A 72089-nucleotide genomic window follows, 5' to 3' on the forward strand; every position below is an offset into this window, starting at 1 on the left:
AGGTGCATGTTACAAGGATCTTGTAATTTCCCTTGTCATTTCTGCTTTGTTATTTTTCATTTCACCTTTTTCTGCTCTCTCTTCCCTCTTTAGAACCATTTATCTGCCTTCTTATCTCTAAGTTTTTGGTGGAAAATCAGTTCAGTTTGTTCACAGACCAATTTGAGATTAATACTTTTCTAAGGAAAAATTAGACAGAATCCCATTCAGATTAATAGACAAGTAACTTGCACAGATGTAACCAGATCTCATTTAGACAAGTTTCTACAATAACATAATGCTGAGAATGACAAGGAGAATTGCAAAAGGATAGAAAAATGAGGAAACTGGTATTGTTTAGCTACTTTGGATTATAAAATTCTCTACAGGATATTGTTTCTATGAATTATTTAAGGATGACAAAAGTAGATGTTGGATATCTAGAGTATTCAAGCAGTTGGACTAAAACTGATTTAAATGGAAGTGCCCCAAATTTTTCAGGGGCAGTCACAGTGTGGACTATGGAGACAAAAATCATAAAAATCCCAGTGTTAACTTGTCCCCTTTGCCACACCTGGGCCTCTGGGATATCTAAAATTTCTTGTGTTGCCCTTTCAAGAAAATAGAGTGGTCAGGGCTGGAGCGATAGATAGCACAGCGGGTAGGGTGTTTGACTTGCACGTGGCCGACCCAGGTTCAATTTCCAGCATCCCATATGGTTCCCTGAGCACCGCCAGGGGTAATTCCTGAGTGCAGAGCCAGGAGTAACTCCTGAGCATTGCCGGGTGTGACCCAAAAAGCAGAAAAAAAGAAGAAAAGAAGAAAGAAAATAGAGCGGTCCACCCTCACTCTGTCCCTGGGAACCTCAACTGCAGAATTCGGACTTAGTAACTAAGCCCTAATTTTGGGGATGAGTAGAATAAGTAAAGAATATTTACAGACAAAAATCCTATTTGGGTGTATTGGTGTAAACCCCAATCCTTAAATGTATTAAATCATCTATTTTTATGAATAATATTGAGCACAGAGTATTTTTAAATACAGTGACAGTAATCTAAGAAGATATTCTTCTTTTTTAAAATATCTGGTCCAGGGCTAGAAAGATGCTCGCCTTGCATTGCATATGGCCCAGTAAGCACCACCAGTAATCATCCTGTGCACAGAGCCAGATGTAAATCCTGAGCATTGCTGCACATACACCTCTAACCAGAATTATCCTGAATGATGGTACAGAGTCTTGGCCACTGATGGGATTACACGGCGCCAGGGGGCCAAGACTCAGAGACTATAAAATCCAGATCCCGGACGAGAACAGTGCAGTCTCTGCCCCCGCGCCTGGGTGTTCCTTCCCGGAGTCCCTTGGAGGGGAGCGGGTTGAGCTTTCCTCCCCGCCCCGGCCAGGGCTACGGCAGCCGGAGACCTCCAGGACCAGCCACCACCATGCTGAGACCACTCTCCGCACACCTGAGGGTACTGGCAGAGGGACAAAGCCACGCGGGTTCCGGGGCCGAGATCTCCAGGCCTACTCGGATTGGGGCTGGGCATCCTCCACCCAGATCCTCCAAATTCCAGTAGGCGGGGGTCACACCCACCACCTGGCGCCCTGGCGCCGTGTAATCCCATCAGCGGCCAAGACTCAGAGACTATAAAATCCAGATCCCGGAACCGCGCGGCCGCATTTGCGGCTGTGCGACATCTTAACAGAACTTTTTTTTTTTATGACATCTTATTGTCTTATTCCTACTTTGGACAAACTTGCAGGCTATCGAATGTAGCCTGCCCACAGGGCAGAGTCTGGCAAACTCCCCGTGGCGTACCAAATATGCCAAATACCAGTAACAATGATGGGTCTCATTCTCCTAAATAGCCTTGAATATAATCTCAGGGCTAGGATGAAAGAGACGTTACTGGGGCCTGCTCGAGGCAATCGACGAATAACAGGATGATGAAATGAAAATGAAAAATGATGGTACAGAAGTCAAGGTGCTTTCTTTGCATGCTGCAGACCCAGGTTCGATCCATTGCACCATATATGGTCCCCTGAGCCTGCCAGGATTATTTCTAGAGTACAGAGCCAAAAATAAGCCCTGAAAGCAGACCAGGGTGGTCTAAAATAAGCAAAACAAATTTAAGCCAAAACAAAAATTAAATAAATGAATGAATGTCTGGGTCACAACCAGCGGTATTCAAGAGATCACTTCCAATGGTGCTTGGAGGATCATGGAGTTCCAGGGATCAGAGCCAGGTCTCCTGCATGCAAAGAATTCACTCCATCCCTTTGAACTATCTCTCCAGACCTAACAGCACATTTTTTCTTTAAAAATTACTTAGATGATACTGCTAATATTAATGTTTTAGGTATACAGTATTACCTCACCTACTGCCAGAATGTCAGTGTCCCTTTACCACTGTTTCTATGTCCTCTCCCATTCGTCCTCCTCACCCGCCCCATTTTTATAAGTGCATTTCTGTAGGCTAAAAGCATGTTATTATATTTAGCAATGTACTCAATAAACAAAGACGTAAGCAAGAAAAGTTTCAGAGGCTTATGAAGCAAACATGTAGAGTGAGCAGCCAGGATGCTGAGGTGGTAAAATAATACAAACTGCTGAGGTCTGAGATCTATCTGATACCTCACCTCATGGTCCACACAACTGGGAGCAGCCCTGGAGGCCCCTAGGCACTGCCAGGGCCAGCCTGGTTTGCTGAGAATTCAGTCTGATGTTTGCGTGTTATTCTTTATGTTCTTCAGAGTTAACAGAGTTTATTTCTGCCTTCTTCTTCTTGGGGGCACAGCCCCTGAGAAAGACAGGGCTGACTCCGGATTTGGGGATTCTCCATCTTATTAGCATGTGTGGCATTGCAGGTTTAAAGGTACAATTGGTGGTGTTTGTTCCAGTCTATTCCCAGGGACCCAGCTGGGATCCCCTCAGTCCAAGATGAGGACTATTTGCCACACTTCACATATAAAGCAATCAACCCACACAGAATGACAAATCTCTGGTTCTGGGGCTACCTTTTCTTATTGCATGTTTATTTTTTGTTTGTTTCCCCAGCACTGCTAAGGGGTTATTCTGGGTTTAGTGCTTGGGAGTCATTCCCAGTGATGTTCTGAAAGCCAGGGACAGAGGCCAGTATTCCTGCATGCAGAGCATGAACTACAGCCATTTGAGCTATCTCTCTGGTCCCATGAATCTCCCTTCCTTCCCAAACAACAACTTACTTCCTTCCTCTGAGGACCTGTTATTCTTTACAGAGAGGACTACCTGTATGACACACTTGACAGCCAGAAAACGTTGAACACAAAAAAGTACTAAGTGAACTCAAACTCATTTTTATGTTCCATGTGAGAAAATGAGATTTCAACTGTTCTGACTCCAACAACTTACAGCTACATTCATCTATTTAATGCAGACTTTAATTTTGTATCCTCAATGTATGGACGACAGATAAAGTCAGCAAACTGCAGTAATCTGTCAGAAAACAGGGGTGATTATATAAAAAGTCTATAAAGTTTTGTGAGGATTGAATAAAATGCAGATTTTAAAGCACTTAATACAGTGCTTGGAACAAAATGAGGGTTAAAGAAAGTCTTAGCACTAGTAATGATGATAGTGATGATGCAGGTTCATGTAGGATTTTTTTTTTCCATATAGGATTTTTTTTGTAGGCTAGGGGTTGATTGGGCTTGTGTGTGGGGGGGGTCATGTGAAAGTGGAACTAGGGTTGACCACAAGGCAAGCACCTTATCCCCATGTTACCTCTCAAGTAGGATTTTTATTTAATTATTTTGGGGCATGAGATGAAGATTGGGCCACACCGAGCTGTTTTCAGGGCTTACTTCTGGCTGTGGTCAGGGCTCAGTCCTGGGGGACCATATCTTATGCTAGGAATTGGGAACCAGGGTCAGTTGTGTACAGGCAAGCACCTTAACATTTGTATTAACTTTCTGACTCCAAGTAGGATTTTTTTTCTTTTTAATCTAGCTTCAAACAAACAATTAAGACTTTCTTCCACCCTTTCCTCCACAACTAAGAAACTAAAGTTTCTAATTAGAGGATCACAGGATGGAATTTGGGGTTGTCTGCTCTTAAAGTAGTTGTGACTTTAGAGGAATTTCTTAAGCTTTATCTTAAAAGAAAAAGGTGAAATTTATACAAGGCCCTGCCAAATCTTTCACCTCCTCTTCCTAACAAACTCAACTCATGAGTGGGTTGAGATCCAAAACTGCTATGTACAGTCAGTGTTGGATTAGTGTTGCATTTCTCCCACTGTCCCTAACTCTTTTTATTCTTAAACCAAACATCCTAAAGTAGCTGTGAGATCAAACTGAAGATCAAGCTTTCTCTCTCACATTCTCTATCACCAAAGCAATACTTTTCAATTTTTTTCATAGCTTCTAATAAGAAGTAGTTTACATTGTGACATGTATACATCTATGTAAAAGTTAAAAAGAAAATACGGGCCAGAGAGATAGCTCAACGGACTGAGCATGTGCTTTTTATGCCAGAGAAAAGGATTTAATCCTTGACCCTACATGGTCAAGTGAGTACTGCAAGGACCAATCCCTGAGCACTGATCTAAGGAGTAGTTCCTCACCAAACTATTTTCCGATATGACGAAAATAACAAGAAAAATCAAATCAAATTCAAAGATTTACAGAAAAGAATCCCATGCGAATTTTTATCTTATGTTGAGAAAAAGAATAGAAAATTAATACAAATATACTATTAAAATATAACATTTAAATGCATAGAAAATGTCCCCAAATTAACAGTATTAAATAGGAAAATCCAGTAATATGCCTTTTTCAAGAGCTCCTGCAATGGTATAAACTTTGGAAGACTTTGTGCTAAACTTTTATGCATCTCTTTGTTCTTTTTCTAAGAAGAATCAACCCAAACCTCTAATTAGCATTAAAGTTTCCCCAGTTGCAAAGTGGAAGCATGTAGTGAAATTGTATCAAATTTAGTGTTCAACAGCTGGTGTGGCTTAGCCCATTTTGAAGCTTCTGAGTTCAGTCTGGGAAGTTGCCACTGTCCACCTAGGTTTTGTGCTGTGGAGAGAATAGTTTCCAGAGTTGAAGTTTTGTTGTTGTTCACTTGTTCACAATTCTTCTAAGCTTGTTTATTAAAAACATAGTTTTTTTTAAAAAAATTACATAACAACATACATGATTTAAGCCATGAAGATAATGCTAACATAAGCACCTGCAGCACTTTGCATTATTGACTAATACCTCACGGGGAGCTTGGAGGCTCTGCCTTGTGGGTGAGATACTCTCGGTAGCTTGCTGGGCTCTCCGAGAGGGGGGGAGGAATCGAACTCGGGTCGGCCATGTTGGCTGCATGCAAGGCAAACACCCTACCGCTAAGTTCATTCTTGGAATGAAAGTTTAGTTTCCCCCCAAATTCTATAAAAGCATGTGTCATTTGTGCTTTTGTAAAAATTTTTAATATCATAGTGTGGTGTTAACTTTTATATCCGCACAGTTAGACTTAACCCATCATTTATGGGGAAATAAGACAGCAGACTTCTACAGAACAATATTCTTAGAGAGCATCTAGAAGTGTAACTTTCACTCAGTGTTAAGTAGAAGGTGGATTAGATTGCGTTGTACTAAGTACATAGTTACCTCTTCATCTCTGACTTAAGAGGGAGGAAGACCGGACTCAGAGATAGTACAGTGGGAAGGGTGCTTGCCTTGCATCTGGGTAACCAAGTTTTGATCCCTGGAACCCTGATTGGTCTCCCAAGTACCTCCAGAAGTGATCCCTGAGGGCAGAGCTAGGAGGAAGCCCTGAGCACAGCTGGATGTAAAGGTAGAGGTAAAGGTAAAGGCCCTCCCGTTGTTCATCGATTTGCTCGAGCGGGCCCAGTAACGTCTCCATTGGAGACTTTGTTGTTACTGTGTCTGGCATATCGAATACGTCACAGGGAGCTTGTCAGGCTCTGCCGACAGCTGGATGTAGCTCCCAATTTTTGAAAAATTAACATAGAGCTTCTCTGAGTAAAGCAGGTATAGGCAAGGAAAGGAGATCATGTCTCACAGTTTGACACAGTGGAGTTGGTTTGAAAGCTGGGGTCAGAACCCAAAACAGTCTGCTCTTTTAGTCCATTGCTCTTTCCCCTGTTTCGTGCCATGGAACAGGTTCGTTTTATCTCATTGAGCCCTGGTATGCAGAAATATAAATAGATTGCCTGCTACATGCCTAGCTCAATGTTTACTCTAAGTATTATGCCACAACAACAATGCATTAGAATGAAATTCTGGATAATTAAAGTACACCCTATTCAGGGCTTGCTCACACACACACACACACACACACACACACACACACAAATCTGATAATTCTGGCACTCAGGTATAGATTGGATAAAGAAAATATATACAAATGTAGAAACACAACAACACAATTATGACAAGGACCTTGAACAAGGTATATTAGGTGTCACAGAGCATGTGATAGTTGAATTTTGCTCATTTGGGAGGCTCTCCCTGAAGAAGTGATGCTTACATTGAGAGTTGTACTGGTCGTTGTAAAGAAAAGAAATAGCATGTGGGAGACTGTTGTATAGAAGCTCAGTGAGTATGAGAGATGAGGAGAATGTTGTGTGAATGAGCAAAGGAAGTCTCAGGGCCTCTGATACTAAAAGATCAGCAGGATCAAATCTGTATGGCTTAATGGGACACTGTAGAAGTCTTGTGTGATCTAAGAACAACAGATCGTTTTCAGAGACTTTTTTTAAGAGTTGGGAGACTGCTCAATGGGTATATCATAGAGGAGAGCTACAAGGTGTATGTATGTATCACTTAAGATGAGGCTGAGGCAATCTCTAGGCTAGACATGATGGTAATTTGTAGGATGTTAATGAAGATGGAAAAATGAGAAATGTCAGGAATACTGAGAAGATAAATAAACCCAGTTTGAGAATAAGTTGTATGTGAAGAGTAAGGGACAGAGCTGTCAAAGATAAATACAGGTTTTCAGTTTTGTCCATTTGCTGAATGGGGAGGATGTGAAAGGCCCAGGTTCGTATGGAAGGATTGAATTGGGGCTTGCTTTAGAATTTGAAGCAATCAAGACTACCTATCAGGAACTGGGCCCACATGTCTATCTTATCCCTTATTCTACAAAGGTAGAACTTGATAAAGTTCCAGCAGTTTCTGAGTAACCCTATAAAACTTAGCCATAATGGGAAGTACCTTAACTATGAATTTACTTGCATATTAATGAGTACCCCATCAAAAAATTTCAAGATTCTGAGGTTCTTCTATCAGGTCCTGAGAATATAGGATTTAGTCTCTAATCTGCTAATATATTCCCCCCCATCTGGAGTAGTGCCTGGCTCAAAGCAGGTTTTCAATGAAGGAGTGAATGAGTGACCTCTCAAGACTCAGGGCACATAGAAATTTGTCATTCTGGTGAGACCTAAATTTGCATGTGCTCTGAGATTAGCCTGAGGGGACACGGATGACTCACTGACCTGAGTGAGTGACTTTGGGAAACCCCAAGCATCTGCCTGTCAATCAGGTCTGTTATCCTCTCCCCTAATAACCAAAGGAGTATCAAGCTCACACCACCTGGTCCGCTATTTTTTCACCTAGTAGTTTATCAAAAATTTTAAAATGTTGATATTTTCCCCTGCTGGAAAGATTGTGGTGAAAGGTTGGACTGTCACATGCATGGGAACATAAATTTCTTTCATGAAGTAACTATTGAAACATAAAAACTTGACTCCCTGTGAGTCCCTCAGCAATTTCACTGAGAAATAACTTCCACTGGAGTAAAAAAATAAATAAAAATATAAATAAATATAAATACTTAAAGATATTCAACAATTAATTGCAGTTTTACTTGTAGAAGTGAAAAGACAAATAATCTAAATGCTTATTAGTAGGGAAATAGGCAACTAAATTATGGTTATTAAATTATGAAGCGGAGCTGGAGTGATAGCACAGCGGTAGGGCATTTGCCTTGTGCGCAGCTGGCCTGGCTGAGCCGAGTTCGATTTCTCCGCCCCTCTTGGAGAGCCCGGCAAGCTACCGAGAGTATTTCACAAAGCCTGACAAGCTACCCATGGCATATTTGATATGCCAAACACAGTAACAACAAGTCTCACAATGTAGACGTTACTGGGCCTGCTCGAACAAATTATGAAGTGACCCACTACAAAATTAGATATGTATATATGATGCAAAATATAATGACATAAAAAACATAGCAGGGAAACACACATATTATATATATGTATATATATATTTTAAACAGAAGAGCATTGAAGAGGCTGGGAAAATAGATCATACAGCTAGTTTGCATGCAAAGGATTTAATAGGATTTAGGAGACACTAGTTCAATCCCAGCATGCTTGGATTCCCCAGCTCTACCTGTAGCAACCCCTGAGCATCACATTAGTAGACCCCTGAGCACACCAGGTGTGCCCCCAAAATAATTTTTAAAACTAAAAATAGCATAGAAAAAGATGTGGAGGAATATACATAAATTTTCAACAGTGATAACTCTAGAAATAAAATTTGTAACGAGAAAGGAAGAACTGTTTTAACTTCATATGTAGTGCTGGGGATTGTACCTGGGTTGGCTATATGCACAGCACATGCCTTATGTGCTGTACTATCTCTCTGACCTCTCCATTATTTTCACCCTCCAGAAATTTTCACTAGAAGGCAATTAGGAATGGAAACAATATAGGGGTGGTTAAATATAGCTTTGCTTCTTACTGTGTGATTTTAAACTAATTAGTTAATCTTCCTGAGGATTGTTCTATTCATCTACAAATTTAAGATAAAAATTTAGATAAGCTTATTTCATACGTATTTTTGTAAAAGTTTAATGAGCAACTCTTATAATAAAGCACACATTACTATAAGTAACAGCATAGTAAGTGATCAGTATCTGTGAATTTCCTCCCCGGGGTATCCACATGCTTCTTTCACTCAGCCTAACACTGTTGACTTGTACAGACGAGATCTTTGTTAGAAGTTTACTTATAAACATAATTTCTCCCCTGATCTCACCTATTTCCCTTTTCCCCTATTTATTGGTTTATTGTTCCATTACTCTGCATTCTTTTTTATTCATTCTCACTGTCACTACTGCTTTCATTGGTTAATTTCATATTTGTACTGTTATCTAAGGAAATGTAATAATCACTGATGGCAAATATACTTGTGGAGATAGCTTCTTGAGACCAAACTCTGATAGGATTAAGCTTGTGTACTTTTTGTTAACCTGGTCTGTAGAGCAGAGATACCTAGTACCCAAAAAACACCCAGGAAGCAGAATTTCCCACGAGTCAGTACCAGGCTCCTTTCCTCATCTGGGATAGGAGAGTTCTCCTTTCCTTCTATCGCCTTCCAAGCAGAACCCTTTGAGGAGGTGGAGTTGAAGGGTGAAGTGCTGAATAAACTTGTTACTCTAAGGTAATCTGTTCATTTCGACTCACTCGCCTGAAAAGGTGATGATGAGATGACTAGATTAGGGAAAAAGCAGCAGAAGGAGAAGTCCCAGCCAGGATGGCTGACTGTCTCTTTGCACACTCTTTTTCTGGGCAGCTTGCAGAACCAGGTAGGGTAAACCTAACCCTGGCCAGGACAGACAGAGGAATCATGAGGGCTCTTGTGTCTAGTTGTGACAAGCTAATGAGCACAGAGCTCACTGTCTCTCTCTTTATCTCTCCCTCTCTTCCTCTCTCTCTCTCCCCCTCTCCACCTCTCCACCCCTCCCTCTTAGCCAGAGACTAAGGAAAGCCAGAATGATAAAGAATCACTGGGACACAGTCTTAAAGAGTCCCAGCGACACCATTTCAGACTAGGAAAATGGAAAATGTATACTGGATAGAGAATGGTGTCGGGATAATACACTTGAGGTGAGCAGATTTGTGTTGGAACAAGACCAGATAGTCACACACTGAAGCAGCCAGGATCCAAAGAAAGTTTGTCATGCACAAAGAATCTGGACCCACCTATTCGAACTGAATAATGAAATTTATTAGGTATCTAGGTTTTGTATGCGAATCTTTCACAAAATTCTCAAGAACCCAAAGTGCAGGAAAAAAATCTACTTTTGTTATAACATTTTTATGTGGAAAGGAGTAGGAATGCCATCCAGTCCTGTGAAGATAGTTCTCAGTTTTAAAAAGAAGTTTTGTACCTATTTCTCTATACTCAGTGCATAATATGTCCTAAATCATCTTTCTCAACCTGGAACTACACAGAGATCCTAGAATAAATGAGTACTTGAGTGCATGGCACTGTGTGTGTGTGTGTGTGTGTGTGTGTGTGAGAGAGAGAGAGAGAGAGAGAGAGAGAGAGAGAGAAGGAAAGAGAAAGAGAGAGGGAGAGAGAGGCTACATGATTCATGTACTCATTCAGGAGATATGCACACATTTGGGAACACATGCCATTTAGTTGGAAAGACACCCTTCTTCCTTGGTATGTTGTCCTTCCACTTTAATGTGGAACGGTAGTCCCCCCTGCACAATAGCCTAGTCTTGGAAAGTACCTCATGGTGGGAAATACAGAACCCTCCTCCCATCCCCTCCTTCCCCATGTGGTCTAATATTTCATCTAATATCTCATCTTTCCACCCTCAAATGACAGGACTCTCCTCCCTTCCTCTTTCAGAGAAGAGGTAAACTGAATGGGTTCACCAAGGAACAAAGCTATAAGCAAACTTTACAGCTTTCAATGCTTTAACTAATTTTACAGAGGAAGCAGGAATGGTAGTTAAGATACTGGCATCATTTTAATTCTTAAAAAATGTTTTTACTTGCTGGTCTCAGTTATCTTAAATCCTCAATGTGAACCAAATAAAAATAATTACTAATATTTATTGAGTAGATGCCAGGCTTTTTGCTAAATACTTGACATTTATTTTCTTATTTAGCTCTCACTATAATCCTGTCATGTAAGTATTATCATCATCTAGATTTTATGTGTAAAGGAACAATTTTAACTTTGGAAATGACTTACTCAGGCCTTTTAGCTTGTGGGGAAGAAGAGACAGAATCTGAGCTCAGAAAGTGGGACTACAGAATGAAAAATTTCAAGAAAAAATGATAGATAACTGGAAATTGGGTAGCAATAGGATGAAAGAAATTTAAAATTAAAAAGAAATTTAAAAATTTGAAAGAGAAAAACTGAATCCATGGCATCTATGAACAATATATTTATCCTTTTTAATCTGTTAATATTTTAAGCCCAGATTCTCTCACCCTTGTGTCTTCTTGACAACCTTACCTACTTCATATTGTGTGTGCCTGATGTGGTTAGTTTCAAAGAGAAGTTGAAGATTAAAGGAAAAGAATGATGGAAAGTGGATTTTGATTTTTAGATGAGCTGTCCTGCTTCATCCTTTTTCTCTTTTTCCAAACCTGGGAAATTTTCTGCTTTTTGAGAATCAAACCCAACTTCCACTTAAAAGGTCAAGTTTGCCAAGGGAAAGATTGATGTCTTTTTTTTTCAAACCCACATTTTGTGCAGGGCTTATTTTACTCTAGAGAATTTTGTGAAGATTAGAGACAGTACATGTGCATCTCTTGGCACACAGTGCTAAAATGGTTACAGCTGTATAAGAGGGAGAAGCTTTGCTGGTTTCTCAGTATCTTTTGTCCTGGGATCCACTGTATTCTGTGTATGTAGTTTCTGGCTCCCCAATGCCCCACCATCACTAACATCACCATGGGATAAAAGTCTGAGAGCATGAGAGGTATGGTGGAGTCTGTGAGGAGTGCAGGTGAGTTCAGTATGGTTAGTCAAACCTTGTGGGAATTTCAAGGTTAGAAGTTCCCATGAGAAATAAAATAAGAGAAGACAAGCAAATAGTATCCACACGGTGCTGACGTCAAAAAAGTTGAGTTGGGTCACCCCAGTGTTGTTTGCCATAAAAAACTGTATTCATGGAAGGGACACAGCATGAGTATTTGATAATCAAGGTGATCACTCTTGTGCACATTCTCCTCCCTTAGGGTGTCAGATTCAGCAATCTCCAAAGCTACCTGAGAACAACTTCTGACTCTAACCGTATTCTCTCTTCTCATCCTCCAGCAAAATTGCCCTGCCCTAGCTCCAAATGTTCTACCTTCACACAAATAGTGTAAACAGGAATCTATTGAATAAGCTGCTTAGTTGTGTACTTTTAATCAAAATGAGAAAAATTTAAGTATTAAAGAGACTACTGACAATTATATTAATTAGCCATTTTCTATTAATGCCAAGCTAATGAATAATAAAGGTTTTATTTAAAGCCTTGACAGAGACGAGAGCTGCTCAGAGGCAGAATCTTGACTCTGACTTCTTTAGAAAATGACTGACCACAGACAAGCTTCTTAACTTTTTTCAGTATCAGAATTTGCTGCACGTAAAATGGGATTCTCTTTTTCCAGGGATCATATGTAGCATGTAAAATAAAATATTTAAAATTGATTTGTGAACTGAGTATTTTGTTTAGACCATAAACCAGCATTTTCCTCTCTATTCCAATTCATACCATGTTAATGAACAAAATAAATTAGCATTTATAGTGGTATCCTGGTCATTGTCAGAATTTTAGAATTTGGTATCCTAGTCATTGTCAGATTCTTGAGTTCAGAGTCAGGAGTAATCCCTGAGCATCGCTGAGTGTGGTCCCAAAAGTCTATATATTATATATACACATATATATGTATATATACACATATATACAATTTTCTATTGGACCAAAGCTCTAAGGTCTACTTTGGGAGAATTCTGGAGTAAGCAGAAAAATTGAAACATTTAAATAAGAATATCATAAACAGATTATGAAGTAATGCATGATGGTTTTGAGACTCTAGTTATGGGGTCTTCCATTCTATTGGACTGATTTCCAAGAAACTACAACTATAGCTAATTTCCCCCCAACTACTCAAGGTTTATTTTCAAAATGATTCTCTTCTTTCCATTTGCAGCTAAATAAGGAAGTTTTCCATCTTCCCAAAAACACAGATTGCACCCTATTACTTTTCCTCAGAAATTTCTCCAGTGATAAATCCATTAACAAATAGACCAGAGTGCAGCCACCCCATCTTCCTACCTATCACCAACACTATCACCAATTTTATTTTTCTTGTCTCCCATAAAATCCAGAGATACCAGCTAAGTTTGTTTCCTCATTATTCCCGGAGTAAACGTTCCTTGCTGATAAGAGTCTTTGTTCACTCTTTTCTTTCTCCATAAAATGACACATTTCTCTGCTTCCCCACTGCTTCTCAAGTGTGATCTTAATCCTGCCTGAGTCTAAGGGCTTGGCTTACAGATCTTGTTTCTGTGAAGCGCTGTTCTCCCACAGGTCTCCCCTGCACTTCTACACATTGTCATGACTGTCACAGGAACATATTCATTCCACTCCAACTCTGGAGATGACTTAGGTCATTTTGGGGGGCCAGGCTCTCACCTGGAAGTATTATGTTTTTTCTTGAGTATATTGTAAAGGCAATATACTCAATATATTGAGTATATTGTAAAGTCTCCTGCCCCCGCGCCTGACTGTCCTTGCCGCCGGAGCCCCTTGGAGGGGAGCGGGTTGAGCTTTCCTCCCCACCCCGACCAGGGCTCCAACAGCCAAAGACCTCCAGAACCAGCCACCACCATGCTGAGACCACTCTCCGCACACATGAAGGTACTGGCAGAGGGACAAAGTCACACGGGTTCCGGGGCCGAGATCTCCAAGCCTACTCAGATTTGGGCCAAGCATCCTCCACCCAGATCCTTCAAATTCCAGTAGGCGGGGGTCACACCCACCAACTGGCCCCCTGGCACCGTGTAATCCCACCAATGGCCAATACTCAGAGACTATAAAAACCAGCTCCCGGCAGACATCTTATCATCTCATTCCTACTTTGGACAAACTGGCAGGCTACCGAATGTAGCCTGCCCACACGGCAGAGTCTGGCAAACTCCCTGTGGCGTACCCAATATGCCAAATACCAGTAACAATGATGGGTCTCATTCTCCTAAAGAGCCTTGAATATAATCTCAGGGCTAGGATGAAGGAGACATTACTGGGGCCTGCTCGAGGCAATCTACGATTAACAGGATGATTTGTGATTGTGATTGTGATTGTAAAGGCAGATTTATTACCATGTGACTCTGACCACGGAGGCAGGCCCAATCCATTGCTTTGAAATAGATAGCTGTATATATTTGCTCCACTTGAGAATTCTGTTTAGAGAACATTATTTTAGTCTTCTTTCTTTTTTGACCTCCATAAAGAGGGAAAAGTGAGAAAGATATTCATATACTGTTACTATCTATGCAGGGTCAAGCAAAATGCCAGGCCCTGGACGTGGATTATTTCATGGTATCCTTACAGGAACCTGATTATTATGATCTCTTCTCATAATCAAGGAAACACAGCCTTAAAGAGAATTAATAACTGTTAAAAAGTCCACATAATTAGCAAAAGTTTATTAGAACCTGTTGCTAGTGGTAGAGTTGACCAGTGGAGGAGAAGGGCTCTTCTGGTGGCTTATGAAGTGGGGAGGAAATAGGTGACAGCCTCAAGAAGGAGATCTATTGCTTTCCTCTCTATTTGCCTCAGTCACCTGAGAAAGTAACTGGAAAATTTAGGCCTGAGAGTCTGAGATGAGCCCCTGCAGAGCACAAATGAACATGTATTGCCATTCCCAAGAGACAGAAGTGAATCTGCAGTTGAAGTCCAATTGTTCTGCACGACTTGGGAGATGATCACTGCTGCCCAACTTATCTGGAAGCTGTGGAGTCAGTCTGGAGCAAGGAATTGCTCTTTGAAGGAAAGTAAAGTTAGTCCTGAAACATACCTGGGTTTTTCTGGTCTGTCGCCTTTCCCTCATCACTTAATCACTTAATCACTTAACTTCCCGTTAGTCGTCGATTTGCTCGAGCGGGCGCCAGTAACGTCTCCATTTGTCCCTGTCGTGTGCTAGTGTAGCCCAATGGCATCTCTTTGCTCCGGGAACATGGAGGGCCTCAAACCGATCGTTCATGATCTTGACAAAGAAGTCTGACCATCTGGTAGGTGGGCAGCCACGCGGTCTCTTGACATCCCGTGGAATCCAATCAGTAACAGCTCTAGTCCAACGGTCGTCTTTAAATCTCATTACGTGACCAGCCCATCTGATTTTCGACACCTTGGCAAATGAGACAGCGTCCCTGATCCTTGATCGTCGACGGATGTCAGAACTCCGGATTCGTTCTCTCATTTGAGTGAAACGTGATATTCCAAGCATAGCTCTTTCTATTCTTCTTTGGGAGACCTGAATGGCGTTCTCATCTTGTTTGCGTAGGGCCCAGGTCTCTGAGGCATATGTTAATGCAGGAAGAACAGTGGAATCAAAGAGATGTGCCCGGAGCCGGAGGTTCTTCATCCTCTTAGCTATTTCTTCGACGTTCTTGAAGGCGTTCCAAGCCGCTCTCTTCCTCCTGCGCAGCTCGGGTGCCAGGTCATTTGTCATGTTGACCTCTCGACCTAGGTAGACATAGCTGTTGCATTCGGAGATGGTCGTTCCATTGAGAGCGAATGGGGCGTCAGGAACAAGGCTGTTTCTCATAAACATTGTCTTCGTAAGATTCAGCTGTAGTCCTACCTTTCCACACTCACGGTCAAAGTCGGCCAGCATTTCCCTCATAGAAAAGAATTTCAGAACTGAATCCTCAGAAAACCCAGGTATGCAGGACTTGTGAATGAAAACTCCAGATTCAACAAAACTGGGAATGGGTGACCTCCCCCTGGTCTCCCTGTTTCCAGCAACTTGGCAGTCATGCCCATAAGCCCCTTATGGTTGGCACCAGATAATCTCATCAATGGCCATGATCCAGAGATGCATTATAAATCTCTCAGAAGAGAGCATAAAACGACTCGCCGTAGCCATGCTGTTCGATCCTGCACCAGGATGTTTCATTCAGGGCAACCCAGAGGGGAGCGGGTGAGTTCCCTTTTTCTTCCTAAAGAACCAGCCCTGGTAGCCAAAAACCTCCAGAACACAACCGCTGCTATGCTCACGCCTGCTCTCCACTCCCACAGTGAACCTATTCCTGAACCACGAAGCCACAAATGCGGCCGCATGATAGCTCATATCTCACACCACTCATACTTCAAGAGTAGGTACCATATTTGATTGGGTTTAAAGTAGAAGACAACCAATCTTAGGGGGGGATATATTTTTTACAAATATTTACATATATATGTGTGTACAGACACACACACACATACATATATATATCACTGTCACTGTCACTGCCCTCCTGTTGTTCATCAATTTGCTCGAGCAGGCGCAGTAACGTCTCCATTGTGACACTTGTTACTGTGTTTGGCATATCGAATATGTCATGGGTAGCCTGCCAGGCTTTGCTGTGTGGGCAAGATACTCTTGTTAGTTTGCCAGGCTCTCCAAAAGAGGTGGAGGAATAGAACCTGGGTTTGCCAGGTCGGCCGTGTGCAAGGCAAATGCTCTACCCACTGTGCTATGGTTCCAAGCCAAAAAAAATACACACACACACACACACACACACACACACACACACACATAAGGCTCAACCTTTAGCAACATGTTAGTGATTTCTTATAGGAGGTCATAATGGCCCCTCGGTGTAGTACAACAATCTTCACACAATTTCCTTTAAGGAAACTTTTTTGAATCATTTTCAGCAGTTTATTCATAACAAACAAATTATTTCAGTTCTGCTTTGGTTTGGGGTTTGGGGTTTGGGATGGCAACATCCAAAATATGGTGGTGGGAAGGTGAAATGGTGGTGGGATTGGTGTTTGACTATTAAATGTAATCAAGTATTGCGAACTACTTTATAAAAATAAAATTAAATTAAAAAAGGAAAGAATTTCAGGAGGAGACAAATAGCAAAATAAAACAAGTTTATTTGTGGAGGTGGGACTAAAGGAAAGGAAGCAGAGAGGTGGATTTGCATACGTGCTCAAGAGATTAATTCAACGTGGAAAGAGCCAGTGTAGGGGGGTCATTTCTCTCAAGTGGAGAAATGCACCCTAAAATGTGGAAGTAGACAAGAAAGGAGATGCAGGTAACATGTGTGTGCCTCTTCCTCTGCAAAGTTAGTTTAGACGTAGATTTCCTAAATTGCATGCTCCCCCCACCCCCATTTATTGTTCGGTGGTTGCTGAGAGGAAGAGCTTGGAGCAGTTGATGGTCTTCCTTGGATTTTTCTCACATGGCCTTTGTACCAACTGTAAGTCCCTGGGGCATCCAGCCTCCTTCCAATCAGGAAGCCACAGTACACATGAACTGGAATACTGAATCTCAGTGATTTTCTGGGCTCCTGAGAAAGGTCTTTTGTGTGAAAGGCCTTCATCCCTTTGTGCTGAGTTAGGTTCCAGACAATGTTTTACCTAGCATACAATATCAGAACCCCACTATCGTCCTGCCTGCCACAAACCCCATGTTGATTTGATCTGACTCCAAAATCCAGGTTTTTAAATCTAGTCTATACCAGTGGTTTTGAAAGCATGGTTCCCATCAGCCTCTTCTGGAATTGTGTTAGAAATCTAAGTTCTGTGTCTCATAACTTATACGTTGTGAACATAACTTTGAGACCCATCTACAGTTGTCCCTCAAAGATTTGGACATAACTTTTTAATTGTGCTCATTTATTCTCAGGAATGAGAAACTAGACATTTGAATTGTGGAGCTTCTCAAGAATTTCCAAATGGAGACTGTAGAGAAACAAAAGTCTACCACCCAAAAACTCTGTTTTGGGCAAAAGGCTAATTTCATAAGAGGAGTCCTAAGGCAGAAAGAGATTACCTTTGAGATATTCACATGTAAATGCCTCCCTTAGAAGACTATAGGAGGTTTTATTCCTACACCCCCAAGTGTGGCCAAATTCCCTCTCTTCCCCTGCCAAAAGATGGTGTCTAAGACCACATGGGTGAGTTACTGTGTATTGTTAATGTGTGTGTGTGTATACATATATATGTATAAAATCAGTATTTTTTTCTTCTCATAAAAAACAGTTCTTGGTCCTTAAACTAAATCCTTATCTTACTGAACTTGCTGACAGTGTTGTGGACTATCACAAATCTTCCTGATAAATCAAGCTCAGTTTTGCATAATTTTGGTCTCAGTCAGGCTTCTAATGAACTCTTCTACAACACCTATAATTCCATATTTACAGTGAAGCCTTCTAAACCCTGCTGTGTGTGTTGTGTGGAGCCCTGACTGTGCCAGATTCACAGCTGACATTTCTTTGTTATCTGGCTCCTCCTCAAAGCAGACCTGGACCTTCAAGTCTGTCTGTGGTTTTGGAAGATAAGAAAAAAGGCTTTAAAAAAAAGAAAAAAATAGTCTTCATTTCTTCAAGTCTTGTATTTGTCTCTGTCAGGTTATTTTTGTTTGATTTTCCCTGTGTTTATATTAATCAGCTGTATTCGCCAGTTCTACCAATTCATGCATATATTCTTGGTCATTCATTCCCTCATTTATTCAACAAATATATCCTGGTTTCTTGGTGACAGGCATGGTTTGCTGTGCTTATGTTTGAACAGTGAATTATAAATAAAGAAAATGGGCCTTCTCAGGGACGAGGATAGACAGATGTCCCCAAGGAGTATTAAAATCATGCCCTGGCGGGTAGGAACTTTGGGCAGAGAGAGGGAGGTCGATCTCCTTGACTATCAGGAAAAACTTTTGCAATTGCAGAATTAAACAGTGACTAGATAAGTGAAGAGAATGGTGGCAATGATAAGGAAGGGTGCTCAGCAGAGAGGTTCACATGTAGGACTATCTGGTTAATATAGTAGGTCTGGCATGAGAAGGACCAAAGAAACTTCTGTGTGGCCAAAGCTCTACGTGTGAGGTGGACGGGAAGGGAGATGAGGTACCAGAGGAAGAGGAAGACTGAAGGTAAAACTTATGAACCCCACAGACCTGATTACAAAGACTGGACTTTGTCCTTAGGGAAGTGGGAAAGCACTTTTAGAGGAAGACTTTCTTTTTTACACATTCATAAATGTTGATTATTGTATTCAAGATCACATTAAGGCACCTTGGGCTCCTTGGTGGTGGTTCTTGCCCTTTTCCTCCTGATCTTCCCCTGGGGATCCATGCAGTCTCTGTCCCACACTCTACCAGGTCCCACCCAGTGAGAGTGGGTGCGAGCAGTCAACCAGACCAGTAGACAGGGTGGTTCGATCATTTGCATTGCTTTCGTTGCCCCAGGAACAGAAGTAGCTCCACTTTAGAGACCTGCCTGCCTTCAGCATTGTCTTCTGCTCTTTGCTGCAGGGTGCCTGTCCTTGCTGGTGACAGTCCAGCACACTGAGCGCTATGTCACCCTATTTGCTTCTGTCATCCTCAAATGTGACTATACCACCTCAGCCCAGCTCCAGGATGTGGTGGTGACATGGCGCTTCAAGTCCTTCTGCAAAGACCCCATCTTTGACTACTACTCTGCATGTAAGTGCCTCCCCCTCTGGTGTTCCTTGGGGCCCCCTGGGATGTATGTCCAGGAGGATGCTAGAATTATTTAGGATCACAAATCCTAATTTTGTGAAGAAGTCACAAATATCAGTTAATATCACCTTTCCACCCTTAATCCCTACCCTACCCCCCATTTCATAAATAGGCATAACCAAGGTCAGTGAAGTACCTTATTCAATGCTCCATACTACTTCAAAATGCATCCCCCAGCTTGTTCTAAAAGAATTTAAGTCTACACAGCCACCAAGTTAAAGATAGATACAGTTCTGCCTCCCGGCCCATTCCTAGTTGCCCTCCAGCGCACTGAGGTGGGCTGCCTCCTGGATCCACACTCTTTAGGCTACAGACAAGAGGCCCACACTTCCAAACACCTGGAGTGACACCTGCTGTGAGTCTTCCACCTGCCCTTCCCTTCTCCAGCCAGCCTTCCTAGATGGTCCTCTCTGCTGCTGAAACATTGTCTTAGATTGGTGGTGAGCCCATTCCTCGGGGCAGCCCACTATTCTTGAGCAGTTGTGCATGTGTCCAGTGGCCCCCTATGCTCACCCACAGGTTAGCCTCGGTAACATCTGCCCTTTTATGTCAGTTCTGCTACCTGGAACCAAAGCACTTTCCTAGTAGCCCACTCTGCTTCTTATAAGGAACCCAGTTTCTTATCCTTGATTTCTTTTCCATTTTTGAGCCATACTAAAAATATAGCTCAAAAACCAAAAGCCATACTCCAAAACCAGGAATAAACCCTGAGCACTTACTCCTGGCTCTGTACTCAGAGATCACTCCTGGCAGATTCCATAGGTGGTTCCAGGGATTTAACCAAGGTCAACACTATAGAAGACAAGCGCCCAACTACTTTACTATCACTCTGTCCCCACCCACCCCTGACAGTTAATCTTGTAGTAAGCTTGAAAACAGAAGCCCATACCCTAATGGTAAGAAGGAATTGCCATTGCTGAGATGAAGAAATGGAAGAGAGACTTTAATTATACCTCCTTTAGAGGTAGATACATTGAGACTAATGTCTCACAATACCAACCCCAAGACCTATTGGAGCCACCAGCTAACGTTGACATTTATTGTTCCCTACAGACTGTTCTTTAAATGGAAACTTTGTTTCTTGGCCTTACTGCTACTGAAAGGGAAGATGCCTAGAAGGCAGTTGGTGGAAGGCCGCTGACTTTTGCAAGCCTCCAATTTAATAGTCCTCAAGTATATTATTGTAAGAGCAGGTGGATGAACCCTCGGGGGTCAAAATATGGCAAGACAAAATATGGCAAGTTGGGATGGAAGATGGGGTTGTAGGCAGAATTTGGAAACAGTTTGGGGGGTCTGGAGACTTGCTGCTCCACTGCGTTTTGTTGGCATTTTCTAGGAGCTCATTAGAAACAAAGAACCTCAGTTCCCCACTTCAGATCTGCATAATTAGTATCCTCAAGTTCAACAAGATTTCGAGGAGAGCAGAGGCCCAGAGAAGCCTGAGCTTCTCTGCTCCAGGGACCAGTAAGAGCACCTTCTCCAAGAGAATTCCATGGTGTGTAACTTAGTGTGTTCTCTTTCCTCAGCATACCAGGCAGCTCTCTCCCTGGGCCAGGATCCATCCAATGATTGCAATGACAACCAGCGAGAGGTGCGAATTGTGGCCCAGAGGCGGGGGCAGAATGAGCCTGTGCTGGGGGTGGATTACCGGCAGCGCAAGATCACCATCCAGAACCGTGAGTGTGGGGGCGCTGGCAGGGAACTGGGGTGGTGAAGGCCAACCCTCGCAGGCTGAGTCATTGTGGGGGTTTCCCCTTCTCACTGCTGCTTGCTGCTCTCCTTAGCCACTGTCAGTGTTTGAGGAAAGTGTGGATACAGAGAATGAGCTGCTGCATCTTGAAGACGCTTCCCTGGCTCTGGTTTCTGCATCCGAGGGGCCATCCTCTAGCTTTGGCTGTAAGATCTACCTGAGATTCAGTGATTCAGGACTAATGTGTGTCTCAGGTTTCTGAAACGCTTCTGTGAATTTCTCTCAGTGCCTGCTTAAACCCCATACCCCTTAGATCCCTCGAGGCACTCCTGTTGCCCATATCTAAGGAAATATGGACTTCCAAGTACATGAACACTTTAAAACTATCACTCTCTACAAAGCAGAAAGAAGTTTGGACTTAAACTCGAAGATCTGATGGGTGTCCCTTTGCTTTCACTTACTAGTTCAGGGACAATAACGGGTCAGTTATTTTCTCTGACCTCTAAGGAGATGAGCCTAACGGTATGTCTTGCCCCACACTGCAGTATTTGGTGTGCTGCCTGGGAGCTATGTCTACAGCTTATCTATTCTTTGTGCCTGAACAGGGATTAGTAGTTTGGTCCCTTGCTCTGGAGTCAATTCTCAATCTACATCTACAGAGTGTGTGGATTTGGGGAAGTCCCTTTAATTTTTTTCAGCCTCAATTACCATAAAATGAAACTTGTTATGATATCTATCTCCTAGAGAGTTGAAAGCATTGAATGAGATTTTATGTGTAAAGTGCTTAGCACACAGTAAGTGGGCAGTGAAATTTAGTTGTGACCATTCAGCACACTTCTGGATAGAGCTAATGCCCCACATTCCTAACTTATAATGCAGGATTGTTGTGATAGGTTATTGGCACAGAACACAATCTGTTTGAATGAGCTTTATGTGTTGTGTCAAACAAACATTTGCTGGTTAAAAGAAAAAAATGGGGGGGGGGCTGAACCGATAGCACAGTGGGTAGGGCATTTGCCTTGCACGTGGCCAACCCAGGTTCAATTCCCAGCATCCCATATGGTCCCCCAAGCACCCCCAGGAGTAATTCCTGAGTGCGTGAACCAGGAGTAGCCCTTATGCGTTTCTGGGTATGACCCAAAAAGAAAAAAAAATTGGGCAAACTATACCCAGAATACCACACAGAGTCCCCACAGCATCTGTGTGAGGAAGTCAGCATGAACCCTATAATTATTTTAAGTAGATATTTTTTATTCTTTAAAGGTAAAGGTAAAAGGTAAAGGCCCTCCCGTTGATCGTCGATTTGCTCGAGCGGGTCCAGTAACGTCTCCATTGGAGACTTTGTTGTTACTGTGTTTGGCATATCGAATACTCTCGTTAGCTTGCCGGGCTCTCCGAGAGGGGCGGAGGAATCGAACTCGGGTCGGCCATGTTGGCCGCTTGTAAGGCAAACGCCCTACCCACTGTGCTATCGCTCCAGCCTTATTCTTTAAATTTTATTTTATTTATTTTAATAAATCACCATGAGATACAGTTACAGACTTACAAACTTTCGTGATTACATTGCAGTCATACAATTATCGAGCACCCATCCCTCCACCAGTGCCATTCTCCACCACTAATGTTCCCAGTATCCCTCCCACCACACCCACCTCATACCACCCCCCTTTCGCTCCCCCCTCCACTCAGTCCCTACCTCTGTAGCAGGTACTTCTTTCCCTTTTACTCTCTCTTTCTCTCTCTCTCTCTCTCACCTTTTGGGTGTTATGGTTTGCAATACAGGTACGAAGTGGCCATCATGGCTGGTCCATAGTCTACTTTCAGCACACATCTCCCATGCCAAGCAATTCCTCGAAGTATCATTTACTTAGTGGTCCTTTCTCTATCCCAGCTGCCATTTCCCCCAGTATGTGAGGCCCGCTTCTGCTTCATGGAGCCATCCTCCTGGCCCTTATCTAAGTAGATAATTTTTTAAAAAGCCAACTTAACAATTTTTCCTATTCAATAATGACACAGCTGTAATACTTAGGCCTGGTTCTTTTGCATTCATTCCTAAGTCAACCCCTGACATTTCAGTCTTTAGTAATATCTGTCCTTTTCTTATCATCTCAAGATGCATTCTCAAAAATTGATTCCACAGAATTATTCAGATCTAACCCCACATCTTAATGGCTCTAATTAGAAAGTCTTTACATTTTGTGAAAAATTAGTCCCCACAGATGATAGTTCTTGCCTTTGATTTTTCCCTAATTTTGTGTAGTGTCATCCATCACTTTCGTTCCTGTCCACCTTGGATCAAATGGTGTCTCTTTCTTACTTTCATAAGAAAGTAACATATGTGACTGGGGAGATACCATGAACGACTGGTAAAGGTAAAGGTAAAGGCCCTCCCGTTGATCATCAATTTGCTCGAGCGGGCCCAGTAACATCTCCATTGGAGACTTTGTTGTTACTGTGTCTGGCATATCGAATACTCTCGGTAGCTTGCCGGGCTCTCCGAGAGGGGCGGAGGAATCGAACTCAGGTCGGCCATGTTGGCTGCTTGTAAGGCGAATGCCCTACTGCCGTGCTATCGCTCCAGCCCTACGAACGACTGGAGCACATGTCTTATACATGGAAGGTCTAAATTTGATCTCCAGTATCATATGGTCCTCCCAGTACTGCCAGACCAAATATTGCCACACAACCAAGCCAAAGATTGCCAGGAGTGACCTTTAGTTCCCCAGAATGACTTGGAATAGCCCCCCCGCCCCTCTCAAACACACACACACACACACACACACACACACACACACACACACACAAAGGTTTTCCTAAAGTTTCTCTTTCTACCTCCAGGTTTGTCGTGACTTATGGAGCCCTTGTTCTCTAACAGTTCTATACCTGTGTTTATATTATTTGAGATGACTCTTCATAAATTAATCATTAATCATTTAAAACCGAAATCTAAGTATACTCCTTACTATGACATTTCTGAATTAATCTTTATGTCTCTAATAAGACTTAAGGACAGATTAACAATAAACAACCAATATTGAGGGGAAGTTTTCTCCCAAAGTACTTTCACCGTTCTTCCTATTTTGGGGTAGCACTTGTTTCTGGGAAATGCTGTGGGTTTGGAAAATCGTCAGTAGGAAAAATGTGATAGGGATTGACGTAGAAAGAGAAGGAAACAGAAGTTGAAATTAGCTCTAGTATAGCATGACTTCTTATTTTCGTTTCATTTCCTCAATAAGTATCTCTCCACAAATATCATAATATTTGCAAATGTGACTACAAATTAAACGACTCTCTAGTGTGAGGGTGTGTGTGAAGCTAAAGATGTCCTCTGAACTTGCTACATGTAAGATAGCAGGGACATGGAGACTGCCCTAAGGACAACAGCTGGACTTTAATTCTCTCAGGACAGAGATGATTATTTTCTTCTTTGGATCTTCCATGTCTGAAATGGATCTGAGCTCACCAAAGGGCTCTTAAATCAACATTCATTACATATACTAAAATTTTAAAATGTACCATTCCTCTGTCTCTCAGTCTTCATGGGGTAGCACAGCATTTGGTCTCAGGAGAACTGAAATTGTTTTCTTGAGTAATTTTTTCCATTAAAATACTAGAATTTCATCCTTACTCATTCAAACTCATCTCATAACTCATCACTTTAAAATACAGAAATAACTGATTATTTTAGGCTTGTGAAGGATCCAGACTATGTAGTGTGCCATCCAGTTTGGACCAGGAGAGTACAATTTAATTATGAGAGGATCAGCTTTGAGGATTAAGATAAGTTTGAAATTACCCATGCTAAGCATTATCTCTGTGTTCTGAGAACAGTTCCTTTTCCTCCTGAATTACTTATTTCCATATCTAAAATGTAGCTAATAGTCATATGATTGCAACTAATAGTCAAAATATTAGTGACTTAAACAATAAAGAAGTTTAATTTTTTTTTCTGATATGTTAATTTGGAGGTAGAAAGCGAACAAGCAATGTGGATCGCCTGTTTCCCTGGGTCCTCACTGAGTACAGCTCACTGGTTAAAGGTCTTCTTCTTTCTACGGCTCAAGAAGGCAGCCAGATATTTGTTTTCAAATAGCAGAGTAGGAGAAAAGGACAAATGTTTTGAGGAGAAGAAAGAGATCAAAGCTTTTTTAAAGAGAATCCTGTGAGCCATACTTCTGCTTACCTCCTACATGCCAGAAATGAGTCCCATGTCCATGTCCATCTTTAGGGAAAGATGGAAATTACTGACTTTATTCTGGGGGGACAACATACCTAGCTCCAAACTCTATGACTAGAGGAAGAAGAAAGTTAAACACTGGGAGACAACTGGTAATCTCTGTCCAATTTTCTGATAGAGTTGAAGTAGGCATTAAGTGAGGAGATGGAGCAAAATCCTTATCTGCAGGGGATCAGTGAATGGTCACTTCTGCCATTATTTTGCCATTTGGAGAAAGGAAGATCTAAAGAAAGAAATGGAAGCCTTTGTATAAACTACACGAGACCTTCTTAGGATGTAGAAGACTAAGTTATGGGATCTTAGAGCTGCTATAGATCAAGAACTATGGCAACCTTCCCTTCTAAAGTACTGGTACTTTCCCCTTTTTTTCCTACCAGGAGCAGATCTTGTGATCAATGAAGTGATGTGGTGGGATCATGGAGTGTATTATTGCACCATTGAGGCTCCAGGGGACACATCAGGGGACCCAGACAAAGAGGTGAAACTCATCGTCCTGCGTAAGTGTTGCCGGAACATTTCATTTGACTGCCCCAGCTCTACAGCACTTTTCCATATGTGAGGGAAGAAATAAAGCCAGAAGTGAGCAAGTCCAGTTTTTTGTTGTTAGATTTCCAAATTCTACAGTTTCTTACCAGACTAATTTTCTTTTCCCAGTATATTTGACTAATCTTAATTTATAAATCAAGAGCTCGGTTTGTTAGGCCACTAGAAGGATGAAGGTGTAAACATTTCCTTACAGATTTAGTTCAGTCCCCACTGGGTTTCCTTCCTGCAGACTGGCTGACGGTGATCTTCATCATTCTGGGAGGCCTCCTGCTGCTACTGCTGATTGGAGTGTGCTGGTGCCAGTGCTGTCCTCAGTACTGCTGCTGTTACCTCCGATGCCCCTGCTGCCCCACGCGCTGCTGCTGCCCTGAGGAAGGTGAGGGAGATGGAAAGGCCTGGGATTGGAGCCCAGTTCCCAAGCAGATCAGCTGCCGGTGCCCAGTCAGATCCTTGGGTTCTATTCAGTTTTCCTCCATGCCCTTCTCTCTTAAAGGTTCCAAAGGTCCTTGGTCTAAACCTAGAAAAATAATCCTTTAATAGGAGTGAACTATTGAACCAAACAGAAGAACTTGTAATCGTTCACATCCTCTCTGCCCAAGCAGACGAGTCTACTACTGATAACATCTTTTTCCCAGCCCCAATGGGTCTGTGCTTCAGCATTCGCTCCTAGCTCAGACCTTGTTTGAACATGAAGTGGCTAACGTAAGTAGTTTCAATGACAGTGAGAGACAGGTCATCCTTATAAAGGACTTGAAGAAGACAAAAGAGGAGAGAGGTATCCTTTCAGAGTGGTGGTTTATCCAAACGTAAGATCACCTCAAGGCCCTACTGAAATTTACGTTTTGGCTCCACACCCAGGGTTTCTCATTTAATGAGACTGGAGTAAGCCTGAAACTTTATATTCTCACTTTCCAGTTGATGCCAGCTGCTTGGTCTGGCTAGCCTACTTTAAGATGCTCTATTTTATGTAAAGGAAAAAATAATATAAGACTTTTCTCTAATGTAATCTGTCTTTGTGAATTTTTTCTAATTTTATTTTATTTTATTATTTTTAAAAAAATTTTTAGTAGTGAAAAACCCTGAGGTACAGTTGTAGACTTACAAGTTTTTGTGCTTGGGTTTCAGTTATACAATGATTGAGAACCCATCCCTCCCCTAGTGCCCATTCTCCCAAATAAAGGGTGTAATCTGTCTTTGGACTGAAATTTGACCTTTAAATTATGACATACCAAAAAAAAATCCCACTATGTAATTAATGGCAAAGGGAAAAGAATAAAAAATATTCTATAAACATATTCACTTGAGAAATAGATGGAGTGAAATCGTTTGCTTTAAGTGGAAAAAGATTCATTTTGTTTTTTCTTAATATATAGCATTTTCTTTTTCTGCTGACAGAAGTAAATTATTACATTGTAAGATATTTGAAATATTTAGAAATGATGACTATTCTGAGCATTCAGAGATAACTACTTTGGTCATTTTTGTCTATTTGAAAGAATATTCCTTTTTTTAGAAAAAGGAACAAAAAGGAATTGCCTCTCAAGATAGGAACAAAATCTAGCCTACTATATGTCAATGGTCTGAATCTGGTTTCAGGCCTGTGTTCTGAAGTGCCTGTCTTATGGGAAAAGAGAACTAACTTTTATTGGTTGTCTTCTGATTGGGGGCCCTCTACATGTATTTTTCTCTTGAATACTTACCACCCTAATAGGAAGGTATCATCACTATGAAATAAATGAGAATAATAATTATCAGAGTCACTGTCACTGGTGCAGTAATATGTAGAGTGAGATGAGAATAACCTTCCCAACAGCCTTCTCAGAATCCGGAGGTCAGTGGGATACTCAAAACATGACTGAGATCAAAATCAACCAATGGTAAAGTTATCTTCTCTCAAGTAAGCTGACAAGCAAGTGCTGGAGGAAAGTAGCTCCTCCAAGAGTGGTCAAAGCATAGAAGAGCTAGTAAAACTCAGGTATGTTGTCACAAATGACTCCTGGGCTTCATCAGATGAGGACACTTTCAGAGCGAATCATTAAGGCAAACTTTTCAGAGAAATCATGTTTGTAGGCGGAGAATCAAGACTAGGATAAAGTGAGGAAATTGAGGTTATCCCTGAGGAGTGATAGAATCAGGATTATTGTGGAAAGCAAGGCAAGGACACCTGACTTCTGAAGAGAGGGCTGCAGTAATTATGTCAAATATTATTATAGTACAGGAGAAGGGGGCAGCAGATACAAGCTCACCCCAACCTGCCTGGATTCCAGTAAATCAAAAATGTAAATTCAGGGTCAGAGATCGTACAGGGCTTAAGGGGCTTGTCTTACATGCCTCTGACCCTGGAAAGATGCCCAGCACTGTTTAGACCCCCAGCACTGGGAGTATCCCCTGATTACTGCTGAGTGTTACCTAAATACAGCCCCCTTCTCCCCTCAAAAGAATAAGAGAATTTTTTCTAAATCTAGTTGCAGCAGGAGCTACAGGAATGATATCAGTAATTCTTTTCCTTCTCCCACCCTCATCAGTCCCTACTTTCTAGTGAGATTTAACAGAGGACCACAAAGGGGGAAAATGAAAATGACGTCAAATTTTAGTAGCTCTTGATAGTTCACTGCATGCTAATAAACAACCCACAGTAGAAGTTAAGATGAAACATACTCATGTCGAACATTTTTCAATGAGACCTGGAAAAATAACTTTTCTCTCTAGATTATTTAGGAGCCTCACAGAACTCTGCTCTCACTCATCCTTTCTGGGTCACAGATTACACTGAAAATCTAAAAATGTATTATTTGCACCAGAACATCTCCATCTTCCTCAGGCCCTACAGAAGTGAGAACCAGAAAACTTTCCACAAATGCACACAGCTTGTTCACAGTAAGCCTTGGGCTCAATTGCTTGATCCACCTTGTCCAAGGCAGCATCCCTTTTTTCAGAAAAAAAATGATCTCTCATCAGCTGAAAGTGCTCGGTGGAGTAGCCAGGACTAGTGGTAAATGCCTCTTAGAGGAAGTGAGGCTACCAGCAGTCTAGGAAAGGTGTGGCAGGAGGAGGGCTACATGAGGTCAGTTGTACCTTCAGGTCTGACAGCGTGGGGCCAGCAAGCAGCTGCTGTTGGTTCCCTAAAGCTGCAATTATAAGAGTTCAGGGAGCGTGGGAGTCAAGGAAGTTCCTGAGAGTGTCACTGAAATCACTGACCAGACCAGGCAAAGGGGGTTGCAGCCTCTGTAAGAAAAAGTGAAAGGACTGTATGCCTCTGAGTCATAGAAGGGGAGTGAGTTCTGTGAAAAAGGAGAGGAAGGGAAAGGAAGGAAAAGCAGTTGAAGCACTTCTGGGGTATCACATGCAGATGAGTAGAGCCTCAGGGCTCTGATGACGATGATGATGGCTGCTGAGGAGAGCAGCCCAGCTCTGGAGAAAGGTAAGGTATTATCTATCATTTCTGTCCTGAAGAGAACATCTTTTTTTTTTCTTTTTGGGTTACACCCAGCAATGCTCAGAGGTTGCTCCCCGCTCTGCACTCAGGAATTACTCCTGGCAGCACTCGGCGGACCATATGGGATGCTGGGAATTGAACCTGGTTCGGCTGCGTGCAAGGCAAATGCCCTCCCCACTGTACTATTGCTCCAGCCTCAAGAGAACATCTTAAAGCAGTGAATTTCAACCATCAGATATGAGAAGGGGATTGGTTTACAGAAATTTCCTGCTGGTCTGTGAAAAAAATACATGTGCTCTTGAATCATATAGTGATAATATCATAAATATATAATATTATAAATATATATTATATATTATATATATTATACATATATATAAATATTTTTATTCTAAATAACATTTTCTGTGTGCCTCAGTGGTCTATGAAATATTTCTTTTAGTTCACTGGTCCACAGATATGAAAAAGTTGAAAACTACTGTCTTAAACAGTGTACTCACATTTTCCTAAGAAATGAAAATGAATGCCTTTCATGGTTTAGACTCAACATAGAACTTTGCCTCCTTTATGGCCTAAGGTAAAAGTGACTCCTAAAATATATGTATATATATATATTTATTAAAGCATTATAACCATGAGAGCCACTTACCTATTGCATATTTGCAGAAGACTGGGTTCAGTCTCAGGAACCTCACACAAAATCATGCAGTTAGTAAGTACAGAATTGAAAGTGAAATCTAAGGGACCCTCATAGCCTATATTTCAGAAAACCTGTCCCTAGGACTGTATTTCAAAACATGTTGCTGAGATTCCTCAATGACCAGCTCCAAGCTGAAAATCAGGGAACTTGATGATAAGCGCAGGTTTTCTTGTCTTGCGTTAACTGAAAGAGAATTTCTGTAGTTAGGCTCTATGTTTAAATTTTGTTTTGTTTTACTTGGGGGTGGAAACCTGGGGGTGCCAAAGGCTGCTCCTGGCTCTGTGCTCAGTTGCTCCCAGTGGTGCTCAGAGGGCCAAGCAGTGCCAAGGATCAAACCTGAGACCCCCACATGCAAAGCATACCTGCAGCCCTTTGAACTCCTCTCCAGAATTCTATTTTTAGCTATTTTATTAACGGTGTCCAAAGTCAACTTTACTCCATGAAGCTTCAAAGGTAACTAATATGGAATCTTGAACTTTTATTTCTGTTCCATGTTTCTTATTTGATGCCTGACTGATTCACCCACTGGGTCAATCAAAACTCCTTGATAAACTGGGCATACCATAAGATTATCTGCAGGACAGGGGAGCAGTGGAGAAGCTCTGAGACCATGTTTGCCGCTTCCATCTCTCCAGTTCCAGTGTATAGAGAAGGAAAGACTCTAAGGAAAAGGTTGTAAGAGCTAAAGGGAGAGCAAGTGAGTTCGCTCTGGGAATGTGTGAAAATTTTGATAAGAAAGCTTATGGATGAGCACAAAGGGTCTCCAACAATTTATCTATCTGTCTGTCTGTCTGTCTGTCTGTCTATTATTCTATTGTGTGTCAGGGGGACGTATTCCATTAATTTAAACAATCATTTGGGGAATAAGAAATGATCCAAGCGTTCTATTTTACTTTTACAAAACTGGGAAAGTAGGAGAAAGAAAAAGACAACAAAGGGTGTACCACATCAAGAAAACCAGGATTTGATGAGGAATTGAGGTTTGGGTGTTTGAGGTTTGAAGTCACACAAAAAAGAGTGAGAGACAGATGGGGTTGTTAGAAATGGAATCTAGTGGCCCTCCATCTTGTAAGCAAAATGGGTTTTGCAAGGTGTGTTGCTGCATGAAGAGAAAAGTAAAATACCTCAGGGAATGAATTTTGTTTGCTTCCTCCCAGAAAGCTACCAGAGAACTTGTAGTTTGCAAAAAGAGAAGAGGCTCGGGGCCCTACCCTGCTTCTGTCAATCAGGAGCTGGGAAGGTACCTCTCCCCTGCAACAGCTTCCTCTTCTGACTCCCACATTCAAAAATTTCTCTAATAATTCATTTGCTAATGTCAAGTGGCATTTTAAGCTAGACATTTCATGTGCTGATGGTGGCATTATTGGGCAGCTGGAGTAGGGAACAGGGGGCAATACCTGTCAAGAAAAAGGAGACAAAATTTTTCACTCTGTGGATTTCTCTTGGGAGCATCTGGTATAGTGAATGTTGGCATGTAGGTGTGACCACTGGGTGGGCTGCTGTAAGTTTGCATCTAACTTCCTCCAGGCTGGGCTGTGACTTACCATCAGGGTTGGAGCTCTGAGCATTTCTGGGGATGCTGCTGCAATCATTTTCTCTTGAGCAGGAAGTGTGTTTCACTGCAGCCACATGGGAAGCCACCATGAGGACCTTCTACCTGCTGGCTACAGCACATCCTCCACCTTGTGTAGCTGGGTCTAGAGTACCTGCTGTCTCTCTGCTGCTGCTGTGGCAGGTGGAAGTCTCTGGCACAGCTGCTGCTTCAGCAATGGCCACTAGACATGGGACACCAGGAGGAAGTGAGAGGTGTGAGGTTGGATGCCTGGGGCCAGCACTTCCTGAACAGAAACACAGTCTATTTCCTATGTGCACTGTACAGATGGGGGCCTGGAGTCATGAGGGGCATATGTCTCAATAACCTCCAAATAGCAGTTCAGAGATGAAAACACCTAAGTGCTTCTGTGTCTCCTTGACAGCTACGGGGAGTGGTGTGCTTTATACCAGCCACACCTGGGGAACTGAAGTGGTGTTTCTCTAGATTGTGCTGTTCTCCACATTTTTGGTAAATAAAATGGTATTTCCCATCTCCTGTTTCTGCTTTCCCTATATTTTTTTCAGAGATTCCTACTACTAAGAAGAAAAAAAATGGTTCAGCAATGAGAAAAGTAGAAAGGGTCTGCTGAGATCCCACTGTTTTTCTCCTTCCTGAAGCTCACAGACCAGCTAGAAATGTTCTTTGCACCCTCCTTCCTTTACCTGTTACCCTGTTCATTGGCATCAATATCGAAGTCCTTCTCTTTAGCTTTTTCCTCTCTGAGCAGGCAGCCTGGGCTTGTCTGGCTAGTCTACACTCTCTATTTCCTCTCAGTTCTTTTGTCTGTGGCCCAAGATTTCATTGCCAGTACATTTTGGAGCACATTGTGGATGGGTAGGAGCATTACAAGTTTTTGAGAAAAAGATTATACTCTCCCGGGGCACAGGCATTCCAACATTATTTCAGGAGTTTATCCCCAGCTACTTGCTAAAGGAACGGTTTGTTCCTGACTCCTTTGGCTCTTATTCCTAAGCCAGGGCTGCGAGGAGAGAAGCTGGCTTCTGGGTGAGCTAGGAGAGAAGTGACGGAGTGATGGGCCTTGCCCTGGGGGGTCAGCATTCTTCCCTCTTCCCCCACAGCCCTGGCCCGCCACCGCTACATGAAGCAGGCTCAGGCCCTAGGCCCTCAGATGATGGAAAAACCCCTGTATTGGGGGACGAACAGGAGCTCCCAGTTTTCATCTTACCCAATGAACCCACTGCTGCAGCGAGGTAAACCTTGCTAGGTGTTGGGGTGGGAGAGGGCACAGGTGAGCGGCTGGAGCACGGGGTACCTGTGGGGAAGGGGGCTTCAGGAGCAGTCTGGTGGGTATCTTTAGGAGTGAAACGGGGACGGGGCGAAGTAAGAGAAATCACGTGGCATTTGGGTGCCCCAATTCTAAGGAGAATGTTCGGGGCCAACTGGCTGCATACTCTTATTCTTGTTTCCGTTCAGATTTGTCCCTGAGATCCAGCCTCCCGCAGGTGCCGATGACCCAGACGACTGCTGTCCCTCCCGTTCCCAACGGCGTGTTGGAGTACCTGGAGAAAGAGCTACGGAGCCTCAACCCAGCCCAGCCTCTTGCTCCTGACCCCCAGCTCAGAGCTGTCCGTCCTAGCAGCATGCTGTCCTCCCTGGACTCGGAGGTCGTGGCGCGGAGGATCGTCCGCCTTCCCCCGCTGGCCCGAGGCCCGCCTTCCTCGCTGAGGACCAGCAGCTCTGCCCACCAGCACTGGCCCTCGGCAGGCCCCGCCCGGCCCCGGGATTCCAGGCTGGAGCGGAGGCAGCACCGCTACGCCGACTCCCACCTGGAGCTGCAGGATCGGGAGCCTCCGCGCTGGGTGAAGGAGCAAAGGGCGCCGAGCCAGCAGCGGAGTGGAGGGCACCCCAACTTCGGGCCGCGCGGCTCACCCACATCCCGGTCAGACTTGGACAGCCTCAGCGACGTCCCTTCCTCCAGCGAGCTCCCTCTGCGGCCCCGACCCCCCTGGGCCAGGAGCCGCTATGCGGAGAGGCCCCGCCGACCCAGTCCCCGCGGCAGCACCCAGAGGTGCCCGAGGCGCAGGCACCGGAGCTGCTCCCCACCCCTGCCCTCGGGCCTCAGCTCCTGGAGCTCGGAAGACGGGGAGAGGCTGCCCAGGAGCTGGAGAGCCCATCCTCGGCATCGCTCTCACTCCCCAAGTTGGCCCGAAGAGAAGCCGCCCAGCTACCGCTCTCTGGATGTCGTCTCAGGCAAGGATGGCAGGAAAAAAGGGAATGTGGAGAGGCGCTCGGTGAGCCTGGGGCATCCAGCTGAGGGTCGGGGGTCGGGAGAAAGTTCCCTCCAGCCGGGTGGGCTATCTCGCAGGCCGCCGCCGAGGGCGCAACTCTTGCGTTTGCACAGTTTGCACCATAGGCTTGGTAAGCTGCCTCTTAGGGCACCAGAAAGGACTTGGGAAGTGCAGGGTGCTAGGCGGGACAGAACAAATGCAGAGGGCAGGGGAGGGGGCTTCACACTTGGTGCTTTCCAAGGACCATCTCCTCCTTCTCCTCTGTCTCAGTCTCCCCCTCCTTGCTGACCTGTGAGGCAAGGACGCCCTCCCCCAACCCCAGAGGAGGAAACAGTCTCAGAATAACTAGGCACCTTGTGGGTGCTGGAACATCGGCCTTCCTGATTAAGGTTCTACTTCCTGTCACCGCCACTTGCTTTGATTTAGCAACCATATTTTCATACCCCGAATTAGACCCTGCAGCCTGACAGCAGAGGACGTCTGCACCCCACTTCTTATGCTGCACATGAGCGTGCAAGGGTGAGCCCTTAGAGACCCCTCTGTGATGGATCAGTAAACCGATTTCTCTTTTCTGTTTTTGGGCTACACCTGGCTGTGCTCAGGCTCAGGGCTTACTCCTGGCTCTGCATTCAGAGTCCCCTGAACCCCATCCATAATGGTACCGGGGATCTAATCAGAGGAGTTGACCGTGTGCTAGGAAAGTGCCTTACTTTCAGTACTGTTAAATGATTTAATAAAACTTAAATCTGGGCTGCAGAGAGCACCCAGAAGCCCTGAAACTCATGCCTTACGTGTTAAATTTGATCCCTGATAGCGGTCTCCAGACACTGTGAGACACATAGCCCCATAGCCCCTGAAAACCTTCTATATGGCTCTGATTTTCCCCCAAAGCATCACTGGGATAACCTGGTGGGCCCCAGCTGAGCCAGACTCAAGTAGTATTGTAGTGCCAGATCTGAGCACTGAACTCTCAGGCCTGTTCCACCAGGCAGAGTATCACCAGCCTCTGAGCACCACTGACAACTGTCCCCAACCCCTCAGACACTGTTACAGAAACATGATATGGGTCAAAGCTTCTGGTAACTGTGAATAGGTGAAGTGGCAGTGAATGCCAATCTTAACCTAGAGAGGGCACAAAGAGGTATGTGGGCCTTTTTGATCTCTGAATATAGACTTTGTAAAAGATGTATTTTAACGATCATAATTAACATACTAAAGTGACAGTATTCCTTTAACCATCATTTTGCAGTTATGCTGACACCACTCAAAACTATTCATGAACTACATTCAGAATTGACTTCAAGCCGCACACAAATATTTGTTGCTGTGATTTGATTTCAAAGTAATTGGAATTATTTTCTGTTTTCATTTCAGTTGAGATAAAGGGGTATCTTGTAGGCTCTGAGGAGCTTTTTAGTGCAGAAGGATGACATAGGGACGAGAATGTGAGTCTTTTACACACTTTGAAGTCTACAACTCGCATTTAGAATTCAGGTTCTGCTGTGATTTGTTAAGAAGCCAATCCCCTACATAACGTGCATGAAAGAACAGGTACTTACGAAGGCCACAGTGCTGAACTTTCCGATAACAACCTCAGTGAAAGCAGTTTAAAAAGGAAAGCAACCGATGAGGGAATTGGTGAAATCACTGTGGGTAGCTAGGTAGCTACACCACATTCTCGCAAATGTTCCTCCCTTGAAAAGAGCAAAGATCAGGAACAGTAAGAATTAGGAATATTCTTACTGAGTGATACCAAGCTTTGGACGTTTTATTTATTTATTTATTTTTTATTTTACTTGAATCACTGTGAGATAGACCTTTTCTAAGCTGTTCATGATGAAATTTCAATCAGTGTTCCAACACCCATCCCTCCACCAGTGTCCATTTCCCAGCACCAGTGCCCCCACATTCCCTCCCATCACGGCTCACCCCCCAGCCTGACTCTCTGGCAAGGGATTTTCTTCTCTCTCTGTCTCTGTCTCTCTGTCTCTGTCTTGCTCTCTCTGCCTCTTTCTCTCTCTTTCTCTTTCTCTCTTTTTGGGCATTGTGGTTTGCAATATTGATACTGAAAAGTTGTCAAGAATATTTCTTTACCTACTTTTAACACTCAGGTCTTGTCCAGTATGATCATGCCCAGCTATTATTGTCTTACTGGTCCATGTTACCTACCCTCCACCCCACACACACTTGTAGTTGATTCCAATCACTTACCAGTACTGCTTTGGACAATTTAAACAGCATTTCGTTTGATCTAAGTATCACCTGTGAGTTTAACACCATTATCTTCATTTTATAGACCTTAAAACTCTTCTCTCCATATTAGCAGTAGAAAAGTTACATCACCAAAACACAAAATTAGTCAGAACTAGGACAAATGCTGTAACTTTATTCACCTAGTGACTAAACTGTCTTTCACCTTCATTTTAATTTATAGAAAAATGTAAGTTGAAAGCCATTATTTGTCCCCAAACTCAAATCCTATTATCTTCTAAGTAAAATCTTATCTTTCCTTTATTTTACATCTCTTTAAGTTATATTTGTGGTTTCTTCTAAGTAAGAAGAGATTAAAAGTAAACTCTTTCTTTCACTTAATCTTTGAAAACAGCCCTATTCCCATGAGGCAAGCAAAAGTAGCATGCTACAAGCCACTCAGCCAGGGCAGAGCATCTGGCTCTCAAATCTGTGCCCTTATCAATAAAGGGAAATCATAAAAGGTAATGACATTTGCTGGTGAATTCCGCTCTTTCTCATATGTTGAAAGTATCACAGCTTCCAGCTTCCTTTATCATTAAAATATGTACACAAATAATTCTAGCACAAGCATACCAATTTTTTTCTTCTCTTTCTTTATTTTTCTTTTTTTTTTTCTTTTTGGATCACATCCAGCAAAGCTCAGGCGTTACTCCTGGCTCCGCATTCAGGAATTTCTCCTGGCTTTCCTGGGAAGACCTTATGGATGCCGGGATCGACTTGGGGTCAGCCATGTGCAAGGCAAACACTCACCCCACTGTACTATCACTGTGGTACCTGTACCAAATTTCTATTGCAAGGTTGCTTGTAAGATCCAAGAATTTTGCTGAAGTATAAAAGCCTTTATTGTTTTGGATCTCTTGTCTCTGAGCTTATCTCTGAAAGAGTTATTATCATATTTGGAGAAACTGGAGGCCTAGGACCAAACCTTGATTTGGATGATTGGTTGAGGGCACAGTCTTTTTATTTGTAACCTGAACTTTAAAGCCTTTCTTTGGGCCAGTCTTTTCACCTCAGAAGTTGTTTCCTGCACACCTTCTTTGGAGCTTGCAGCTTCATAAGTCATAACACACTTGAGCCACTAGATGGTGACTTTTGGTTATGTATAACTTCAAGTTTCTCAAGGTAATTAAGATGTTACTCAAGGTAATTAAGATGTATTACTATTAAGTCAAACTTTCAACTGTTAGTTTTGTAACAACAAATATTTAAACTATTGTATTAACTAATCAGAATAATATGAATCAAAAAAAATTTTGACTCACATAAAATATCTCACTAGCAATGTTGAATGAGTGGGTGTCAAAACCAAGAATTTCTGTGGCAACCTGAAACAGATGAAGACCCATTCTCTGAGTGCTGCTCACAGAAAAAGAAAATCAAAGGAATCTTCCATTTAACTCCAGAACCGAAACTCTAGCCGAAATCTTCTCCTTTAAGATCTGGGGATTTTAAGATCTGGATAGTTTCATTCCACCATGTGTTGCAACTTCAGAAATATAAACAAGTCACATTGAACTTAGACTCCAGTGTTTTACATTGAGTGGGTTCTATTCCTATTAATTGTGTTCTCTTTTCAGTCTTGACCTAAAAAAGGACTTTTTAGGTTTGTTCCAAACTTGGCCTTGTTGAATACTGTATCACTATCACTGTCATCCTGTTGTTCATCAATTTTCTAAATCACCCCTTTGTAGTCCTTTGTCCTAGCACTGAGCTTTTAGAAAGTGCCACATTCGAGGCCCTTTCAGGGTCAGGGGAGTGAGACCCATCCTTGTTACTGGGTTTTGACATATTGAATATGCCACAGGGAGTTTGCCAGACTCTGCCATGTGGGCGGGCAGGATACTCTTGGTAGCCTGCCGGGTTCTTCCAGAGTAAGAACTAGATACTAAGAAGTCCTGTGGCCACAAATGCAGCCACATGCTTCCGGAAGCTGGTGAGAGAAATGTGAGAAATGGTGAGAGAAACATGAGAAATGTAAGCTAGAGTCATTGTCCAATAGCCAGAAGATCAAGTGGAAAAACATCTCAAGAAAAGTTGAGTTTGGTCGGGCAAATATTGAAAAAAAGAATTCCAGGGAAGCATGAAGGGACAAAGGAGATCTTTTTAGAAAGGACTACAAAGGGGTGGTTTAGGAGAATATGCTTGTTCAGGACCAACCTTTAATGACAGAATGATAAAGAGATGAATTGATGAATCAAGCCAATACCCTCTTTTTATAGTCTAAAGGAGACTTGAAAATATTAAAAATCAGCAAGAGGCATCATGAATATTTTTTTAAATGTTGAAAACTTAAAGGGAGGCACAGAAGGGTAGAAGAGAAGCCTAAGCCCAACCTAAGCAGTAAACCCTGAACAATGCCAAAAAATTAAAATTAAATCATGCCACCCTAGAACTCTGTTTCCTTAAAAAACAGAATAAAGAATAAATCAATAATATTTTTCACTTTGGATTTTCTATTCAAGCAGCCCCCAATCATCTTGAATTTACGATAGAATCAAGCACCCTTAGGTACTATATGAATGGTAAATAGATCTAAACTGATAGGATTGTGTGTGTGTTCTGTTCCCAGGAGAGAGACAGCTCCCATAGTGGAAGAAGCGTGGTTATTTAGTCACCAGGCACAGCACAACTTCTGTGACTGCTACTGTGACTGCTACTAGCCTCCCAGGTGTCATCACCATCACCAAGAGTTCCAGCTGACTTGGAAGGGAATTTCCAGTTTACAGTTTCAGATCTGTAACTAACAGTTTTGCTTTGATTCTCAGAATAAAATAAAAAATAGTAAATACAAGAGTAAAAAAAGTAATAACGTTTTTCATCCTTGGTTCATATTCTCTGCTTATTTAGGTAATCTTTGATTTGTTTTATTTTGTAACATGGTTACGGTACCTCTGGAACATCTTAGAAACCTGAGTCTTCAACTAGGTTACACCACTCAAAACACTAGTCATCTCTTGTGTAATCTCCTATGCTGGGTGTGCTGTGAGTGACCACACGTTAACGGGTGTTCTTAGGCTCTCCAGGGGGCTCTCTCACTGCCCGCATTTGGTGCTCTCAAAATGCCTCCCCACCTGGGATGGCCGTTGCCATGGGTGGACAAAGGAGGAACGAAGGCCAAACTGGTTAGTGATCAGTTGCCACTTATTCCCTCGTCTCTCCCAAACTCTCTCCATAACTCTCACAACTCTCTCCCCAACTTGCCCCCAACTCTATCCAACTCTTTCCCAGCTCTCTCCAACCCTCTCTCTAACTTGCTACACAACTGTTCTCTCCAACTCTCCCCCAGCTCTCACTGCAGCAATTCTGTTTCTCACTCTCCCCTGCAGTCCTCCTTAATCGCCTCTTCTCTCACCATGCCTCCCAAACCACGCCTCTCCCCAGAAGGTCAATCAACATGTTTATCGAGCCTTCCTGACCACCTGCAGCCCACAAGGGTAAAACAACACTTATGACACGTTTCTCCTTTCCTTAATTAACTTAGTTAACATTTTAATTCTATGTCCTAATATTTGCCATTCTGTATGGACACAGTGATAGGCACATTTAGGCTTGGGGACATTTCGCCACAGACTCAGACTACAGTGCTCAGGCCGGATTAACCATTCCTAACCATAGCTTAAACCTAATCTAGTTATTACTTTTTGGATAATGATAGAATTTGTCCATGACCATGCTCTTAACTTATAGTTAAGCATTATAGTACTTTGGCCAGGCCCATTTTGATGCCAGGGTAGGTCACCGCTTGCTCTGGGTCCATCCAGTCCCTCGTTGGGGACCTCCTTTTGGGGATCTAGGAAGTAAGGACAACTAAGGCTTTAGTCGAGAGAGCAGATGTCCAGGAGGTAATATTATCTGGAGTCAATTAACTCCCCCGTTACAGGCTTGTCTTTTTTAACTATCTTCCCGTGTTCATACAAAAAGTAATTGCTTGGAAGTAACTCACCATGGAAATGACATTAAGGAGAAGAGAAAAACAATATCTACAAGTCAGAAGGGTCTGATCAGGAGACAAAGGTAATTGACAAGTTGGGGGAGCAATCAACAAACCCAAGCTCCCTGTGGCCAGGGAGGAAGGGCAAACCAATGTTATCCTACAATCTCTCAAAGTGAGAGCTCAGGGATATTTAAATGAAATCTAAGAAGTTTAATAAAGAGGAAATCTATGAACTATTACAGTGTTACACAGGTCCTTGCTTCCCATCATGGCTGGTCTACGAAGTTCTTCTGTGTTTGGAGTCTAGTTTGATGCCTCAAGTCCTCTTGGACTTGTGTGCTCTTGAGGATCAATAAAAAGTCTACTAGAAAATACTCCAGCAAAATTCCCTCTAATGGGATATGTATTGCAAGTGTAGAAAATCACAGAGAAACAGTTCGGCTTCAGTCTTATTCATGTCTCTTGTTTTCTTCTTTTTCTTTTTCTCCCCTACATCTAATTTCTATTTTCACTTTTAAAAATTTTTACTTGAGGCAGAATGATTTACAATATTTACTAAGATTTCATGCATACATCATTCCAACACCACACCCTCCACTTCTTTCTACTATTGACTCAGTGTCAAAGTGAGTGTGTATCTACTGAAATCACTTTACTTGTTGGGAACTACATAATATATAAATGAACAAGAAAGAAAATGTACTGGTCTGAAGGTTCTGCTCTACATAAACATTTACTTAGAGGCACTTGATTGGTTTAAGCTTTTTTTCTCACTGAAACCCAAAGAAAAGTTAGACCAACCTAGGAAGCTCTGGAGCTGTCTCCCTCCTACATCACCAACCGAGCAGAATTGAGATTTCCCAAGCAGAATTACTCAGACAGGTCTTTTCAATCAGGGTTCCAGAAAAAAGGGCTGTGGCTTCTCTCTAAATAGGTTTTACCATGCCTTCCACTTTTTCCAATATTTTAGTGACTTTACATGAATCCCTTTGTGGTTAACATAAAGATCCTGCTTGAACAGACTGAAAGATGGCCCCAAATGAGTTTTGCATATCTGTGTATGTTGAACAGTAGCTTAATGTATATGACTATAAGCTCAATTTTAATTGTTTTTCCCCAATGTCATTAATATGTTATTAATTACATATTGGAGAAAATAGGTTAAGTGTCTGCAAATGGACTACATTTTCTCTGGGATTTCTAATTTCATACAGCAGCTAAATTAACAAAATGAAAAACATTAATGGAGAATGAAGACATAAAGTTCAGTGAGTGAAAGATTTCTAGTTTGGACAAGGATGGCAAGGTCTTTTTCCCTGTTTCTCTAGCTTAGCTCTACTAGCTCTACTTTATAAGCCCGGGAAATGGCACAAGAAGCAAGCAAAGGAAAACTAAAAGATACTAAGAAGGTAAGCTGTTATGAAAACCTGGCCACCTGAAAAATAACACAAAGGCAAAGCACTCCTCATTCTTCACCCAATATTTCTCATTCCTCACCCAACAGGAGGTGACTACATAGACATGGTATTTCCCTACTTCTCACCAAGGAACACAAAGTAAATCAGTTATTTATTCTACCCCCCCGGATTTAATAAAGAGTTCTCCCAGCAACCTCAGGTAAAAGAATAAACTGGGAGCCCTGCCAAAACTAAGTGACCCCATGAAGCACTTTCCTTTCATATTGAGCCAGGGACACTTATTTTCTATTGAGAGATTCTAAAGTGCATGGGAGGCAGAGCCACCACCCAGTTAAAAATTTAACTCCAGTTGTACAATACAATTAAATATTATGAACTTCCTGGAGTTCATGGCCACATTGGCAACCTTACAACATATCTAAACATACAACACTGACAATCAAGTATTAGTACCCCAAATTGGATGTGATGAAATGTAGAAGCCAACTATCCTCAACTAACATAAACATTGATACAGAAGGCTTAATTTATAACAGCATCTTAATAAGCCCACATACAAGGACTTAATATCACCAAGGTGAGATAAACACTTTATAATTTTATTCTAAGGGAATATTTTATTTATTTATTTATAATCGAATCACCATATGACACACAGTTACAAAGCTGTTCATGATTGGGTTTCAGTCATACATTTCATCAGCCATCCCTTCACCAGTGTACATTTCCCACCACAGATGTTCCCAGTTTCCCTCCCTCCTCCTCCCTCCAGACTGCCTCTACTTACTCTAGCTCTTTCTCTCAATCACTTCACCACCATCACCACTGCCCGCCTTTACTTTTGGGCATTATGGTTTGCACTACAGATGCTGAAAGCATACTAGGTATATCCATTTACCTACTTTCAGCACCCAGATCCTGGAGGGCAGCCAGGGTAAAGAAGGATACTACGACAAAGATAGTTGGAAATGATCATTCTGGCTAAGAAAATATTTTATGGTCATTCCACTTAATCACTTAACTTCCCATTAGTCGTCGATATGCTCGAACGGGCGGCAGTAACGTCTCCATTTGTCCCTGTCGCGTGCTAGTGTAGCCCAATGGCATCTGTTCCCTCCGGGAACATGAAGGGCCTAAAAGCGATTGTTCATGATCTTGACGAAGAAATCTGACCATCTGGTAGGTGGGCGGCCACGCGGTCTTTTGACATCCCGTGGAATCCAGTCAGTAACAGCTCTAGTCCGGCGGTCGTCTTTAAATCTCATTACGTGACCAGCCCATCTGATTTTCGACACCTTGGCAAATGAGACAGCGTCCCTGATTCTTGATCGTCGACAGATGTCAGAACTCCGGATTCTTTCTCTCATTTGAGTGAAACGTGATATTCCAAGCATAGCTCTTTCTATTCTTCTTTGGGAGACCTGAACAGCGTTCTCATCTTGTTTGCGTAGGGCCCAAGTCTCTGAGGCATATATTAATGCAGGAAGAACAGTGGAATCAAAGAGATGTGCCTGGAGCCGGAGGTTCTTTGTCCTCTTAGCTATTTCTTCGACGTTCTTGAAGGCATTCCAAGCCGCTCTCTTCCTCCTGCGCAGCTCGGGTGCCAGGTCATTTGTCATGTTGACCTCTCGACCTAGGTACACATAGCTGTTGCATTCGGAGATGGTCGTTCCGTTGAGAGCGAATGGGGCATCAGGAACGAGGCTGTTTCTCATAAACATTGTCTTCGTAAGATTCAGCTGTAGTCCCACCTTTCCACACTCACGGTCAAAGTCGGCCAGCATTTGTGCTGCTTGGCTGATGTTTGGTGTTATTAAAACAATGTCATCAGCAAAGCAGAGGTGGTGTAGTTGCCGACCATCTATCTTCACTCCCATTCCTTCCCATTCCAGTCGTCGCATGATGTTCTCGAGGGTGGCACTGAAGAGTTTTGGTGAAATGGTATCACCCTGCCGCACCCCTCTCTTGACATCAACGATCACTTCTTTGTAGAATGGTGAGATCCTGGTAGTGAATCCGCAATACAGCTCACGGAGGATCCTGATGTATTGGGCTTGAATACCCTGATTGGCTAGGGCTTTAATGACCGCTTCCGTCTCAACAGAATCAAAGGCCTTCTTTAAATCAATGAACGTTAGACGGAGCAGCATCTTGAACTCCCAAGAAACCTCAATGAGCTTGGTTATCGTGTGGATATGGTCGATGGTGCTGAATCCTTTGCGGAACCCGGCTTGCTCGCATGGTTGTACTTCATCTAGTGTTCTGCCAATCCTATGTAGGATGACTCGAGTGAACAACTTGTAGATGACAGACAATAGGCAGATCGGGCGATAGTTGCCAATGTCATGGATGTCTCCCTTCTTGAACAGTAGTAAGGTCCTGCTGGTTTTCCATTGGGACGGAACCTTGCATTCAGACAGGTAGTGAGTGAAGAGCCGAGCCAGTGTATTGATGAGTACTGACGGCAGGTTCTTCAGGTGTTCTGGTCTGACCTTGTCTGGGTCAGGTGCTGTTTGTTTCTTTACCGACGAAATGGCGTGTCGGATTTCGGAAGGGAGAACTTTGGGAACGACATATCCATCCTGTGGAATTTGGTATGTCGGCAAGTGGACATGGCTATTGAAGAGATTTGAGTAGAAGTCATGGATAATCTTCTCCATTGCCGTTCTGGAGGATGTGATGGATCCATCAGGCCATCGGAGGGCAGTCATCTTGGTCTTGTAGTTGGCGTTACGAATACTTTTCCCGGCTTCTGCCGCATCTACCAGTACTTCTGCTCTTCTCTCTTTGAGGTCTTCCTTGATCGCATCTCTGCACTGCTTTGCAAGCTCGGACGTTAGCTTGCGGTTGCCTGAGGTATGTGCCAAACCACGCTGGCGAATTAGCTCAAGAGTTTTCGAAGACAGGCGATTTTTTGTGGCTATCTCTCTCTTGGCATTCCTCGCACATTCATGGAGGTGCTGAACCAGTCGATCATATTCCTCGTCAATGTTGTCAACAATGGCATCTTCCCATGTTGCCGCAATAGTACCAAGGAGTTCCCAGTTGGTGGTCATTCTGGGAGTTCTCTTTTTGAACTTTGCAGCCCTTTCTCCCCGCTCTGTGAAGTAGAATTTTGCACGAAGGAGACGGTGGTCCGATCCCGTTCGAAATTTTGGGACAACAGCGACATCAGTCAGGCAAAACCGTCGATTGAATATGATGTGGTATATTTCGTTGTGGAATCATCCACCGGGAGACTCCCATGTCCATCATTTAGATTCTGCCTTCTGGAACTGTGAGTTACCATGAATGGTCTTGGTCGACATGATGAACTCAGACAGTCTGTCACCCTGTTCATTCCATTCTAGGCCATGGGTCCCGATGTGAAGTTCTTCAGCTGATCTTCTCGGTCCTATCTTGGCATTAAAATCACCCACAATGATCTTGTAGAAGGTGTGGTCTTCTTTATAGAACTTCTCTAGCTCCATGTAGAACTTCTCGATTTCTCTTTCATCATAATGGGATGTTGGTGCGTAGACAACGAAGATAGAAACTGCAGGCAGTGAGCCACATCTATTCAAATGTAAACGTCCGATTTGGGTTCTTAGGCATTCGAATGAATCAATGCTCTTGGCCAAGTTTGTGTTGACAAGGACAACAACGCCTCCAACACCTCTTTTATCGCATGTTCCGAGGAACAATTCTTCTCCAATTCTGATCATTCCATTAGCAATTATTGGTAACAAGCAATATAATATAAATTATTGTACACCTACTATGGGGGAAGACTTGAGGTGTGGCTGGGAAAACTGAAGACATTAGTGGATGGAAGGTGATAGTGGGAGTGGGATTGGTGTTGAAATATTGAATGCCTGTAACAAACCAACATGCACAACTTTGTAAACCACAGTATTTAACAAAAGTGTAGAAAGAGAAAAATTTTACATATGCAGGCCTTATCTATTTCATGTAAACCTCAAAATATTGGATTTTTAAAAGTTTATTAATGATAGGTACGAGGTGCAATGATAGCATAAGACAGAAGACAATGATGAAGTATATATATATAGGCTGGAGCAATAGCACAGCGGGTAGGGCATTTGCCTTGCATGCAGCCGACCTGGGTTCTATTCCTCTGTCCCTCTCAGAGAGCCCAGCAAGCTACAGAGAGTATCCCACCCGCCCGGCAGAGCCTGGCAAGCTCCCCGTGGCGTATTTGATATGCCAAAAACAGTAACTACAAGTCTCACAATGGAGACGTTACTGGTGCCTGCTCAAGCAAATCCATGAACAATAGGAGGACAATGCTACAGTGCTAGGTAAGAAGTGATTATTACCACAATGAGATTCAAATATCAGATAAAATTTAATCACTTAATCACTTAATCCTCGTTATTCATCGATTTATTCGAGCGGGTGCCAGTAACGTCTCCATTCATCCCGGTTGCGTGCTAGCGTAGCCCAATGGTATCTGTTCGTTCTAGGAACATGCAGAGCCTCAAACCGATCATTTAGGGTCTTGACGAAGAAGTCTGACCATCTTATAGGTGGGCGTCCACATGATCTTTTGATGTCCCGTGGAATCCAATCAGTAATGGCTCTAGTCCAGCGGTTGTCTGTAAACCTCATTACGTGTCCAGCCCATCTGATTTTTGATGTCTTGGCAAATGAGACAGCGTCCCTGATTCTTGAGCGTTGACGAAGATCAGAACTCCGGATTCTATCTCTCATTTGAGTGAATTGAGATATTCCAAGCATAGTTCTTTCGATTCCTCTTTGAGAGACCCGAATAGCGTTCTCATCCTGTTTTCGTAGGGTCCAGGTCTCTGAGGCATATGTTAATGCAGGAAGAATAGTGGAATCAAAGAGATGTGCTCGTAGCTGGAGGTTCTTTGTCCTTTTAGTTATTTCTTCAATGCTCTTGAAGGCATTCCAAGCCGCTCTCTTCCTCCTGCGCAACTCAGGTGCCAGGTCATTCATCATGTTGATTTCTCGACCTAGGTATATATAACTGTTGCATTCGGAGATGGTGGTTCCGTTGAGAATGAATGGAGCGTCAGGAACAAGGCTGTTTCTCATAAACATTGTCTTCATAAGATTCAGCTGTAGTCCTACCTTTCCACACTCACAGTCAAAGTCGGTCAGCATTTGTGCCGCTTGGCTGATGTTTGGTGTTATTAGAACGATGTCATCAGCAAAGCGGAGGTGGTGTAGTTGCCGACCATCTATCTTCACTCCCATGTTTTCCCATTCTAGTAGTCGCATGATGTTCTCGAGGGTGGCACTGAAGAGTTTTGGTGAAATGGTATCACCCTGCCGAATCCCTCTCTTGATATGGATGATTACTTCTTTGTAGAATGGTGAGATCTTGGTAGTGAATCCGCAATAGAGCTCACGAAGGATCCTGATGTATTGAGTTTGTACGCCCTGATTGGCTAGGGCTTCCATGACCGCTTCCGTCTCAACAGAATCAAAGGCCTTCTTTAAATCAATGAATGTTAGACAGAGCGGCATCTTGAACTCCCGAGATACCTCAATGAGCTTGGTTATTGTGTGGATATGGTCGATGGTACTGAATCCTTTTTGGAATCCGGCTTGTTCACATGGTTGTCCTTCATCTAGTGTTCTGCTAATCCTATTCAGGATGACTCGAGTGAATAGTTTGTAGATGACAGACAATAGGCAGATTGGGCGATAGTTGCCAATGTCGTGGATGTCTCCCTTCTTGTATAGTAGTACAGTCCTGCTGGTTTTCCACTGGGATGGAACCTTGCATTCAGACAGGTAGCGTGTGAAGAGCCGAGCCAATGTATTGATGAGTACTGATGGTAAGTTCTTCAGGTGTTCAGGTCTGATCTTGTCTGGGCTAGGTGCTCTTTGTTTCTTTACCGACGAGATGGCATGTTGGATTTCGGAAGGGAGAACATTGGGAACGACATATCCATCATGTGGTATGTGGTATGTGGGCAAGTGGACGTGGCTATTAAAGAGATCTGAGTAGAAGTCATGAATAATCTCCATTGCCCTTCTGGAAGATGTGATAGATCCATCATGATGTCGGAGGGCAGTCAACTTGGTTTTGTAGTTGGTGAAGGACAGGCGGGCATTACGAATGCTTTTCCCAGCTTCTGCCGCATCTACCAGTACTGCTGCTCTCCTGTTTTTGAGGTCATCCTTGATGGCTTCTCTGCACTGTTTTGCCAGTTCGGATGTTCGCTTGTGGTTGCCTGAGGCATGTGCCAAGCCACGTTGGCGAATAAGTTCAAGAGTGTTCGAAGAAAGGTGGTTTTTTGTGGTTATCTCTCTCTTGGCATTCCTTGCACAATCATGGAGGTGCTGAATCATTCAATCGTATTCTTCATCAATGTTGTCAATGACGGCATCTTCCCATGTTGCCGCAACAGAGCCAAAGAGCTCCCAGTTGGTGGTTGTTCTGGGAGTCCTCTTCTTAAACCTTGCATTCTTTTCTCCTCGTTCTGTGAGGTAGAATTTTGCACAAAGAAGACGGTGGTCTGATCCCGTTTGGAATTTTGGGACAACAGCAACATCGGTTAGGCAAAACTGCCGATTGAATATGATGTGGTCTATTTCATTGTGGAACCGTCCATCGGGAGACTCCCATGTCCAACGTTTAGATTCAGCCTTTTGGAACTGTGAGTTACCATGGAAGGTTTTGATTGACATGATGAACTCAGACAGTCTGTCACCCTGTTCGTTCCATTCCAGGCCATGGGTCCCGATGTGGAGTTCATCGACTGATCTTCTTGGTCCTATCTTGGCATTAAAATCACCGACAATGATCTTGTAGAAGGTGTGATCTTCTTTATAGAACTTCTCCAGCTCCATGTAGAATTTCTCAGTTTCTCTTTCACCATAACTGGATGTTGGTGCATAGACAACAAAGATAGAAACTGCCGGTAGTGAGCCACATTTATTCAAGTGCAATCGTCTGATTTGGGTTGTTAGGCATTCGAATGAATCAAAGCTCGTGACTAAGTTTGTGTTGACAAGGATACCGACACCACCGACGTCTCTTTTATCACATGTTCCAAGGAACATTTCTTCTCCAGTGTCGAAAACGGCATGATGTGATTGATGTCTTCTCGTTTCGGTGAGACCAATGATGTCATACTTGATCTTTCGCGCTTGTACCATAAGGTATTCAATGGATGCAGCAGATGCCAGCGTACGAGCATTAAAAGTACAGACAATCATTTTTGTTTTTCTGCATTTTGGCAGCCTATTTCTGCCTTGGTATTTTATCAGCCTCTCCTTCCATATCCTTCTCGACTCTGCATATTCAGGGTTAGGGAAATGAGATCCATTTATTACTGGATTTGGCATATCAATTTGGTCTATTTGGCATAGACCACGGATAGCTTGCCAGGCTCTGCCGTGCGGGCTGGATATTTAAGGTACCCTGAAAACTTAGAGAAAAGTAAGTTTTGTGTGATAAAAAAAGTAAGCTTGTTGTGATAATCTCTGGATCCTGGCCGTTGTTGGGGTTACATGGCAGTTGGAGGGTGTAACTGTCTAGTTACTGACAGGTCCAGTCCCAAACCGTGCAGGCTTGGAGATCTCAGCCCCGGGTCCCACACACCTGGGTTCCTCTGCCAGTTCTGTTATGCCTGAGACTTATCTAAGTGTGTGGAGAGTGTCCCCAGTAAGGCCTTGGCTGGGGCCTGGAGGTCTTCAGCTGTTGGGCCCTGGCGAGGATAGTCAGGCACAGGGTAGGAGACTCTGCCTTGTGCTCTCCCGGGAGTTTGTTGTGAACAATTGGAGGACAATGCTACAGTGCTAGGTAAGAAGTGATTATTACCACAATGAGATTCAAATATCAGATAAAATTTAATACATTTTAGATTTCAGAGTTGAAAACTTAGTTTATAAATGAGAGTAGGCATTTTATGATATTGTATTAAATGGTTTTAATTTCCTTATCACTGTATCAAACTGTCTCTACCTTCAATGCATGTACAATGGCATCAGAAGCATCCATGGAGGACCTGATGGTACAAGCGTAGAAGATCAAGCATGACATCATTGGTCTGACCAAGACGAGAAGGCATCGATCACATCATGCCATTTTCGACACTGGAGAAGAACTGTTCCTCAGAACATGCGACAAAAGAGGCATTGGTGGTGTCGGTGTCCTTGTCAACACGAACTTGGCCATGAGCATTGATTCATTCAAATGCCTAACAGCCCGAATCGGATGATTACACTTGAATAGATGTGTCTCACTGCCAACAGTTTCTATCTTCATTGTCTATGCACCAACATCCAATTATGATGAAGGAGAAATTGAGAAGTTCTACATGGAGCTGGAGAAGTTCTATAAAGAAGACCACACCTTCTACAAGATCGTTGTTCGTGATTTTAATGCCAAGATAGGACCGAAAAAAATCAGCCAAAGAACTTCACATCAGGAAACATGGCCTAGAATGGAATGAACAGGGTGAGAGACTATCTGAGTTCATCATGTCTACCAAGACCATCCATGGTTACTCACAGTTTCAGAAGGATGAATCTAAACATTGGACATGGGAGTCTCCCTGTCGACAGTTCCACAACAAAAATGACCATGTCATATTCAATCAATGGTTTTGCCTGACCAATGTCACTGTTGTCCCAAATTTCCAAATGGACCACCGTCTCCTTTGTGCAAAATTCTACTTCACGGAGTGGGGAGAAAGGCTGCAAAGTTTAAGAAGAGAACTCCCAGAAAGACCACCAACTGGGAGCTCTTTGGCTCTATTGCGGCACATGGGAAGATGCCGTTGTTGATGACATCAACAAGGAATATGATCGACTGGTTCAGCACCTCCATGATTGTGCAAGGAATGCCAAGAGAGAGAAAGCCACAAAAAGACACCTGTCGTCAGAAACTCTCGAGCTCATTCACTAATGTGGCTTGGTGCGAGTCTCAGGCAACCACAAGCTAATATCTGAGCTTGCAAAGCAGTGCAGAGAAGCAATAAAGGAAGACATCAAAGAGAGAAGAGCAGAAGTGCTGGCCGATGTGGCAGAAGCCGGAAAAAGTATTCACAATTTCTCCTGTCCTTGCCAACTATAAGACCAAGATGACTACCCTTCGATGTCCTGAAGATTTATCTATTATCTTCAGGGCAATGGAGAAGATTATTCATGACTTTTACTCGGTTCTCTTCAATAGCCACATCCAACTACCCACATACCAAATTCTGCAGGATGGATATGTCATTCCCAATGTTCTCCCTTCCAAAATCCAACACGACATTTTGTTGGTAAAGCAGGGAACAGCACCTGGCCCAGACAAGGTCAGACCTGAACACCTGAAGAGTCTGCCGTCAGTACTCGTCAATACACTGGCTCTGCTCTACACATGCTACCTTTCTGAATGCAAGGTCCCATCCCAGTGGAAAACCAGAAGGACCGTTCTACTGTATAAGAAGGGAGATATCCACAACATTGGCAACTATTGCCCGATCTGCTTATTTTCTGTCATCTACAAGTTGTTCACTCGAGTCATCCTGAATAGGATTGGCAGAACACTAGATGAAGGACAACCATGTGAACAAGCCGGGTTCCAAAAAGGATTCAGCACAATTAACCATATCCACACGGTGACCAAGGTCATTGAGGTTTCTCAGGAGTTCAAGATGCTGCTCTGTCCAATGTTCATTGATTTAAAGAAGGCCTTTGATTCTGTTGAGACAGAAGCAGTTATCAAAGCCCTAGCCAAACAGGGCTTTCAAACTCAGTACATCAGGATCCTCCATGAGCTGTACTACGGATTCACCACCAGGATCTCACCATTCTACAAGGAAGTGATCATCGATGAAAAGAGAGAGGTTCAGCAGGGTGATACCATTTCACCGAAACTCCTCAGTGCCACCCTCGAGAACGTCATGCGACAACTGGAATGGGAAGGAATGGAGTTAAGATAGATGGTTGGCAACTACACCATCTTCGCTTCGCTGATGACATCGTTCTAATAACACCAAACATTAGCCAACCAGCAGAAATGCTGGCCAACTTTCGACCATGAGTGTGGAAAGGTCAGTCTGTAGTTGAATCTCACAAAGACAATGTTCATGGGAAATGGACTTGTTTCTGATGTTCCATTCGCTCTCAATGGAACGAATATCTCTGAATGCAGCAGTTATGTGTACCTAGGTCAAGAACTCAACATGACGAACAATCTAGCACCTAAATTGTGCAGGAGGAAGAGAGCGGCGTGGAACACCTTCAAGAGCATCAAAGAAATAGCTAAGAAGAAAAAGAACCTCTAGCTCCGGGTATATATCTTCAACTCCACTGTTCTTCCTACATTAACGTACTCCTCAGAGTACGTTATGGGCCCTATGAAAACATGATGAGAACGCTATTCGGGTCACCCAAAGAGGATTCGAAAGAGCTATGCTGGGAGTATCAAGCTTCACTCAAGTGAGAAGAAATCCAGAATTCCAACCTCTGTCAACAATCGAGAATCAGGGATGCTGTCTTGTTTGCCAAGGCACTGAAAATCAAATGGGCTGAACACATAGTGTGATTTGGAGATGACCACTGGATTATTGCCGTTACTGACTGGATTCCACAGAACGTCAAAAGATAATGTGGCCGCCAACCTATGAGATAGTCAGACTTCTTTGTCAAGACCCTGAATGAACGATTTGAGGCTCTTTGCATGCGACAGTGAGCAAACACCACTGAGTTACTCTAGCACGCGACAGGGACAGATGGAGATGTTACTGGCGCCTGCTGGGGCAAATTGATGAGTAATGGGATGTCAAGTGATCAAGTGATCACTGTATCACTGTCATCCCCTTGTTCATCAATTTACAATCGGGCACTAGTAACATCTTTATAGTCCCAGCCCTGAGATTTTAGCAGTCACTTTTTACCCCTCTTTCCCAATGATTGGAGGCTCTTTCAGGGTCAGGGAACCCGTTATAGTTACTGGTTTGGGCATATCAAATATGACATAGGTAGCTTGCCAGACTCTGTCCATGTGGGCAGGGTACTCTCGGTAGCTTGCCGGCAGTCCAAAGTATATATATATTTATATATATATTTATGTATATATATATTTCTATTTCTCTTTATGATCTGTTGCCTACTGTCTGAACTCCATCAAACATGGTGTGGTAATTATGAACAATGGGTAGGAAGTATAAGTGGTCGTGCAGTCCGGAAAGTGACCTGGAGTGTGGCGGTGGTTTCATAGTGGAGGTGAGATGCCGGGGCTGGGTCCCTTGGGGTGGGGAGAGCTCTTGCCTGCACCCCTCTGGGGTGCCCCGAGTGGAAAAAGCCTGGCGCGGAGTCCGGTGGCATGGTTATGGGGGCCTCCGGCTCCTCCTCTCAGATAGGAGTATAAAAGGAGGCCCCCATAACCAATTTTCTTATATGGGAGAAAATAATATAGCATCACAAATTGGTTTTCACGGATTTATCTGATTATTCTCTTTGCCATTTCTTTAAATTTTGTTGGAGTAAGCAATATGAAGTAAATTTGTTATGTGAATAAGGGTGCAGGGTGGGGTTGGGAGGGAAACTGGGGACATTGGTGAAGGGAAGGTCACACTGGTGGTGTTTGAACACTAAATGACTAAAAAAACTGTATTATGAACAACTTTATAAGTCTTCTGCCCCCGCCCCTGGGTGTTCCTTCCCGGGGCCCCTTGGAGGGGAGCGGGTTGAGCTTTCATCCCTGCCCCGACCAGGGCTCTGGCAGCCGAAGACCTCCAGGACCAGTCACCACCATGCTGAGACCACTCTCCGCACACATGAAGGTTCTGGCAGAGGGACAAAGCCACGCGGGTTCCGGGGCCGAGACCTCCAAGCCTACTCGGATTGGAGTCAAGCATCTTCCACCCAGATCCTCCAAATTCCAGTAGGCAGGGGGTCACACCCACCACCTGGCCCCCTGGCGCCATGTAATCCCATCAGCGGCCAAGACTCAGAGACTATAAAATCCAGATCCCGGACGAGAACAGTGCAGTCTTCTGCCCCCGCGCCTTGGTGTTCCTTCCCGGGGCCCCTTGGAGGGGAGCAGGTTGAGCTTTCCTCCCCGCCCCGACCAGGGCTCCGGGAGCCGAAGACCTCCAGGACCAGCCACCACCATGCTGAGACCACTCTCCGCACACATGAAGGTACTGGCAGAGGGACAAAGCCACGCGGGTTCCGGGACCGAGACCTCCAAGCCTACTCGGATTGGAGTCGAGCATCTTCCACCCAGATCCTCCAAATTCCAGTAGGCGGGGGTCACACCCACCACCTGGCCCCCTGGCGCCGTGTAATCCCATCAGCGGCCAAGACTCAGAGACTATAAAATCCAGATCCCGGACGAGAACAGTGCAGTCTTCTGCCCCCGCGCCTGGGTGTTCCTTCCCGGGGTCCCTTGGAGGGGAGCGGGTTGAGCTTTCCTCCCCGCCCCGACCAGGGCTCCGGCAGCCGAAGACCTCCAGGACCAGCCACCACTATGCTGAGACCACTCTCTGCACACATGAAGGTACTGGTAGAGGGACAAAGCATTCGCGGCCGCGCGACATCTTATCAGAACTTTTATTTATGACATCTTATTGTTTCATTCCTACTTTGGACAAACTTGCAGGCTATCGAATGTAGCCTGCCCACAGGGCAGAGTCTGGCAAACTCCCCGTGGCGTACCAAATATGCCAAATACCAGTAACAATGATGGGTCTCATTCTCCTAAAGAGCCTTGAATATAATCTCAGGGCTAGGATGAAAGAGACATTACTGGGGCCTGCTCGAGGCAATCGATGAATAACAGGAAGTCACGGTGTTTTAATAAAAATTTTTAAACGTGCATGGGAGAAACCACGAGTTGCCTCCCACAAGTGGCTCTCCAGGACAGCCGTGGCCCCAGAGGCACACGGACCTAATTCGGAACCCAGCAGCTTCTGGCAGAAATGTGAATGGACTATGTAGTAAGCTATGGCATCATGTCCCCCTGGGAGGGAAAGGGTGTCTGTCTCTTCTGCTATTCCCCCCCCCACACCCCCAGCGGCTTGGTGGCCGCCGCCTCAGAGCTTATTGGACATTCGGGTATGAGTCAGCGGTGACAGGGCAACTGCGGCCTCATGGTATGGGGGGCAGAGCAGGCACGTCCTTCTTGCCCTACTGAGACCACGAGTTGCCCCCCACAAGCAGATCTCCAGCATGGCCATGTACCCTGAGGCACACAAACCAATCTCGAAACTCTTCAGCTTTTGGCAGAAATCCCTCCAGACTTAATTAGTAAAATATCACTTAATCACTTAATCACTTAACTTCCCATTAGTCGTCGATTTGCTCGAGCGGGCGCCAGTAACGTCTCCATTTGTCCCTGTCGCGTGCTAGTGTAGCCCAATGGCATCTCTTCGCTCTGGGAACATGGAGGGCCTCAAACAGATCGTTCATGATCTTGACAAAGAAGTCTGACCATCTGGTAGGTGGGCGGCCACGCGGTCTCTTGACATCCCGTGGAATCCAATCAGTAACAGCTCTAGTCCAACGGTCGTCTTTAAATCTCATTACGTGACCAGCCCATCTGATTTTCGACACCTTGGCAAAAGAGACAGCGTCCCTGATCCTTGATCGTCGACGGATGTCAGAACTCCGGATTCGTTCTCTCATTTGAGTGAAACGTGATATTCCAAGCATAGCTCTTTCTATTCTTCTTTGGGAGACCTGAATGGCGTTCTCATCTTGTTTGCGTAGGGCCCAGGTCTCTGAGGCATATGTTAATGCAGGAAGAACAGTGGAATCAAAGAGATGTGCCCGGAGCCGGAGGTTCTTCGTCCTCTTAGCTATTTCTTCGACGTTCTTGAAGGCATTCCAAGCCGCTCTCTTCCTCCTGCGCAGCTCGGGTGCCAGGTCATTTGTCATGTTGACCTCTCGACCTAGGTACACATAGCTGTTGCATTCAGAGATGGTCGTTCCATTGAGAGCGAATGGGGCGTCAGGAACAAGGCTGTTTCTCATAAACATTGTCTTCGTAAGATTCAGCTGTAGTCCTACCTTTCCACACTCACGGTCAAAGTCGGCCAGCATTTGTGCTGCTTGGCTGATGTTTGGTGTTATTAAAACAATGTCATCAGCAAAGCGGAGGTGGTGTAGTTGCCGACCATCTATCTTCACTCCCATTCCTTCCCATTCCAGTCGTCGCATGATGTTCTCGAGGGTGGCACTGAAGAGTTTTGGTGAAATGGTATCACCCTGCCGCACCCCTCTCTTGACATCAACGATCACTTCTTTGTAGAATGGTGAGATCCTGGTAGTGAATCCGCAATACAGCTCACGGAGGATCCTGATGTATTGGATCCTGATGTATGAATGCCCTGATTGGCTAGGGCTTCAATGACCGCTTCCGTCTCAACAGAATCAAAGGCCTTCTTTAAATCAATGAACGTTAAGCAGAGCGGCATCTTGAACTCCCGAGAAACCTCAATGAGCTTGGTTATCGTGTGGATATGGTCGATGGTGCTGAATCCTTTGCGGAACCCTGCTTGCTCGCATGGTTGTCCTTCATCTAATGTTCTGCCAATCCTATTCAGGATGACTCGAGTGAACAACTTGTAGATGACAGACAATAGGCAGATCGGGCGATAGTTGCCAATGTCATGGATGTCTCCGTTCTTGAACAGTAGTACGGTCCTGCTGGTTTTCCATTGAGATGGAACCTTGCATTCAGACAGGTAGCGAGTGAAGAGCCGAGCCAGTGTATTGATGAGTACTGACGGCAGGTTCTTCAGGTGTTCAGGTCTGACCTTGTCTGGGCCGGGTGCTGTTTGCTTCTTTACTGACGAAATGGCGTGTCGGATTTCGGAAGGGAGAACGTTGGGAACGACATACCCATCCTGTGGAATTTGGTATGTCGGCAAGTGGACATGGCTATCGAAGAGATTTGAGTAGAAGTCATGGATAATCTTCTCCATTGCCGTTCTGGAGGATGTGATGGATCCATCAGGACGTCGGAGGGCAGTCGTACCATATTTGATAGGGTTCAAATATGATAACACCTACAAGGGGGATTAGAGGTCACCCCAAAAGCCTCTATACCTCTCGGAAAGACTGGCAAGCTACCGAGAGTATTCCGCCCACACGGAAGAGCCTGGCAAGCTATCCGCTGTGTATTCGATATGCCAAAACCAGTAACTACAACTGGTCTCATTCACCTGACCCTGAAGGCTTCACCGACATGGCAGCACTGAGAAGGATGAGAAAGGAGAGGCCGACAAAATCTCAAGGCCGACCTAGGCTGCCACAACGAAGGAAGACAAAAATGATCGTCTGTACTTTCAATGCACGTACGCTAGCATCAGATGCATCCATCGAGGACCTGATGGTACAAGCGCGAATGATCAAGTACGACATCATTGGTCTGACCGAGACAAGAAGGCACGAATCTCACCATGCCGTTTTCGACACTGGAGAAGAATTGTTCCTCGGAACATGTGATAAAAGAGGTGTTGGAGGCGTCGGTGTCCTTGTCAACACAAACTTGGCCAAGAGCATTGATTCATTCGAATGCCTAACAACCCGAATCGGACGTTTACATTTGAATAGATGTGGCTCACTGCCTGCAGTTTCTATCTTCGTTGTCTACGCACCAACATCTCATTATGATGAAAGAGAAATCGAGAAGTTCTACATGGAGCTAGAGAAGTTCTATAAAGAAGACCACACCTTCTACAAGATCATTGTGGGTGATTTTAATGCCAAGATAGGACCGAGAAGATCAGCTGAAGAACTTCACATCGGAACCCATGGCCTAGAATGGAACGAGCAGGGTGAGAGACTGTCAGAGTTCATCATGTCGACCAAGACCATCCATGGTAACTCACAGTTCCAGAAGGCAGAATCTAAACGATGGACATGGGAGTCTCCCGGGGGACGATTCCACAACGAAATAGACCACATCATATTCAATCGACGGTTTTGCCTGACTGATGTCGCTGTTGTCCCAAAATTTCGAACGGGATCGGACCACCGTCTCCTTCGTGCAAAATTCTACTTCACAGAGCGGGGAGAAAGGGCTGCAAAGTTCAAAAAGAGAACTCCCAGAACGACCACCAACTGGGAACTCTTTGGTACTATTGCGGCAACATGGGAAGATGCCATTGTTGACAACATTGACGAGGAATACGATCGACTGGTTCAGCACCTCCATGAATGTGCGAGGAACGCCAAGAGAGAGATAGCCACAAAAAGTCGCCTATCTTCGAAAACTCTTGAGCTAATTCGCCAGCGTGGTTTGGCGCATGCCTCAGGCAACCGCAAGCTAACGTCCGAGCTCGCAAAGCAGTGCAGAGATGCGATCAAGGAAGACCTCAAAGAGAGAAGAGCAGAAGTACTGGTAGATGCGGCAGAAGCCGGGAAAAAGTATTCGTAAAAGAAGTATAATATCAGAAATTCTAAATTGCATGGCTGCGGTAGTGGCCGTGTGACATCATATGGTCTTCATAACCAGCAACAGAAAATAAATTATTTCATGATGACTTTTCAGCAGATTTGATTGTTGGGGGAAAATTTCAAATAATAATGGTGTATCTTTTGTCAAAACAATGAATGTAATCAAGGTAGAGAGGGAGTTAAGTGGAAATCATCTGCCTCGCAGGCATGGGGAGGGGTGGCATGGGGGGTATATTGGGGTTCTTGGTGGTGGAAAATGTGCACTGATGAAGGGATGGGTGTTTGATCATTGTACGATCGAGACTTAAACATGAAAGCTTTGTAACTGTTCTCATGGTAACTCAATAAATAAATTTAAAAATAATAAATAAACTTGCATGGGAGGAATCAGTAAGAGACAGATAAGGAAGGTCGATCAACTGGAGCAGTCCCTTTGTTCCACAAAACTCACCCTACCTGTCCAGAGACATTAGAGATTACTTGTAGAATGAGGAAAAAAATCTGTTATAAATAAAAGTCCTGTAGATTGCAGTCTGGGCTTTCAGGTTGTGTTCATGGGACTGAAATTTTTTTTTCTAACCCAGAGAAATATAATAAAAAGGATCTTTCCAATAGCATTTTCCACTAACCCTCCCTCATAAAGTGATACCTGGCAAACATGTCGGGAAATTATTCCCATATTCTTAGGCAAAAATTACAAAGAGAAGTCATATCCTCATTAGCACCAGATACACAAAGTTGGCCAAAATAGTAGAACAAAGTCCCTGAAAACTAAAGCACCATTATAATCACTGTCCTCCAAAGAAGGGCAAGAAGCATATATTAAGCCTAAGTGCAGTAACTCCATAAAAGAAAGTATTGTAACATGAAGAATGTACGAAGATTCCCACAAAGACATTAGAAACAATTATTTAACTTGAAAATTAAATAAATAGGTGACAAATAAATCAGTAGGTGACAGATGACTGAGATGAATCAGATGTAGGAATTATAAGAATTTTAAGTCGAGTTATAAAAATGCTGCACTGCACTGTAGCACTGTCCTCCCGTTGTTCATTGATTTACTGATTTGCTTGAGTGGGCCCAGTAGCCTCTCCATTGTGAGACTGGTTACTGTGTTTGGCATATTGAATACATCACGGGTAGCTTGCCAGGCTTTGCTGTGAGAGTGAGATACTCTTGGTAACTTGCCAGGCTCTCTGAGAGGGGTGAAGGAATTCAACTCGGGTTGGCCAGGTTGGCCATGTGCAAGGCAAACACCCTACCCACTGTGCTATCGCTGCAGCCCATAAAAATGCTATAGTAATTATATACAAATTATCAAAACAAATGAAAAGTAGAAATTATCAGAAAAATTAATTAAAAAACATTTTACTTTTAAAATGGAAAATAATAGACCTAAAAGTACAACATAAGTTTAAAACTTGCTGGAGGGGCCCAGTAATAGAGTGGAAATCATGGAGAATAGACTCAGTGAAACTGAGGATTAAATAATAGAATTCATCTAATTTGAACCACAGAGAAAAATAGGAAAGAATGAACAAAGCCTTAGGGACTTGTGGGATAATGACTAAATATTCAAAATTCATATAATTGTGACTTTAGAAGTGGGAATGAATGACAATTTGGATTAATAAGGTGCAAAACTTTCCAAGTCTTATGAAGGCATCAAGGTAAAGATTTAATAAACACAATAAATCCTAAGTAAGAAAACCCCAGATAGCTAGTATTGGGCTGGAGTGATAGCACAGCAGTAGGGCGTTTGCCTTGCACGCAGCCAACATGGCCGACCCATGTTCGATTCCTCTGCCCCTCTCGGAGAGCCCGGCAAGCTACCGAGAGTATCTCGCCCGCACGGCAGAGCCTGGCAAGCTCCCCATGACGTATTCGATATGCCAGACACAGTAACAACAAAGTCTCCAATGGAGAGGTTACTGGGCCCGCTCGAGCAAATCGATGATCAATGGGAGGGCCTTTACTTTACTTACTTTATGACAAGACATATATTTTAATTATTTTATTTTTAAATAATTAAAACTTTTGAAAACTAAACATTTTTTAAAATCTTGAAAACAGTTAAAGATAAACAATGCATCCCCGGTAGGAAAAGGTAATTTAAATGGAATTCTCATGAGATTTAAGAAAAAAAAAAAGTATTTCAGGTTTGGAGCGATAGCACAGTGGGTAGGGCATTTGCCTTGCACGCGGCCGACCCGGGTTTGACCCCCAGCATCCCATATGGTCCCCTGAGGACCACCAGGAGTAATTCCTGAGTGCAGAGCCAGGAGTAACCCCTGTGCATCGCCAGGTGTGATCCAAAAAGAAAAAAAAAAGTATTTCTAAGGAAAAAAACTGTTGACCTATCATTTCTCTAACTTTTCTTCCTCTGTCATTGTCATTGTGGCAACCAAGGGTTGCACACACTTAACAGTGGTGCTTGCACACAGTCTGGTTACTGCATTTACTGGGAGGTCACACTCTGACTATGGACTTGTCAGTTTGGGAGCTTGCCCGCAGTCACACCCTCGAGGTGTAGTGCTCTCACATAGCTGGCTGCTATGCAACTGGCAAAGTGCTTGTGGCCTCAGGGCTCATAGCAGAGATGCCAGGCACAAAGAACTGGAATTGATTCCATGGCTTCATGTTTGAAAGGCAGGCACTTGAGTCACTAACGTCTAGGCCCCTGGTCTGTAATTCTATTTCTGGCAAAACTATGTTTTCCGACTGAAGGAAAAATGAAAACCCAGATGAGTGAAAACAAAAATATTTTGTGACTATGAGAACCAACCTTAAAACACTGGCTAAAGGAAATTCTTCAAATAGAAATGAAATAAGGAAGCTCTATAAAGAATGCTAGAAGCAAGGAAGCAATAAAAGCAATAGAAAGGGCATATTTTTCATTCATTTCATCGTCCTGTTATTCGTCGATTGCCTCGAGCAGGCCCCAGTAACGTCTCTTTCATCCTAGCCCTGAGATTATATTCAAGGCTATTTAGGAGAATGAGACCCATCATTGTTACTGGTATTTGGCATATTTGGTATGCCACGGGGAGTTTGCCAGACTCTGCCCTGTGGGCAGGCTACATTCGATAGCCTGCAAGTTTGTCCAAAGTAGGAATAAGACAATAAGATGTCATAAAAAAAAATTCTGTTAAGATGTCGCGTGGCCGCGAATGCGGCCGCGCGGTTCCGGGATCTGGATTTTATAGTCTCTGAGTCTTGGCCGCTGATGGGATTACACGGCGCCAGGGGGCCAGGTGGTGGGTGTGACCCCCGCCTACTGGAATTTGGAGGATCTGGGTGGAGGATGCTCGACTCCAATTCGAGTAGGCTTGGAGGTCTCGGCCTCCAAGAAAGGGCATATATATGAGATAATACTACATTTATTTTTATTATGGGTTTTGTTAGTCATATTTAATAATTTTGCCAAATATGACAATAGGGGATGGAGATAAAGTAAAGAGGTTAAAATGTTTGCCTTAGAGTTGCCTGATTCCCATTTGACCCCCAGCACAGCATATGTTCCCATGAGCACAGCTAGAAGGGATCCCTGAGCACTGCCAAAAGCCCTGAGTCCAAAGTCAGGAGTAAGCCCTGAGAACTGCTGAGAACGACCCTCCCCAAATAAATTTAATTAAAGTGAAGCATAGCATATCAAAGATCATAGCAAAATAAGTACCGAGAGAAATCTATGGCACTAAATACTTACATTAAATGTAAGGAAAAGCATCACATCAGTAATTTAAGTTCTTACCTCAAGAAACTAGAAAAAGGAGCTAAATAAATTAAATAAGAAAGAATAAAATAATACAGATAACAGCAGAGAATAGAATTATAAATATAAAAACCACAACAAATACAAACAAAAGGATTTTTTTCCAAAACGAATTGATAGATGACAAATCCCTAACAAGACAATAAAATAAAATAGAATAGAAATCACTAACATCAGGAACAAAATAGAAATTCTCACTCCTGTTACTCTGTCATTAAAAATTAATTATGAAGTTCTACAGACAACTTCATGGTCATAAATATGACAATTTAGAAGAAATGGGATAATTGCTTAAGAACTATAAACATTCTAAGATCAACAACAAAAATGAGACTGATAATCTGATAATCCTATAACCAATAAGGAAGTTAAAATTTTAAGTAAAAATCTCTCCAGAATGAAACCTTAAGCCAAGCCAATTCACCGGAATAATTCTATCCAGCCTTTAAAGGCTGATTTACACAATCTCTTCTAGAGAATAAAACAGGAGGCCAGTCAAAGCTATACAGAGATACTTCAAAATAAGAAAGCTTTAAACAAATATCATTCCTGAAGTCTGCTGTCAAAATACTTAACTGAATATTGCTAAATATTTTAATACATAACTAATTATTCACAATATGAACTAGCAGGATTTTTTCCAGGGGTGTACAAAACTTTTTCCCAGAGTAGTTGAAATAATTTTTTAAAATAAAATTGAGGAAGTTAGATCTTTGTAATTTTAAAATGTTGTATAGAAGTACAGTAATTCACACAAAGAGTGGTGTTTTAAAAACAGACAACTGAACAGAATCAAGAATCCAGATATAAATAGTTATATTTATGACAAACTTATTTTTTGGAAAAATCCACTTAGGTAATTCAGTTAGGAGAGATAGTCTGGTCATTTGGATAGCCCTATGCAAAAAAAAAAGATTGCTTTAGAATCTTACTTCATACTATATGCAATTAAGTCAAAATGGATAACAGACCTGAATTTAAAAGCTCAAATATTTTAGTAGAAATGTAGAAGAAAACTTGTGTCCCTGGATTAAGCAAAGAATTCTTAGATAAGACACCAATAGTATAATACTTAAAACGAAAGATTAATAAATTGAACTTTATAAAAATGTTGTTTAGTACTTCAAAAGACATCATAAAGTAAATGAAATAGCATATCTAGAAAATGTATACATAATAGTATTCTTAGTATTATTATTTTGGTTTTTATTTCACAACCATCAATACTTGGGGACTCTCCAGCTCTGTGCTCGGTGTTGCACCCAGTGGTACTCTGGGGAGCACATAGTATTGGGATTGAACCAGAGTTAGCGCTATGAAAGGCCGTCTCTCTGACCCACATACTCATGTCTGATAAAAATACACCTAATCAAAATATCTGGAAAAGAACATAAATACTCAGATTTTATAAATCTAGATTTGAATATATGCTTCACCAAAGGATAAAGATGGTCAATATGCATATGAAAATATACTATTTTCATGCCATTAGGAAAATAATGGTTAAAACTATAATAAGATGCCATTTCATACTCAATAGAATGATACCAAGAAATAGAAAGATAACAGTTAAGTTGAGGCACAGATGAAGAGAAACGGTAAGCCTCACCATTGCTGATGGAGATGAAAAATCATGCAGCCACCCTAAAAAGCCCTTTAATAATTAAAATAGATAAAGCTTAGATTTATAGATATCCCAGCAATTCTACTCTGCACTATACCTAACAGAAATAATGTATACACATAGATACATCTACATGAATGTTAATAGAACCTTATTTATCATTACAAAAAATAAAAAAATAGAAATTTTTTTCCAACTGGTGAAAATGTTGTATATCCATAGAATAGAACTCTATTCAGTAATACAAAAGAAAAAATTACTGATACATACTACAATTTAGAAGGATTTCTAAAACATTATGCTAAAGGAATGATGCCAGGCACAAAAGACACCTATAATATGATTTCATATGTATAAATTTTCCAAAAAGGTAAATCTGAAGAAAACTAAAATAATTAATGGTTGTCTAAGTCTAAAATGGGAATAAGCATTGGCTGGAAATGATAAGGTGATGGAAAAGTTCTGAAATTATATTTTAGTGTTTGTTGGTTATACAACTTTGTAGATTCTTATAATTAATTTGTACACTTATAATAGTAAATAAAGTCTCTCTCATTTGTTTAGAAATATATTAAGTTAGCTAACATGAATTGTAATTCTAATTCAATAATTTCTGCTTGTATTTAACAGAAGAAAAGGAAATAGAAGTGAACCTGGAGAAGACATTCAATGTCAAATCTTTCATTTCAAGAGTTTTTTTTTTTTAAAAAAAAGATCTCTCCCAGATTCTGAAAAAAAAAAAAAAGACAATGGAAAACCTTGAACAGTTGGAGTCATTGTGCTTAAAACCTCGGTTTCAAATGGACTTCCTGGTACAAAAATAAAAACATATTCATTTCTCATGTTTCTTCTAATCCCTCTGTCCCTCATCTCCCAATTCAGTTCGTGGTCAAAGTAAACAAAGTTCCAGTTACATTTGTGTTAGAGAACCTAAAAAAGGCATGACTTAATTGAAGAATTTTCCCCTGAATTCTGCAGAAGGGATACAGGCTCCTGATGGCCATTTGAAATTTCAAAAGTTGTTCTGTTCTTCTATATTTCTGTAGAGTAATACACTGTACTTTTTTGATTGGAGGCAGTTTTATGGATGAATGAGTTCATAGGGTTCATTTTAAGTTCATATACACCAAGATGTGAATTAGTCATGTCTTCAGGTTTCTTTCCATGATCTCAAACATATTTCACTATTCTTGACAAAGATCTACATTTCAGCTGAAAAAGTTAAACACTACAAGTTTCTCAGTGACTTTATTTCAAATGCCAGGAATACAGCAGAACCAAGTAGGTAAGATACAGCAAAATCAAGTTTCATATTACAAAAGCGCCTCATCTTAACTTATATTAGTAAACATAACTTTTCTTTAGATACTCATCATAAATATTTGTATTACTGTATCGTTGTATAAAAAATTATCTGCACCACAGTGTTTACAAGGTGCTGGTAGAACCAGTTACTATTTTTAATGTTTCCTTTAATGTAAAATTTAGTTCCTTCTTAAAGGAGACTCAAATTTTGGTTACATATTTTATTCCTTACATACAAGATACATTATTTTGTTTCCATCTATGTAAATATTATCTACAAAAGTTTATACTTATTATCTGATATATAATGATTATTCTCATAGAAAGTATTAGTTTTATATTTAATGCGGTTTCTAGGTTCCTGAGTTCTCTATTTTTATTCATGTTATTATTTGAATTACATCATCTCATAGGTTTTGCACAAGGTTTTAATAAAGATAGTCTTCAGTGATTTATTTCTTACGTTTACGAAGGCTGTCCATTGAAATAGGCTGTTCAGTATCATTTTGGTATGATTTTTCTTGAGTGTTGTAGTAGTTGTTCTACTATAATTTGGTATTGAAAAGTCTAAGGGAAATCTGAGGATTTTTTCTCTTCTGTGTAGATCAAGGATCCTTACAAATAATACCCCCTGAATCAACAGAATCAACATGACTGGGGAATCAGTTCAACTGCAAAATTTAAGCCCTATTTTATCATATAAAATTAATAACTTGGTATTAAACTCAGTAGTCCATATAAAAAATTACAGACATACTTCTCATGCACACTAAAGTTTGAGAACTGGTTAAAGATTTACTTTTTCTGCATGAATACTTTCAAGATTTTTTACTTTGAAATTCAAACTTAATCCAGGACATTTTAGAATTGAGAATTCTCTATTAAAATGTTCTGGATTCATCTTTCGATGTGTTCTCTAATTCATCAGCATGCAAAGCAACAAGTGAATCATCACTTGGTTCTTGTTACCTGTCTTGGCATATATCTCAGAATCATTTAAACTTATGCCAGTTGCCCCAGCGTATTTAATATCTGTGCCTACTTTTTGGTTACATATTTTAAGACTGTCCTAGTTTGGACTATCAATTATGTATCACACTTTTTATAATCAATAGTTTATAAAATATGTTTGATTAATCAAACTACTGTATAAACTTCATGAGAGCTCTGACAGGAGATTCAGAGTCTATGGCGTTTGCAGTAAAACCATGCTTGTTTATAAAAAAAAAAAAAACCACTTTTTCTCATTTTGAGTGCAAGATCTTCACTTACTATTGGGCTATTGATAGAGTGAACACTCATGTAGAATAACAACTACCACAAAAAATTGGGGTGTCTTGTCCATGGCTCCTGAGGCAAAAGGACTTAATCCAGAGCCCAGCAGCTTGCGGCAGAAAAGTGAATGGACCATGCGTTAAACTATGGCGTCACGCCTCCCCAGGAGGGAAATGGGTTGCTCCCTTCTGCCTTTCTTCCCACCCACCCCCCCCCCCCCCGGCAGCAAGGTGGCCACTACCTCAGAACTTATAGGAAAGCCAGGTATGAGCCGGTGGTGACGGGGCAACTGCAGTTAATAGGAAGGGGGGTGGTACCGGCTTGTCCTTCACACCCTACCGAGGTCCATGAGTGACTCTCTGGCACAGCCATAACACCAGATGCACAGAAACCAATCTCTAAATTATCTGGCTCTTTGCAGAAATCCAAAATTGTGGCTGTGTGACATTATATGATTCTCATAACCAGCTATAGAAAACAAAGTATCTCACAATGCCTTTTCAGCAATTCTGATTGTTAGGGGGGAAATTCTAAACAATAATGGTGCATCTTTTGTCGAAATGATGAATGTAATCAATGTAGAGAAGAGTTAAGTAGAAATCATCTGCCTCACAGTCATTGGGTGGGGTGGGAGGGGGGTATATTGGGGTTCTTGGTGGTAAAGTGTGAGTACTGGTGAAGGGAAAGGTGTTTGGTCATTGTATGACCGAGACTTAAACCTGAGAGCTTGGTAGCTTTCCCCACAGTGATTCAATAAAAAATATAAAACAAAAAAATTGGGGTGTCTTGTCTATAGAATCAGGTTGTCCAGCAATATTCCTTCTTCCTGTCTTGATTGAGAAAATGCAAATTAGATATATATGCAGGTGACTCTGATTCTTAGTGTACCTGCTCCCATTGTACTGTCTTTTATGTGCAGGCCACATGAAATGTCTCTATCGTCAGCTGACTAAAATTATAAGAGAATTTATTTATATGTTCACCAGAAAAGTATATAAATAAAAACTCTATGGAGCAATGAGTGCAGATATTGTTAATCTTAACATAAGAGGCATTTACTGATTTATAGTATGGAAACACAAAATTCCTTTTAAAAGAGAGATAAAACACCCATTCAAACAGAAAATTCCAAAACTAAACAAAAATACTGGTGTGTTCTCAAGTTAGTCTCATTTATAGATGGTTTTTCATGACAGGTAAAGATTAGTTTTACACTAAGGGATCGCACAGTCGGAAAGACAAAGGAATTCCATCCAATGAGCAGAATTTTAAACAAAACACAAATTATTATTTTTTTCCATAAGAAAATGAGCTAGAGAATCTTTCTGGTAATACATGAATTGGTGCTAATGATTTTGCAGGACAGTCAGAAACATGAAAGAATATGAAAATGAGGGTCGGTAATAAATCGGTCTGAAGAAATGTGTGAGAAATTATCTCAGAATAGGCTGAGTGATGTCTCTTTGAGTTCTATGTAAATTATCTCCAAAAAATCTGTACTTTGGAGCACATTTTTCTGACCCAGGCAAACACAATTTTTCCCCTATTTTAGTACTAAAGGACCCTATGATCATTATTCAATGTCAAATATTCTTATGGCTCAAAAGCGTTATGGTTACACCATCAGTTTTTCTGCCTATTAAACTAATCAGCCCAGGCTGTCTCTAGTAATTTGGCAATACTTATTATTGTTAGCCACCCCAAGTTGTAATCATCCTTATTGAAATCATAGGTTTTATATCAAGATCGATATTTTCCAACTTCATCTTTTATCAACAAATGATAGGCACCATATACTTTGAAATATGTTGGTACTACTTTCATTAAAGAGTTTCTCAGTGATCTGCAGTATTGCAACTTTTTATATAATTGAATAGTTTTTCCCTATATATACATATGTATCACTGTATCACTGTCATCCCGTTAATCGTGGAATTACTCGAGAGGGCGCCAGTAACATCTCTATTCCTCCCAGCCCTGAGATTTTAGCAGCCTCTTCTTACTCATCTTGTCCCAACGATAGGAGGCTCTTTCAGGGTCAGGAGGATGAGACTTATTGTTGTTACTGTATTTGGCACATCAAATCCACCACAGGGAGCTTGCCAGGCTCTGCCCATGCTGGCGGGATACTCTCAGTAGCTTGCCGGGCTCTCTGAGAGGCATAAATGGGTAGGAAGTGTCTTATAATGTGTTACACACTTCGCGGCCACACTGTCTGGATAGTGACCTAGAGCATGGCAGTGGTTGGGTAGTGGAGGTTGGCTGCCAGGGCTGGGTCGCATGGGGTGGGGAGGGCTCTCACCCGCCCCACAGCCTGGTGTGGAGTCTGGTGGCATGGTTCTGGGAGCCTTCTTTTATATTCCCGTCTGGGGGGAGCATCCTTGAGTTCTGGAGGGTGGCCAATGAGGATATTATTTGGTGCCGGCAGGGTGTGGCTTATGGGTGTGATCCCTAAGTCACCAGAGACTGGGGGAAGCAGGCAGAGGATCTCTGTTCCGGGTCCCATGAGTCCAGAGTCCAGGGTCAAAAGGTTCTGCATTTTCTGGGTTCCATGGGACTTCATTCTTGCATGAGACTCCGCCTGAGCATTCAGAAAGTGACCTGGAGCGTGGCAGTGGTTGGGCAGTGGAGGTCGGCTGCCGGGGCTGGGTCCCTTGTTGTGGGGAGGGCTCTCATCAGTCCCACAGCCTGGCGCGGAGTTTATATATATATATATGATTCTTAAAAAGAAGAGAAATATTTTGACTAACAAGAACTGAGAACACATGCCCTAAAAGAACAAATACCACAAAAGTAAAAAATCATACTGAATGAAAAGAAAAGCAGTAAATGAGTATATCTAAATAAAATATTGAGTATTACAACTATGGCAATAGCATCTTTATCTACTTATTTTTTAAAATTGAATCATAGTGAGATATACAGTTACAAAGTTGTTCATGATTGGGTTCCAGTCAAAATGTTCCAATACCCGTCCTTTTACCAGTGTTTTCATTTCCCACCACCAATGTCCTCAGTTTCCCTCCTACCCACCCCTCTATGGCAGACACTTTTCTTCTCTCTCTCTCTCTTGCTTATTCTCTCACTCTCTCGCTCTTGCTCTTTTGCATTTCCTTTGGATATTATGATCTGCAATACAGATTCTGAAAGGTTATCAGGTATATCCCTTTACCTACTTTCAATCTCAGTTCGTGTTCAAAATGATCTTTTCCAACTATTATTGTCATACTGGTGTCTTCTCTATCCTAATTGCCCTCCACACTCCACACACTTGCGGCAAGATTCCAACGATTGACCAGTCCCCCAGACCCTGTTTCCTTGGTCTTGGATGTTAGTCTACTATTTTATTTGTTTTATTTATTTATTTATTTATTTATTTATTTTGCTTTTTGGGTCACACCTGGTGTTGCACAGGGGTTATTCCTGGGTCTTCACTCAGGAATCACTCCTGGCGGTGCTCAGGGGACCATATGGGGTGCTGGGAATCGAACCCGGGTCGGCCGCATGAAAGGCAAATGCCCTACCCACTGTGCTATGCTTCCAGCCCATAGTCTACTATTTTAAAAAATATATATCCTACAAATAAATGTAATTAGTCTATATATGTCCCTCTCCTTCTATTTCATTTCACTCAGCAACTCAGCATGATACTCACCACGTCTATCTATTTCTAAGCAAATTTTACGACTTTATTTTACCTAATAGTTGCATAGTATTCCACTGTGTAGATGTACCGTAGTTTCTTTATCTAATCGTCTGTTCTCAGGCAGTCATGTTGTTTCCAGATTCTGGCTATAGTGAATAGTGCTGCAATGAACATACAAGTGCAGATGGCGTTTCTGCTGTTTACTTTTAGGCCCCCAGGGTATATTACCAGAAGTGGTATTGCTGGGTCAAATGGTAGCTCATTTTCAAGAGTTTTGAAGAATGTTCACATTGTTTTCCAAAAAGGTTGGACCAGTTAGCATTCCCACCAACAATAAATGAGAGTCCCTTCCTCCTCGCATCCAAACCAGCACTGGTTGTTCTTGTTCTTTCAGATGTGGTAATAGCATCTTATGGATTTAAAATATTTAAAAATACACAAAATACAATAAATAAAATATACCAAATAAAAACAATAATAAGAAATGTTGAGAAGGTTAAATAGAATTGCAATGCTATAAATTCAGAGTCATCAGGAAAGCAGTTAAATTAATCATGTATATCATAATTAAAAATCACTAATAAAAATTTAAAAAAAAGAAAAAAGACCCTGAAAAAATTAATCATGTATATTTACTATAAAATGCCCAGGTATATATGGTAATCCTAAAACTAAAAGGTCAGGTATGTGTCTCAGTGGTAGAGCTCATGTTTCACATATATGAGGCCCTAACTTCAATCCCCAGCACTGAAAAATCAATATTTTTTTCAAATTTAAGAACGAAATATAAGAATGAGCTAATAGTATGGGAAATAAAAATAAATAAAAAATAAGGCAAAAATAAGATCATATATACTAGGTTAACTGGACTGGAGCAATAGCACAGTGGGTAGGGCATTTGCCTTGCATGTAGCCAACAAGGCCAACCAGAGTTCGATTCCTCTGCCCCTCTCAGAGAGCCCGGCAAGCTACCGAGAGTATCTCGCCCACACGGCAAAGCCTGGCAAGCTACCATGATGTATTCAATATGCCAAACACAGTAATAAGTCTCACAATGTTACTGGGCCCACTCAAGCAAATCGATGAACAATGGGAGGACAGTGACAGTGACTAGGTTAACTAGAAAACAAATAAACTGTTATATTAGATTCAAATATGTCAATAATTGCACAAATATAAAATATATTTAAAATTCTAATTGAAAGACTAAATTGGGTTTCTAAAGAAGCAAATAATAACTATCGTATATCACCCTGACAAAAATGGGGTTGCTCAGATACAAGGCAAGTACTTTAACCCCATATACTATTTCTCTTGACCAGTTTAAAAAAATTAGACATAAACAGACAAATCTACAATTAAAGCACAGGACACTGGCTCAAACTGACATATATAAAAAATGACAGATGATCAGACAAAGTACACTTTTCACGCTCTATTTGCCAAAATTGCTGTGGATTATAAGCTTATTTATAAGATAGACCTCTAAAAATTTGTAGGATTTCACTTTATTTGGAAAATATTCTCTTTTCACAGTAGAATTAGGGTAGACTTTAATAGAAAAATACATTTTTTACTATTTTCAAATTAAGACATGAGAACAGCCAGTATGAGTGTGGAAAAATAACTGACCTATATGGGAAAGGAGTCAGAAAACTTTGCCTTTCATAGAAAGTGTTTGTTCGTGCAGAAATTTTAAAGCATAACAACAACATTGTTTTATCCTTAAGCAATTATCTATGTGCTTATACAAGAACTAGTAACTATTAAACCACATCCACAGTGTTCATCAGCCCTCCCTTTCCATCTTCTTGTAACAGGTTTTTCTTGCAAGTCTGCACTCAAAGTCTGGAAGTCTGATATTTCTGCCAACAGAGTTAGTGAGTTATAAGAGATAAACACAAAAATGAGAATATTTTAATTATAAAAATCATAACCACGGGAACTGGAGAGGTAGTACAGGGCGTTAGGTGTTTTCTTTGTACGCGTTTGACCCAGATTTGATCCTCGACACTACATATTATCCTCTGAACACTGCCAGGACTGATCCCTGAGGACTACCAGGTGTGGCCCAAACTCAGTCCACCCCACCAAATCATACTGTTGACACTTTGACATTTTACATTTGCCATGACAATATACAGAATGACAAAATATGATTGGAGTCTGGGTGGTGTTTTGAGTCTGAGGTTGCTTTGACAACCTCCAAAACCTCTCTCTTCTCTCAAATTCTATGCATATTCCAACACCTAATTAGAACACTTTTGTGCCTATATTTTGACCCACTAATAGAATACTTTTGCTTTCAGTAGTCATCCTGTCTTACTTTTCAACAGTGTTGCTCTCTCTAGAGTATCTTTCTTAGAAAAAATATTATTCTCTTTTGGTTATGCTTACACTCTGATTCTCTTTAGTGTATACTTTTATTTAAAAAACTTCCTTTATTGCTTTATTTCTGGTAATAGAAATTAAGCAATCACTGGAATGGAAATTCAATTAGCTATTGAGGAAATCGAAATGGTAAACATAAGTCTACCCCAAAACAAAAGCC

At 42.3% G+C, this 72089-nt stretch overlaps 1 protein-coding gene across 1 annotated transcript; it reads left to right on the forward strand.

The window, feature by feature from the left end:
* The first annotated feature begins 18836 nt into the window (after positions 1 to 18836).
* ILDR1 (immunoglobulin like domain containing receptor 1) lies at positions 18837 to 38792 on the forward strand. The gene is made up of 8 exons (XM_056109126.1): positions 18837 to 18867; positions 19249 to 19419; positions 21003 to 21152; positions 25781 to 25900; positions 26179 to 26325; positions 32759 to 32890; positions 33114 to 33931; positions 38751 to 38792. Exons 1-8 carry the CDS (start codon positions 18837 to 18839, stop codon positions 38790 to 38792), a joined length of 1611 nt encoding a protein of 536 aa, XP_055965101.1.
* The last annotated feature ends 33297 nt before the right edge of the window (positions 38793 to 72089 follow it).

This window comes from Sorex fumeus, unplaced genomic scaffold (assembly GCF_029834395.1).
Source record: "Sorex fumeus unplaced genomic scaffold, SorFum_2.1 ptg000265l, whole genome shotgun sequence".
In the NCBI taxonomy this organism is placed as follows: Eukaryota; Metazoa; Chordata; class Mammalia; order Eulipotyphla; family Soricidae; genus Sorex; species Sorex fumeus.

Coding starts and splice junctions, on each gene's coding strand:
- ILDR1 (XM_056109126.1), top strand. CDS start 18,837: ATGAGGTACCAGAGGAAGAGGAAGACTGAAG. Junction 19,420..21,002: donor CTTTGACTACTACTCTGCAT/GTAAGTGCCTCC, acceptor CTCTTTCCTCAG/CATACCAGGCAGCTCTCTCC. Junction 21,153..25,780: donor CAAGATCACCATCCAGAACC/GTGAGTGTGGGG, acceptor TTTTCCTACCAG/GAGCAGATCTTGTGATCAAT.